The following is a 62,844-nucleotide window of genomic DNA, read 5'->3' on the forward strand; positions in this document are numbered from 1 at the left end:
CGTTACAAAAATTATATAAAAAATAAATTCTTAAACTGTAAAATAAATTCAGAATTCAAAACATGTATGCCAAACAATCAAAAATATAAAAATTTAAAAGGCCAGCAAGCATGCATGATATTGATTACTTCCCATATCAAAAATCATTAACGCTCTAGCTATATTTATATCGTTCCTTCCGTAACGTAGCATAGTGGTAAAAATTTCTTTAATATTTAAAATTAAATAGGCCAATTGAAATGTAATTTTTAGATGTTCATTTCAGATCAATGATCTGGAATTCGATTTCTACATAATACGAACCACTTAAGTTGAAATAGAACGTACTTACAGTTTACTGTCTGGCTATGAGAGATTTAAAAGGCTGCACATGGTTTAAGCGTTCAACAATTATTACACCCATGTTCAAAAAATTTTCATTTCCTAATAGTCTAGCAATAAACACATTTAATGCAAAACTTATATTCAACTGATTCAATAAATTACTATATGCACAGTAATTTTCATATTATAAATTTTTATATAAGTTCAACAATATCAAAGACAAATCCTCAGCACTAGGTCTACAGGTAGGCCATGGCATAAAGGTTCTGTAATGTATTATATATTCAGCTTGTTGTATTTTTTATCAAGGGGAAATAAACAGATATAAAACAAGCTTAGAAATATTGAGCAGTTTTACATATATTCTACCATAATAATCTGTAAGTGAAGTAATTTAAACTTACTAGCCCAATTCTCTAATCATCCTTGATCTCAGTCATCTTAATACTTTATTCATTAGATCACGAGATTATTGACACACATTTACTATATTCTAAACAGTAATATTCTCCAAAATCTTGGCTTTATTTGCGTTTACTGTGCTTCAATTATTATTGTAGTAATTATTCGATACTGCTATTAAATTGCTAATATAATCTATAGAATTTTAGTACTTACCAACACAAAGGGATCTTTCTCGATTTTATTGCATTCTTAATTATTATGCTAAAGTTAAAGCCTGAGCCTAGCGCTACGGTGACAAGATTCTAAAGCTGAAACCCTATGGGTTATTTAAGGGAGCATAACGTGCTTTCCATGGCAGCATTAACCGATTGTTAAATTATGCATCTTAAATGCTATCGATGAAATCTGCAGCAGTTTGCTTTCATCATTTCTCGATTTTATGCATTCTTAACTAGTATGGTAAAGTTAAAAATAAAGCAGAAAACAATCTGAGTATGGATCATGTAGTCACATTAATCACCTATATTTGGTATTGAACTATAAATTCGGTAAGTGATATCAATTTAAGATTCCACTTAATTCAAATGTAACAATCCTGTTGAAGGTAGAGATGACATATTAGCCATATTTGATAGTTCTAAGCTGACTAAAATTATTTATTCACATCTCCTGCCAAATGTCATCTTCTCATCGTTACTTTCAATAAACGGCGCTACTCATAATTTAAGCTATTTATGGAAAAAGTAATATCAAAAGTTTACCTGAACTGGCCCTGAAAATTAACTTTTAATCTCGGTAGAGTGGCCTAACACTCATGGGACTGATGGTAGATGATGTTTCATTCTTATGATGTTACCGATAGAAATTTACTAAGTGAACATCTTAAAAGATGGTATCAATATCTAATCTTAATCTGCATAGATAAGAAGAATTTTAAAACAATCTCACATGCGAAAAATAAATGGTCGGCTCTTATGATGAAAAGAACATGCTTACATTTTTTTAGTTATAATATTACATAAAAAATACGTTGGCAGTACAGTAGGGGGGAATTTATCCTAACTTGGATCGGAAAAAGAGCCTATGGGGTAATTTGTGGCAATATTAAAGTTAAAATTACGACTTGATTATAACCATTTCGTGCATACAATTAAGCAATTGCAGACAAATTCTGCACATTTAAGATTAATTATTATATTATTAAAGATTATTAGTAGTATCAGTTCGTAATTTTATCAAGCTAACGGTCTCTCTACGGATGATTACGAATGTCATTTGGTAAGTTTTTACTCGGGCCGCTCTACTAGTTATTAATTTTGACCTCATACAACGAAAAGACTGCTTTCAGCCAATTTTTCATACCCATTTTCCTGACTAAATTTGCCATCTTTTCTAGCTGCTTGGCATTTAATGACTAAATATAGACCATGGCTATAGCCGAATACTTTTAATTATCTAATTGGATTGTTAGTTGCTATTCTAGACTGTCGTTATGCGATATACCATAAATAGCTCTTGATTGTGGCAAAGAACGTGCCATTGACCTAATAAGTAATATATTTTTGTTGGCGACGGCTTCTGTACAATCGTAAGACAAGTTAGGCGTTAGCTAGGGCCTACCTTTGATGATAACTTGTGCCACTTTTTGCTTAGTAAATATGCCATTAAAGCATGTATTCTGTAATGACTAATCGTCAGATTTGAAAGATTTCACTGGCAGAGTGAAGATCTTGATTCACAAATTCCAAATTGCAAGATAGAGGTAAGTAAATATTAAATTAATTAAAAAGCGACATTCTTCCATCGAATATAGGGTAATTAATTTAAATTTCCGTTGTTTTCACCTTGTGCAACGGATTTGGTGTCAATTTTGTGAAGATTTTTGTACTAGTATCGTATCATGAATAAATATACTGCTACAGCAGTCGTAGAAGTTCATTCAAAATAGAATTAACAAAGGCTATCAATATCTCACATTGTTTTTATTGCTGATCATGAAGTTATTGAAATGATGGATAGAGAACAGATTAGGAGATGGACGATTGATTTATGAGAGAAAATCAGCACTATCGTCATGTCATCCATTTAAGGCTGCAGAGGATACTTACTTTCTCTTGTTACACTTAAAGATTTCCGTCTGCAGTCGATTAAAAAGAGTCCGTTACTAGATAGTTTCAAAAATCTAAGTATTATAACAGTGCCTTAAAAACTATAGTGCTTTAATCTTTGTTTTATCTTTGAGACTTCTTCTTACTTAAATTTGAGAAGAATTTGAAAGGGAACTATGCGTAACACTGAAACAGATATCGAAGGATACGTGTACGACTATTTCGTAAAATGTTTCATTTCCTTCAATACTCTAACAAAAAGAATTCTTAATTCTGCTGTTGGAGTGTAAAATAAATGCTGTGCTACTGTATAATTTATATCATAAATAGAATGTAGCCACTTAGTCTACCTATTCATGACAACTGTTCTTCATCCAGAACAGTATCATCATGGAATAATTAGACGCGAAAAGGATATAATTAATTTATTAAAATTGAACGTTAATTATCATTACTGTTGGCCTAGACTCTTAAAACCTTTATCATTTCTATACTGCTTTACTTAATATTACTAACCTTACTTTCATGGGGATCACGTATATAGAGAACTATCAATAGCCGTGATTTTCATCCGAAATTTTATCATTTCAACGTAGCTTATCAGCAGTGCTATGATATATTATAAAATCAGAAGAGTTTAACTAACTATGCAAATCCTACCTCAGTTAAACAAGACGATCTCTCGTTACGGTTTTAATAGGCATATACTAATGACATCCTAATTTATGCAAGTTACGCAAATTGACTTAATTAATATTATGATTTATAGCCTTAAATGTCAACTTTCTGCTTTTAAATTGCAATTTTAACTGTAGTAGATAGCAGCCATATTGCTATCCGTATTGCTGCACCTAGGGAGACTTACTGTAAAATTCCAACTTTGTTTATAGTCGTAGGCTCATTGATATACAGTATCATAAAACTATCTCCCCTAGGATTATAATCTTCAAGAGTCGTATCCAAGCCTTGAATTCAGTATTTTATTACAATTTAAACGCTTTATTATATATTTTTTATTGCAGTACTTGCAATTGCATGTATGCAAATCATTGCACCAATTGATTAGATCGAATGCAATTACTGCTGCAATTCGTACACTGCCATTTTATCACGACTAGGATTTGATTCATTACCGAATTTGTTCCTGATAACAAATAGTAACTTTTCTGCTACTTTTAAATTTACATTTTATCCATGTATTGCTTCTGGTGTTGTAAAGAGCTAAAACAATTTGGTTTTGTCGTAGGCACCTTCTAAATTGCGCCTTTCTACTAATAAAATGAATATTATGATTCCACAAATGGCTGGAAAAGTGAAAATCGATAAATGGTGTTATACGGAAATGAAAGTAGATCGCTATACTTACGTATGGAAAATAGAAAACTTTACTTACTGTCCGCTAAAGACGGGAGAATTCTTAAAAAGTTCAACTTTTGTAACTGCTAGCTCTGATAAGCTACAATGGTAAGGAAAATAATTAGACTATCAAAATCAACCTCTAATTCATGTATGATAATTTCTGCCAACTACACTAGCAATATGTTAAAAGTGAATATCGTTAATAGTTTTTACTTGTCATGGCTGCTGCCTATTGCTTTGTAGGTGTATGAAAATTAACCCAAGAGGACTGGATGAAGATTGTAAAGAATACTTATCGATTTACTTGGTATTGCTTAGTTGCAATAAGAAGGAGGTCAACGCTAAATTTAAATTTTCCATCTTGGATTCTAATGAAATGGAAAAACGATTGATGGGTAAGCTATTCCTCCTCGAACAGAATCAGCAAAAGACAAGTCTGTTTGGGGCAATGTCTCAATGCCATACAATTACTGTGAACGATAAAACTCAAATATGTGAAGAATTTTTATCATAATTCCATAGGCATACGTGGGCGATACAAAGATTTTAGTGGGTACAAATTTTAATTTTTTGTCTCAAATCCAGCAGCAATTTATTAAATCTATCATCAATTTTACATTCTTGTCGAGTTCCAGATTAATATCAGCAGTTTTCGGTTTTAGCTAGCTGGGCGAATAGTTATTACGAGCAAGATACGGCCGTTTTAGATATATTTATAATCTTAGATTTTGCTGAAAGCGTTTTAATCTTTACAACTTCGGAATAAGTTATTGCCTATAGTGTTTCCATAGCCGTTAAATCACATTGACCAGTATTAGTTGCTAGTGGGAAATGAATGTTGCAATTATATTTTTCTAGCAACCAAAAATGAACTATTATTAAATTACGGTATGAAACTATCATCTATGGCCTAAAACTTGTCTTATGAAACTTCCAATAGAAAGTCAACGTGCCTACAGTTTTATTCAAGGCAAAGATTGGGGATTTAAGAAATTTGTGCGCCGCGATATGCTGATGGATAAAACGAGTGGATTTTTAACAGATAACCGTCTAACACTCTGCTGTGAGGTATGTTGCTAGTAGGATATTGATATTTAAACATAGTAGGCCTTTAATCTTGATTTATATCATCGTGAAGATAGCTCAGATGATTTAATCCTAATTTTTCTTTCTAGATCAATATTGTCTCAGATCCGATCACTCATGATGGTCGATTTACGGCGCAAGAAACAAATGTACCTACTTGTACACTGTCTCAAGATATGGATCAGTTGTTTAAAACCAAAAAGTTTGCCGACGTCACTTTTAACATCGGGAAGGATCACTTAAAGGCTCATAAAGCGATCTTATCAGGTAAAATACCCAACCTTTGACCGAGATGTCGCCATAAATTTACAGCATTATCATCTCGCTATTTACGTAGTTAATTGAGAGTAGTATAATCTGAAAATTTAAATCTTTTAGCTAAATACTATAGAGAACATAGTTAGGCATAGAATTTATAAATATATGCGAATCATCTTTTTTGAGATTTACTCATTATTTCCAACATGATTGGTGGTAATAATATGAAAAAATGATCTGTTCAATGGCTTATCATTTACAATAGCTAGATCGGCAGTATTTGATGCCATGTTTAAACATTCCATGGAGGAGCAGCATCAGGCACGTTGTAATGGTGATGACTAACATTTAGTCATTTTATATAGCAAGAGAGAAGCCTAAAATATAACAATAATGAATTTTTGTAATTTAAAATTATTAACTCAGGGGATAGTAGATATTCCAGATATAGCAGCTGATGTATTTGAAGAAATGATCAAATATATTTACACTGGTAAAGAGCCATCTCGCATGGACGATTTGGCCTTGGAAATGCTAGCAGCAGCAGATAAAGTAATCATTATAGCTATAAAATGCAGCATGTTCAAAATTATTCGTATTTATAAACAATTTTTATATTGTTTTTGGTGACTACTTTAAAGTATGACCTACAAAGGCTGAAATCACTATGTGAAAACTCTATTTCAAATAATTTAATTGTTGATAATGCTGCCGAAGTACTGGTCATTGCTGACATGCATAATGCAGAAATACTGAAGAAAAATATATTAAAATTTATTAATAGGTAATTTACCTCTTAATTTCTTCTCAATTTCAATTTATAATAAAAAATCATGATAGCTTAGAGTATTATTTTTCTATTCTAATGTAGCTACGCCTTGGAAATAGTCGAGACTGAAGGTTACAAAAATCTGCTTAAGAATCATTCTCATTTAATCACGGATGCTTTCCGAACTCTAGCGAGATCTACTGATAGTAATATCAATTCAGTTTCACGTAAAAAAAGGCGTATTTAAAATTGTATCTGAAGTCCTAACTATTTATAAAATGAATTATGAAACTAATGATCGAAGCTAACTTGAAACCAATATATAATGTGTTTTTTCATTCTTTATATGAATAAATTAGTCTTTGATAGAGGTAACTACCGTAAAACCTAATAACTGTAAAAGAAATAGACGGCATAAATACTATTTTGTTAACGGCAATTTACAATGATTTGTGCTTTGGAATCTTGTGGAAAATTATATATTGAAAGAGTTATAACCTAACAAAAAGGGAAACAATTTTACAAAATTCAAGCGTTTGTCAATAAAAGTGATAAATTATCAGAACAATTATACATATCGTTGTAGTACTCGTACGCTTATGGTTAGAGACTGAGAGACAGTAATAACTCATAATTTTTGCTAGCAAAAATAGCTTAAAAAAATTCTGTATCACAAACCAAAGTATCCGGGATAATCCTTTGATTTGAGTAGAAATTAGAATGCAACCAACCTAATATTAGATCTGTTATAATGGATTGTTAAACTATATATTGTGCCTTCACAGTGACAAACGCACTATAATTTTTTTTAAACTCGTCCATTTTCACTTACATTGAATACAAGTTTGACCTTTTTATGCTTTAAATAACTGTTTTTTGCGTATACATATTAGCAGTGTACCTCATCAGTTAACGATAACCCTTCGCAATCTAGCATGAAAGAATTAAATCCAGCACACGAAGCAAACAAACGTTAAGGCAATATACCCACAATTTTATACTCCGCTCGGAATGCTTCTAAAATGGTCATACTCCGATTGAAATTTAAACTACCTTAACAGCTTGTGTACTTAGGAGGAAGCAATCTATTTTCTACTAAAACTCGTTGTGATACTGTCAGGAAGTGATTTTCATCTACTCATGGTTATCTTATTTTGGCTAAATAACAGCCTTTGTTATTTGTTGATTACATCGTTATCAATGACTTTTTTCGTACTTTTATAGATAACTTCCTAGTTTTAACAGTATTATCTATGACCGATAATTGAATATAATTCATGATTATGTATAGATTTACTATAAATATGCAGTTTTTTTAACCAAGAAGAACAACCGGAGATCATCAGTATTTAGGGTCGTACTGTATGTGGTCAGAGAGGACTAACTGGACAGTAGGCTCGTAGACATGATGCTTGTTGGTTATATTTGCAAACTTTTTCGCGTAACAATTCTCGAATGTAACTGACAAATAGTAAGAGAATAGCCTAGTATTACAACGCTATGTTCGTCACTTAATGCGAGAAGTATTGAATTGAAAACAATATATCAGTTTTGATAGCTATATTGACAGCAGGTCATATGCAGAGTACTTATTATTACAGATTCGGTAGTTTATTGATTTTTCCATTAGCATAAATGATAAAAAGACAATTTGAAGTACTAAATCTTGCGAATAACGATACGAAATTGACCTCAACGGATGCTCGTCATTAGTAACTAGCATGTCAAAATCGAAGCCGCTGATTGCGGCTTCGCTGATTCAATCTGTAAACACTTTTTTTCTACCGTAGAGTAGCAGTAAGCCATTTACCCTATTAACCGCTATCAGTCCTCAGTAAATCAAATCCATAGTCCAAGAATACTTAAACGCATATATTTATATCGATAGGAAGATTGTGTATATCAAAGGTATGCATTACTAGATATCGAAATAATTCAGCCTGTACGATAAATTTGAATTTCATCTGAAGAATACCCGAAATGATATCGCATGATGTAGAAATTAAAAATTAGATTAACAATATAGATACACTAAGCATCAGATGATTATTATTAGAATAGAGGCCTAAACAATTAGATAATTAAGCTTCAGGATATTATAATTCGTTTTTGTATAGAATAATACTCATCAATTATGCCTAAAAAATATGAAGGTTTAGCTTGCAAATTCAATAGGAAGAAATAAACGTCTTCGAATAGAGTCGAAATAAGTTTAATAATTAATGATTCCGGCATTAGTTCTACTTTTAAGTACTGATAGCTTAGACTACCATACAAATGGGTTCATGTTAACATAACTTACCGGAAGATACCTAGTACGATAGAGGCATACTATATAGAACAGCTGTAGGCGTAATGACTTTTATGCTAGTTAATCATGCATTCAATGATGACCGAATTTATTTGTAAACATTTACAAAATGATTGCTAATTACAATTAGTAACATATTAGAAAAACACAATATTAAAAGTAGTATCTAGCCAATCGTCTTACTTGCCTGTTGTATTTTAAAATCGTGACGGAGGAGTCCATCAAATTGCTTCCGACCAGAGCCATGTTGTTTAGTAAACATGCCTAAAGAAAATAATTGTATTGTCCTGTAGCATAATACTCCCCCCCCCCCAGAAGGTCATTAAATTAAATTATATCTACAACTTAGCAAAAATAGTATAAACATATATTACGGCAATATATAACCGTAGTCATGGATCAATGGAAAAGCTAATTGAAGCTTGAGCGAAATTGATTTTCATTTTTCTAATAAGTATAAAACTACAGCAATAGGTAGAAAAGTAACGCAAACTGTACACTTAACCTCATTTTGTGCACACTGTATTGCAAAGACAGGCAAGCACGTAAAATTTGTTAATATACACCAGTTTAGCGCCTTATCACCATTTCATTCGACTGTCTACAATCAAGCAGGTAAGTCTTATTTTACCTTTACCATCGAAAGCTTTAATGCAAGCACGATCTTTACTATTGACCTATATGATACAGTCAAACATATTCTTATTGTTACCAATATAGTAGCATTTGCTACAATTTACTACACTCATGTGGCCATTATGTGAGATTTAATGAATTGAAAGAGCTATCTGGCTTAGGCTCATATGGAAATTTACCAGTAGCATAACGATTCTAGCTAAGAAAATGAATGTTGGATTTAAATCTTCGATAATTGTTTCTTCTATAAATCTGTTCTTGATGGAAATTAAGAGAGTAAATGATAGACGCGAGTATTTTGTGATGTACCTATAATAACATGATTAAGTGATGCACCTATATGAAATTATGAGATATAGGAAACAATTTAATAATGTTAAAGTTCCGTTAGTGAACATTATGGTCTTGCTGCAGTATAATTTTTACCATTAATTTTAGATTCTTACGTACCTTTTGCATTAACAAATTTTTCTGGTACGCCAAAGTCATTAGCAGGCAAGTAGAAGATGGCAATAACTAATGAAAACATCAAACATCTCTGCATTGAAGATTGGGGGATCCATACGTAATATTAATCGATACAATATATATTGAATTATAATTATGCAAGTTTATTTACGTGTAGCAAAGCAAGCTTGCGGCTTATCTAAATTCTATACAAAAACTTTTTAATTCAATAAATGACTGTCTTTAGATGTTCCATGGAAGAAAACAGAATCGAAAACAGATGGATAGCAACGAAGCGAATGGATAGGAAAGTTCCTAATAAGCATATATCTCTTTCTAATCCACAATCTGGAAATTTAAGAATAATTAATATTGCCAATAACCAGAAACAGAATTGTAAACTCGAGGTAAGAAATGAGCAGTATATACTTTACATTATTGCTACCGTAAAACAATTCAAGAAGGCATGTAACATTCAATAGATCATGGACTATCAAACGCTACACATTATCCATCAATTGTCTCCTCCATTCCAATGGGTTCGAAATGTAAAAATCTCAGCAGATGGTGGCCTTGTAGCCGTAGAATACTATACCAATTATCCGGCATCTTTCCGAGCAGTATGTGCTTTTCTTTTTTGTCATTTTTGTGATATTGCAAATATAGCAAAGCCTTTCACAAGCGAAGTTAAATTTCATTTACGTAAATAAAGATGAGATAATTTGCACTATTTTCAATAAATCATCAAAAGTGAACCGGACATTAATTAGTTATTGACGCATTACTCCATTACATCCTATAGGTAATCATATTCTATACATGAAATTTACTTGTAGTTGAAAATAATTCGTCGATTCATAGAATTAGAAATAAAAATTAGTTAAAATCTGTTCTTAATTCTGCAGTAGTAAATCTATACCACTCGAGATAGATCTTTCCCATATGCTGTATATACATGAAGTTGTAATACCCAGTATTTCTTCAATCTATAGAACAAAAGATGGATGATTTATAACCTTAATTTTAAGAAAGAATTATATTTTGTGGACAAAAGAAAAAAAAGAATGAATCATGTAACTTTTAAAAGCATGGAATTCTGTCCTAATGTCTTAAATAGCTGTAACTTTATTAGCCTATGCTATATAAACAAAGACATTAAGGTAGGCATTAAATGACTTAATTTTTAATAGCACTTTAAGTTATAGTAGTAGTTTTACTTTGACTAATTCTATGATATTGGAAAAATAGCTTTGGAAAATTCAAGATAATCATATACAATGTACTGGCAAGGAGATATCCTTTGCATTTAAAGTAGAGTCCTATCGCTGGATGCAAAACGGAAGTAAAATACTATTATGGGGAAGAAAATACTATGTAGATTGTATGGGTAGACCAGAAAAATTAAATACTATTCTTGAATGCCAAATACAGGTAAGCGGCCATATTCAAGCTCCGATATAAACCTATTTTATGTTCTACTCTGCAGCTTTATTTTCTTTTATGACTATAATACCTTAAGATTTGGAATTTTGAAACTTGGCATAGATTGCGTTCCATGGAAGTTCCTAGCTACATCGTTAGACAACAACAGAACTTGTTTAAACCTTCCGGATATGTTAATAACGCCGGTGCATTGCATAATGTCAATTATATCGATAACGATTGTACAGTCTTAATTCTCGGATATAGCAAAATTATTGGTCTGATCAAAGTACCAGATAATGGTGTCGAGACTGTAAATTTAATCGAAGATTTTATGAACAGCTTTCAGCCAATTTTTAAAAAATCCATGCCAGTTAACGATATTTCTATATCTGATGATCAGCAGTTTATTACTATCGATATTGATGATCGCAATGATGCTAAAGTAAGTTAATTAATTTTTGACATTTTACATCGATACGCTAACATCATCTTTTGATTAAAATGACTTATTTTTATTTTTATTTTATTTTTAGCATTATTTATTTATTTTATTTGCTCAAATGGCTAATTTGCGTGATGATATCTATACCTATTATAGGCATCGAAACTTGTAATCAGGATGTTATCAGGACAGCCCCAGTCTTATTTAATGTTAAAGCCTTCAAATGGAAACAAACTTACAAAATACATTCCTGACAGTAGCCGCTTAATTATTTATGATTATGATCTTGAATATTGTATATATGAGTATAATTTAAAAGGTAACACTTTTTAATGTTTCTTAAAAGCATGCACTGTTTTTACTTCGATTATTAATTGCTTATCTCGGCTGTATATCTGCATTATTAGCTAATAATCTACGTTGGCAAACCATAAAAAATAAGGAAATAATTTATTTTAATGAAAAGAGAGAGATAATTCAGGAATTCGACGAAGAAATCTTAAGTACATGTTGTGCATTCATAAATCATGATCCATTGATGATTCAGTTAATTCAAAAAGACGGCAAGAGTGAATTAAAAGTGAGCTAATGAGTTTATGTAACTGATGGCAGGATCCGTAGAATGTCAATCTAATATAGAGATTATTGGTATTTGCAGGTTTACAATTATAAGGAGGACCAGCAATCAACAAAAGTATTTTGTTACTCTTTAGACGAGCCTTATGATCGATGCTTTACTTATAATAACCTACAGTCTGCTGTGGTTATCCGCACCTATTTAGAAGATTGCAAGCGTTCATTGAAGTACAAGAATGTTTCTATCGCAGAAGTAAGCCTGATTGAACTCTTATGGAAATGAATGCTAACTGGCTTACAATAAACAGTTCAATAAATCCTCTCGATATGATATAAAGATAAGATCTACAGATGCTAATGAAAATATGTGAAATTTCTTGTACCTTATTATCTAATTTATGATAATTAATCCTGATTGAAGTATAATTCATTGCAAAACAAATTTATATCTAGTAATAAATTATCAATACAAGATCAATTTACTATGAAGTTTTCATGAATTATTTTACCTGTATATTTATCACTTAATAACAGAAGCCTAACCTTCTGAATATGAGAGACAGCGAAAAGTGCAAAGAACTACTAAGATATGATACAGAACCAGAAGTTACTTGTGTAACTGTTACCGGATCGAAATACCGAGAAAAAGACAACACTTTAATTTTTGTCATGAATGTTAAGGTAGGGAAAATTTTATCTCTTTAGAAGACTGCAATCAAATCTTAGCTCTAAACAAGTCTCATTTAGGCATATTTTATTTCAAATATAAAATTATCATCTATTCAGCACTCTGTTAGTTGTGGCATCCTGGTAGCAGCTATTAACCTATGTGATGGTGCAAAGACGATCTATGAAGACAAATATGCATACTCACAAATTAGACCTATCTACTTTGATGACAATTATCTTATTACCAATCAACAGAAAGTAAACTCGAATGATTACTGCATTATGGTAATAAAGCAATGTATATTCTTACATTTCCTTTAATTAAGTTAGAAATACAACCAATACTCATTTTAAAAGTTTGAGGTTAAACTGTTCTGTTATCTGATTTTTAATTTTATTTCTAATGCCTGATGTATTTCAATGAAGACAATTCGCTTCAACTATCTTGAAATTTAACTTGCTTAAACAGCTTGTTTGGATTTAAGTCTTATAAACTAGGAAATAGCAAAGCACAAATACTGAACAAAGAAGAATTTAATTATCATAGGGATAGAGGATTAGCATGTAAAGTAAATCTACCTGGAAAATACTGCATTGATTCTCTTAAGATTAAATGCTCGTCATTGAAAATCAAAGAAGATTTAGTACACGAAATATGGAAAGATGAGGATGCAAAAATATTTCTTGTAAGTTACAGTTTTCTCATACAACACCAATCTTTTAATGAAAGTTTTTAAATATTTAATTCAAATGCTGACAATGTAGAAATTCTAATGACATTTTGTCTACTCTTGAATGCTGCATTAAAGACCAACTCTTCTAGTCCGTATTCTTTCTGCATCTTCATATTCGAAATAGGAGATCACGTAACGGTAAAAATAATACACTATTAACCAATTACATTAAATAGCTCAAAAGACTGTTTAAACTGTTATAAATTATTCATTTAATGCGATGCTAGGTATTTGATCAGAATTATAGAATTTTAAGGAAAAGCTGCAAGAATCGTGCCATAAATCTTGAATTTGATTCTCGGATTTTAAACTTTGAGGAACTGTCATCGGAAAATTTATTTCTTACGTTTAATATTAATAACTCTAACATTTATATTTATGAATTGAATACCCTTCAATTGATTCACAAAATATCATTTCCTTACTTTATTGTGCAACATACAAAATGGAATCCTCAGCAGTCCTCATTTATTCTTTCTGATGGTGAACAGCGATATAATATATTTAAAAAAATTAAGCAAGATTAAAATTTGACCTATTATTTGCTTCTTATATAATTAAAATTTATCAGAATTATAGTTAGAGGGATTTCTTGATAATGGTATTTGATTGTCTTGATGATTCCGTACTTTACTACAGATAAGATTTTATTCATAGTAAATCAAGCTACTTTGTAATATAAAGTTGTCATTGTGCGTCATTTATCATCTATAGGCATTAAACTATTTGGAACGAATGATAAATAGTCTGCATACGTATTGAAGTTACATTGATGATTTGATAGTTCTGGTAGACTGTTTTTTATCAATTTTCGAGACTTAGCTCATGTTCTCCTTTGCATACAGCATACTGTCACCCTGACCTTAATAAATATTACACTTCAGTCTCGATATATATGAACGAAGACATTTTGCAAAATGACCGATTTCGCATCCGGTCTAGTTCGTATACATCAGCATAACTTCTTAAAATAATGGAAATAATGGTAAAATTGAAATATTATGATATTTATGTCCGATAGGGTGATGTTAGCAGATATTATTATTCAGTCTCGATATGTGCGCTTGCATAAAAGAAGTATCGGACGTTTTCTGAAACTATGGAAATAATAATAAATATTCGGATTGTAATGCTCTCTTCTAAAATACTGTCCTTCTTCTTTTTACATAATAAATAACCTTCCTTGGAAATCCAGTATAGTAGTGTTTATTACATACAGTAAATAGGGTTGCGAAGTATTAGATAAAATGGAAATAGACAACCAGTAACAGATCACTGCTTCTATATCTGTTTCCTTTTCTTAATCTTCTATCTCATATATCTACGTTATTTATATCGATTTCAAAATAACAACTCATAAACTCTCATAATCCAGTAAATGTTTCTCTTCATACTAGTCATCTAAAATTGAGCTAAGATTTCTATACATATTAATTATGAAATTTCCCGTACTAGCTCATCTAATTTCTTAGAAATAGTTGCTACATGACGATGTCATTGCAAGATAGCCATCATTAGCCTATCATAACTAAATGTTAGTCAGGCATTAAAATAATCTATCATCAGTTCATTAATACATTCACACTCGCACATAATTTCCATTATCACCTAATAATAGTGAGTCTCATATTCATTTGCCACGTCTAGTTAGAAATAATTTAATAAAATTATTGAATTCATCACAGATATGAAGTGACCAGACTACAGAGATGTAATATGATATTGATATATCATCATAATATAATAATCAGTCTTAACATACATCAAAATTTGATCAACTAGTTTTAATTATTTTTATAGATCTCAAGATTTTCTTAAACATCGTAATTTATGGAATCAGCAGAATAAAGTACAAACTTAGATAGAATGCGGTGAATTTCAGATATAAATAGAAATGATACCGATCGATAATGCGAATTTTTCTGACACAGTACATAATTTATTTACTTTCTTTATTATCTTATTGCTGGTAGGTTGTATTGTTAAGCTATAAATATGCAGTCAGAGTTTACTTACTAAATCTGATCACAAATACAATTCTGTCAATATACGCTAAGAATCATCTACGATTAAGATCAAGTGCGGTGTATCATAAGCAATTAACTTTTAATATTGTCATCGAGCCCATTCTAATTGTATATTGCCTTATATAAATCGACTAAACATTAATGTAGCAACACCATAAAGTAACTCTCATTTCCAGCCAGAAATAGAGTAGAGCATCGTACTTAATGAATACAAAAAATCTAACGAAAGATAGCGCGTGCGGATAATTTTAGTGGCTAAATCTACAGTAATGGCTTCTAAGCGCAATATCACTAAGCTCTTTTTAGAGCTTGGTTTTTACTCCCTATAATACCACGACTTCTATATTAGTCAATTCACGCTCGATTGGCTTTTCACACACATAAAATAAGTACAATCTGCAGCACGATTTCTCATCGCTGATACCTTTATGGTCCATAGTACAACCCTATTTGTGCAAAGCTTTTGGTGGATGAATCTATAATATAGATATGTAAGTTAGACCGTAACAGCAATATCTTTGTACATCTTTAAGAAAATCTTTACTTTACTCCGCTATCATAACAACTCGCAGTGCTATCCATTCATGCTGTTTTAGTTAACCACACATGTACAATGAAGTCTATTGCAAATTTCTTATAATGATACTTTTGTGACCCATAGTAGAAATTCTATTTATTGCCGAATTAAGCGAAAGATAAAGCATACGGGTGATTTTGGTGATTGGATCTACAGTATTGACCTCAAACAGCAATATCGATGAGTCGTTAAAGTTTTTACTTTACTTCCTTATTACATCATAATTTCGCAATTGTCGTTAATATTGCGACTCCTATTGTAATCCACTCATGCTTGCTCAGTTTTTCATGTAAATACAAATACAGTTTACAGCCAGATTCCTGACCACTGATGCCTTTACGACCTATAATTGCAATATGCCGGAGTCTTAACTAGTCTTTTCTTTACTCTCGTATAATATCACGACTCCTGTAGTAATCCATTCGTACTTGATCAGTTTTTCACTCTTAATACAATCAACAGCAAGATTTCTCATCACTGATGCCTCTATAGTCTATAACTGCAATATCCGTGAGTCTTTTAAACCCTATTTTATAGCTCTGTAATATCATGGCTTCTAGATCAATTCATTCATGCATGATTAGTTTTTCACACAATACAGTTTGAAGCAAATATTCTTTCATCACGGATGTCTTTACGATCTATAAGTGCACTATGGACGAGTTTTTAAACAGTCTTCACTATCCTATAAAATTGTTACCGTCATTCTTAAAAATCTGTCATTTTACAAAATGCCTAGTGATTTTTTAAAATGGCGGATTTTTAAATAAATGCGGTAACAACATCATAATGCTTATAGTAATCCATTCATGCTTGATCAGCTTTTCACCCACATACAATACAGTTTATAGCAAGATTTCTCGTCAATGGTGCCTTGATAAACTACTGTATATAGCAGAAATTTTATTTACTGCTATATTAAAATAAACTAATGGATGCCGTTAGATAATGCCCTTTGTTATTACTTATCTATTATGCCCTTGCATTCAAGACGTTATGACGTAATCGACGAAATCAACGAAAGTAATTCAAGATGATAGATAACACTGAGCGTTATGCCTCATAATAATCAATATTGAAAACGCCCAGTATTGTCTCGCGGATGATTGCAGGCTCGTTTCTACACCACTAGTCAAGGTTATGAATAGACTTAAATCACTTGGAAAATTGCTGACGCCCAAGCATATAAACTGGCTTGCCTGGCAGTCAATTAATAATAGTCGCCGTTGTGAAGATAGGACTCAAAGTTCATCGATTACGGGAGCATTATTTTCATTCAAGGTAACTGTAAATAGTTTTGCCATTTTTCCAGAAATGATAAATAGAAATTAATCGTTGCGATAGGAGAAGGTAAAGCTAAGCTTTACTTATAGTCTGATTATCTTCTGTCATAGCGATTGATACAGCCAAGGAAAAGGAGTTGAAAATTATGAAAAGTAGTGGCTTAATCAAGCATTTTCTATGCTTTGCTATACTGGTAAGTCGAACCGACAGGTAGATGTTATTTATCGCTTAATTGATCTTTTCCATGCTCGAGGTTATAAGATTGATGAGCAATTGCTACCGTCGGTATAAATTAGAAAAGTAAAATGGTTTGTCGCACTTAGCTGGGATACTAATGTTGTCAACCATTAAATTGATTATGATCATCTTTATTGGCCATGGTAATGAAGCTAATCTTTCTTGCTTTTATATTTTAGTCTGCCTTAATCTATGATGTCAAATCTGGTAAGTATGTAGTTAAACGAGTAGGTAATATTGTTTAAAGTACGATTCAAATGGATTTTTGCAACAAATTATGACTGATTATTTTTTCTTGAAGAGAATACAACGTAATTTAGTTGATTTATGGAAAAGACAAGAGCAAAATTTGTACTTTTAGCTATAAATATCACTTAATGATAGTTAAAGTTTAAGAATTGATGTGCAATTACAATTTAGCTACAACAATAACCATCCATAATCATTAATAAATGGAGGAGACCTTTACTCATTGAATATCAGCTTCTAAATCTTTTTAAAACCATGCCCTTTTTAACGAAAATAGCTGCAATCAGTTTATAGTCTGTTCTGTATCATAGTAAGAGTTTTCAATAGAAGCGAATAGGATTCCGCTAGTTGTAAATTATTTTTTTGAATCTATTCATTACTGAAAAATGTTTCACCAAAACGAATTTACAATTTGAATAACTTCCCGCCAAACATTTTATGATTATTAGCCTCTTGCCCAGCAAATGAATGCTGTAATGGCAACAACGTGACCTCGCAGTCAGGCATTAAGAGTTGCTCTTGCGATCCGAATTACACGGGCCAATACTGCGATAAAAGTAAGTCCATCAAATAGATACCGACTTATTAGACTACTGGGCACAATAAAAGGTAGTCTATCATTTCATTAAGAATAACTGTATGTCAATAATTGTGATATGAACTATTGGTAGGACTAGAAATTGCTCCAGTCATTCAAGTATTTGGTGCAAATGGTTTGCAAGGAAGTAACATTGCTATAAATTGTTTCCTTATAACTACGAATAATGGAATGGGCGATGTTTCAACAACAGTCAATTTTACTTGGGTAATTGACGATAAAACTGTATCAGGTAATAGAATGAGTTTATACGTAAAACTGGGGAAAATCTTCAGGTTTAATAGAGTATTTTCACATATAGCGACAACTAATAGCGAGCATTTTTACATGATAATAGCAAATTCTTCGTTGTCCATTGTGAATGCGCCAACATCTTCAGAACTTAAACTTTTAAGTATCGCATATCCAAGTCCGTATCAGATAGCTAAATGTATAGCAGCTAACAAAATCGGTTCTACATCTGCTCAAATTAATATTACAGTCATTGCTCAAGGTCAGTAGAATTTAATAAACTTTATGTTTGAAAATAACAAGTACTCTGATATCAAAATCAAAGTATCCTAATCAAATAGATATTCTAGGCAAATTTTTAGCTTTGATTTATGATTTGTAATCATATATAGTCTGGAAAGTCGTATGTCTCATCCGGAGTATTTATATCTTGTACTAGAGTAAATTTCTCTTCATTTATAACACTAAAAATGTCTACTTCTCTACTTATCTCTACCACAATTGCAAGCATGCGAGCTGCAAACTTACATCATACTTTATAACGTATTAATCTACAATTACTTATAATTCTGAAAAAGATTCTTATTATAGCCTATAAAATTTTTCTGCATGTCAGAGTAGTCATTAAATAATAGTGCATGATAAGCCAATCGATAATTTGTTTCAATATCCAACCTTTGGTGATATTAAATATTGTATTACCCTAATAGGTTCTTCCATTTGTCAAAGCGACAATTATAAGGATGTAGTATGGCAAATCTCTCGTCCAACCTCTACAACTTCACAAAAGTGCCCGTATCAAGCAATCGGTATGTTATGCTGGCCCTAATGTCAGACAATTAAATGTATTTGTAAGCTATTTCTTAAAAGGATTGAAATTGTAATCCTTTAATCTCACATAACAGATCACTTTTTTATGTTGACAAGGTACCGCTACACGTCGCTGTATTTATTTCGGTAATAATTCACATGGATGGGAGGAACCTAATTTTTTAAACTGTATTAGAGGACAGCTTATGCTCCTAAACTCCTGGATTAAGGTACTGTATAGCACCTTTGTTTTGGTTTAAAATGGATAACTATGTCAGTAGCATTCATTCATTTTCTTCAACGTATAATGTGAAAACTACTATATAGTCATTCTTTTACATGAATATATTTTCAGGAAGCTGTAGCTAGTAAATAATTAATAGATCATTACATTGGCAATTTTATAGTACTCTCTCAAATTTATGCTATAACTTTGATATTAATCATGATAACGTTTATTATTCCTACGATATTAATCTTTCTAGCATTACGATGTTTAGGACTTTTATTCGAAGATATTTATGTCACACGAGATAAATTTTATTTTATTTTTAAACTAGAATTCATCCAGTTCAATTCGAGCAAGCGCAATAAATCAAATTATTAATAGTCTAGGGCCAGCACTAACCTATACAAAGGCGATGCCCTTATTAACTGGAGATTTAAATACAGCAACCAATATTATACAGGGGCTATCGTCTCTAGCGACAAATTACAGTGCAACCCAATCAATGGTAAGTTTATTAAAAAATACATTAAATGTGTAGCTTTAGAAATTCTGTTATACGATATAACATTCAAATTTTGTCTAGTCCATAGCTACAGCTGTTCAAAATATCATAAACGCTGACAATGCTAATGGATGGAGCTATATCACTAAGCAAGCAGTAAGTCGCTAGAGATGCTGTCTATCCTTGCCATTTTGAGTGAATCGAATCTATGAGCGAAACGCAATAACGTTATTAAGCTATAAATAACTACGCAACAATAGCTAAAGAAATAAATAAGAAATTTCTAATGTAATGTTCATTTTTAATTTTGCAGAATAGCGCAAGGCTCGCCACCTTAATTCAGAGTTTAAACGATATTGGACTTAAAACTAACTTTTCTGGCCAATCTTTAGCCATAAATAAGAATACCTATCGTAAGAACACGGATAAAAATACAACAAATACTATTTTATGTACTTCATGGAATCAATATTTTAGTGCTTTATATAGCCGTATGTATGCCTAATTCTAATTGTAACACTTTTTAATCATATGCTGCTTCAGATTCATACATTCAGTCAACCAATGCTAATACTTCCGTCATAACTATACCGTATGCTTCAAGTACAACTCAATTCTTAACCACTACCAGCTTAAGTTTCAACGATAACTTATTTGCTGCTAATAATGGTTTGTATTTATTCATTAGTAGAAACCAGCCATAGATAGGATCTCCGATAAATTAGCCTATTCGTTAAATTGTTCTAGCATGCAATGATGCATAATTATCATTTGCTTAACTATTGATCGGGCAGTAAAATCATTGCCGATGAAAGTTTTCTATTTTCATATGTAAAGTTACCAGTTGAAAATTAATAGCATTGTCCACTTTTTATCATTCCAGTTATAAAAATCACTAAAGTAGCCGCCTCTAAATTTTCTTCATTACAAAATCTATGGCCAGTAGTTCGTACTGATCTTGATTCCAGGTAAACAAGCATTGAATCATAAATTAGCTTTGAAGTAGATTATAAATGAATATTGGAACATGCTCTATTCTACCAATGATCATATTATAAAGTAACCTTATTTCTTTCTATCGCTACATAATCATACGCGTATCCCTAACAGCATAGAATTAAGTGCCGAGAATGAACTAGCCATGCTATCGGAAGTAGTATCAGCGACTACCTTACCCAAAATCTCTAATACAACTCTCAGCAATATCTACATCAACTATCAACACTTCCAAACTAACGTAAATTTTCCAATTATAACATTCCAGAAATACTTTAATCTTCGTATTGCTTAAAATTTATCATCGATTTTTTGATTACAGGTTACAATCAGTACAACTTCAATTATTTGTGCATATTTCGATATCACAAGGTAAGAGAATAAACGCTTGTACAGTTTCCCTACATCCTATTGCTACGAAATGAGATTTTTACTAGTTATATGAATACAGTTTTATAAGTTTACTCTAATTTTAACCCATTTTGTTTGATAACTGTGGCATATCCACTTAAACATAAAATTTCGTAGTGTGTTAGTCTATCGAGAGACTATCGGTAAAATCGTTGCCTACATGCTTTATTTTAATATATCATCATCACTATATATGAATCATCGGCCCTTATTTTATTTATGGAATATTATGACATTTGTTAGTATATGCAATAGGTCGTTGGTAAATTGTTAGCTTTGTTCAGTTATATAACGGCATAGTAACTATAACCTTTAGCTTAATGCTCTATCTCTACTGAAATTGTTTGGAAATTTCTAGCGAATCTTCCTTGTTATACAGCAGAAGATTTTCAAAATTGTATCGCTTGTAATTGTACGTACGACTAATTTTCATTCCATCATTGAATATGACAGCGGTAAATGGAACAACAAAACTTGCTCAAGAGTTAAAGATAATGTGACCAATCCTAAAACATCCAGATGTGACTGCAACGCATTTGGTGTTTATGGTTTATTATATATTAAACCAAAACAAATTGTAAGTAGAGTATGATAAAATGTATGTTTTGCTTTGTGTTAGTTAACTGCTTATAATGACTACGATTATGGCCATGTTCATTCAAGGTGAATTTAAGTGCCTTTTCATTCAATTTTCCCGTCCATATAGATTGCTCCAATTTACTTTACACTTCCGACAACATTCCCATGCTTTGCAGTTGGCATTGGTGGTAGCTTAGTCACCCTCATTATTCATATTGTCTTAGCTATGTAAGTTATGTATAAATCAAATTTTGCAAATCGTAGATTAATCATTAACTAGATATTTCTTGCACAACTTTCTATGGTATCTATTCAATCACACTCATTTTTGCATTAATGTTATTTACTAATTAAATCAACGTGCAATTTCTTTAATTTTTAATTTTAATTCTATCGAAAATGTCACAATAAAAGCCGTAGCCGAGGAAGAAAAAGTATTTCATCAATAAACTTATGCTTTACTACATTCGCCGCCAGCATATTGATTATTGTTGGCCCATTTCTGCAACTTATTAATGTTAAAGTTAATGTAAGTCCAAGATAGAAAAAATTCTCTTGCTATCGCTATAAAAGAACATACAAAATCAGCGTAGAAATTTAAATAATTGTTTTAATCGAATCTATAAATTATTCTTAATATAGTGGGCAAGTTTTTGCTTACCTGTTGCTATTACCACCCATGATCTCGCTTTGATTGCGTCGATGGCGACAATTGTTGAAGTCCACTTTCATATGAATGGCGTAATCAATGCTAAATCCAAAGTGAATGAACTGGGTTTAGTACTCTTATCCTACGGTACTGCAATTATTTATTGGCTACAGCATATGCATAAGTGCTTTTAAACTTTTAAAACTAGAAATTATAATATAGTACTTTATAAGCTAATTGATAAATCCTTGCTAACAGTTTTTAAAGTGTAGCTATTACCAGCTATAATTACATTTGGTCTTAAAATGTTTTATAGCACGACAAACGGAGGAGTTTTCGGTCGTCATATGAAGCATTTGATCATTTGTTAGATAGAAATCGTTGAACAATAACTGCTGTTATTAGACTTCTAAATTACTTTCAAGGGATTTAGCTATCCCATTAGCTAACCATAGCGTATATATATATAACATCATATTTTATGGTAATAAATAGTACTATCTGAAAAATTACAATATTTCTTGCTACTAAATTGCTTAATATGCTAATTTTTATGGAATATTATAAAGTAGGCTATTATCTTGAATATCATTTAATTTACGCTATATCTTACTCGTAGATTCATTGAATAACAATCACGTTTGTCATTGAATTTTAATATATAATTAAGGCTTCATAATAATTTCACAAAACAAATCGTTACCAATAATTCATTTTAAATTTCAAAGCTTCTCATTTATCAGAGTTTATTATATAATTACCATTCTAAAGTTGAAATACAATTATGCAAATATCAAATCTTTTTAAATAATATGCCAACGGTCGCATTCTTTTTTACTAGCCAAATCATGAATTAGTTTAGAGTTTAAATGAAGAAATAAGTATTGCCATTTTATATAAAACTAAAAAATATAATAACGTAGACTGTATAACAATGCAAGATAACCAGAACACCTTAAAAAAAATTAACGGATTTAACTGTATATAGGTTTGAAAATTAGCACCTTCTATATCACTGAAATCATGTTATTAAATTTATACCTAATTTAGGAATCCCTGGTATGATTGTTGGACCTATTGCAGGAGCTTTTTCAAGAATTTATGTTAATCCGCAAACGTGAGTTGGAATAAATTATATTGTGAAACATTTGCATAAAAACTCTACTTATAAATATCAAGCTGCCTATGCGTTCTTGAAATGCGCTGTTTTGTGATAAATTAAATCTTTCCTTGAAAATCAGATAATACTACTTGTCTGTATTCCACGTAAACCAATTACAAACTATCTCGGAGCTAAGCCAAAAATTTTCTAAAATTAGTCCTAACATTTGATCATACGCATTCGTTCTCCTTCAAATGAAGAAATTATACCATTAGAGTACTTCCAGAGCCAAAGCCATGAGGCAGTCTCAACTATGCGATACCACTATTAATTAGGATACCTAATTGCTTTCACCGAATTATACAAATGATCTAGCTTACTAACTAAACCTTTATCCTAATTATACAGAAAATATAATTAGAACTAGTTATTAATTGATGCTTAATACTTGACTTTTTTTACAGATGTTGGTTGAGCAACAACAATAACTTATCGCTAACCTTTCTAGTCCCGGTGGCTGTCTTTGCCTTTGTAATGATAATCTAGCAGTTGTTGCGATTTCTTGTCGTCTGCAATCAAATAAAGCTAAATTCTTAGTCCTTACAATACTAAAGAAATATCTAATGAATTCAAAATTGTGCATAACTAGGTTGCCCTGGTCGTATACTTTGTATCAATCTATAAATATTATGCCAGTACAACGAAATACACCCGAAAAAATATTTCGTAAGTAAACCAATATACTAATTTTAATAGATGCTTTTGATTTTATCTCGCCAATACGGTCCCAAGTTCAACATGAAATAATGGTTAATATTATAGCATTAGATAAATCAAAGCAGTATATTCACCTAATAGTTGATCACACATTTAGTATTATTATTACTTTATCTCGAAGATTTAGTATTTGACTGCACTTTTTTATGCTTACTCTTTTCAGAAAACATATCATACTGTTACTGATACTGATGATTTCCATGTTTGGAGCTTATATTATTACCGGTTTAAACTATCGACAGAAGTTGGATGAAATATTTTTCTACATTTTTGACGTTTTAATTGCCTTACAGGTTAGGGTTTTTTCTTCATAAGAATAATTAATATATGGCAGTAAAGCTAATACAATCATTTTTCACTGTTTATTACTCAATAGGGTATCACCCTTTTCATACTGTGCATTTTTACTAGCTTAAAGGTCAGCTTTAAACCTTAATCTATTTCGAGATATTTCAGGCAAATTGATTTAAGAAAGCTTTGACTAGATCAATTTGAGTTAATAAATATTAATTGCAAATATATTATAAGAATATAAAGGCGTGTTAATCTATCTCAAATACGTTTTTTCAATTATCATTATAGTACGATGTCACTGGAAGAAACAGAGATAGGTAAGGAATTAACTTCAATTTCAGTTTCATTTACTCAATCTCATTAATGGTAAAATTAACTCTTTAATTTACACCAACCCAGCTTACGCATCGCCGAGACCAAAAATTTAGATGAAGAGACTAAAATATAAAAGACGGCACAGATCTCCATCCGGAATAACTCGTTCTAAAATCTACCGGTTGCAAAATTTTTTAATTTTGAAATTAAAATCCGAAGATTTTCACTTTTTAATGTTGCATTCTAGCAACCATGCCTTTTAGCAACTTTGCTAAATCATGGCTGAGTTGAATTCTATTTATAAGATTCGGACTAAAAAAGAGTAAAGGAATTCATGTTTGTGTTTGCGTTACTACTACTACAACATACTAGCCCTATTTAATGGCTCATTCCAGAGCAATTTCTATAAATCAACAGTAAAATCAAGAGCGTTTAATTTCCACGATAGGCTAAAAATATTCTAAACACTGCTGATAATAATCCATAGTTACGGTTTTTGAATTTTTATAATATCAGATATTACCAAAAATTTTTTAAAATAGGTAATTAATTGATACCAGTACAATTTCATTGCTACGTTCTTCTCTTACAGATAGTCTTGTAGGTAGAAATTTTACAATTAGATCGGCAATTAGATTGTATTGATAGACTAGCCTATGTTAATCAGACAGATACATTTGATAAATAGATACAGTAAGCTGTATTATTTTTAAGATACCTGCGATTGGAATAAATTACTTAGTCAACTGTCGTGATAATATATGTTACTTTAATCAAGGAGTTGAATAAATCGATACATGCAAATCCTTTTTCTGTTTATTAAGGCATAATTTACTGCCGAAATAACGCGAATATTGCAAGCAACACAATTAAAATCAGATTTATCACTTCCTTGTGATATACTGTATGAACGCAAAGTTAAGTTGTAAGAGTTACGTGCATATGTAATACTGTCAAATGACTAACTTATCATTAATAATTTTATTCTCTATCAAATTGCAGCCAGTTTTATAAATTACCTATAACAGTATTATATTTTAATTTCGTTATTAAGTTAAGCAGGTGCTATACCCAATTTATTTCATGAGTAAGGAGTTGATAACATATAAATTATTTAGACACAATTTATATTTTATTTTAGGTATGCTGATACCACTTTATAAAATAGGAAATAGTATACTGTCAAAATTTTGAATTCTCAAGAGAATCGCTTATAGCAATCAGTTTAATGTAAAATAAGATTGCTTATCTAGGAATGTGTCAAATTATCAGTGACATGTTTTACATGATTTCAATAGAAAATTGCTTAATTTTACAGCACTATTTATTTCTGAATTGTTTAACAAATTTCGAGTTCTGTTTGTTTAAAGGGAGCCTATCGCTTCTAATGCTTCTTCTAATGATAGAATATCGTTAGCATTTAGAGTTTTGGTGTTTGTAAAAGTTAAAGAGAACAAAGCTGAAAGTAGACTCGTAGTGCTGTGATTTCTGCTATAGTTTTAAATATTCCTCGTTACAAATTTATAACATTGCCCATACGAAAGCTCACTCGAGAGTGATCTCAATAGATCTATAGTAAATCAAGCGTGCATGATCTCTAGCATAAGTTTCAAGTGTTGTAAATACCGATAATTAATTATAACGATTGTTAACATTTTAAAATTTTTTAATATCTAAGAATTTCCAAAAAATTAAAAATTGATTATTAATCAATTCCAGTGCAATTTCATGGCTATATACTTCTGTTATAGATGCTCTTGTCAGCAGAGAAGATATTATTACTAGATAAGCCTATTAATTGTACCGATAGACGGTTATATGATAAGCAAATAAGTATTTTTGTTGAATGGTAAATCAAAGCTTCATTTTAATCTCTATTGAATTGCAGCCAGTTTTTTTAATAATTCGTATAATGCAATTGTAGTGTATTTAGAACATACAACGGCTATATTCTACTCTTAAATATAGACATCTTGTATGATCTTATATTGAGACATATCTTCAGTCTGTTCGCTCTACATTCAAATATGGCTTACTACATTTAGTTATTACAGTCCTCGCTATTTTCTACAATCATCTGCTATTCTATAATCTGTTATGACATATGTTGAATCTAATCCTACAATCATGTTCTCTGCATGTGTTTTAATGCCATAGCTATAAATACCGCCGTTTTTTCTACCTTTGATTTCTTAAGTTACATTATTAGTCACAGGTAGTATTCACACTTTACTCATGGCAACTAAAACCACATTATCTGACCTGACTCTTCGAACCCTCCATCACTACAATCCTATATAAATACCCGTATATTGTAAAATTATTGAATCAATTGCAATGAGTAAGAAAAGAGTTTACAATCTAGATTAGGCGTAGATGAATTAAATAGCAATGAATTAGTTTATAAATTGGGCAAAATAAGCGTAACAAGTCATTCACAAATGTACGCATATGTGATAATAAGAACTCATCAGATAAGATAGCCTTTACTGGAAAAGTCAAGCTACTTTCTATTCATGTCGCTCTATAGCTAAGAATATTTTCAATAATGAAAACCTAAGAAGCTCTCTTAGTTTATGACTCTAGTCTAGAGTTAACTAATCTATTCTTTTTCGATATCAACTAGAACTCTTGTCTGTTACAGCTGAAATGCTAACATTAAGACCCTCAGTTAGATGGAGAGCTACTAGTTGCATCGCAATTGAGACAGAGGTTATATTATTATTTGTTAAATTCAAATTTTTGCATTGTATGATTAAGTACCGCAGTGCACTAGTGCTTGAAATTACTAAATATTGACTCGATAGAGGATATCTACAGTACAATAATAACAAGATCGTTTTATGAGTATACATTAAGCCCGCAACGTATTTAAAATATCAAGATTGAGCAAGTATAAGAAGATTAATAGTTATAATTAATGTATCATTTAAAGAGTTTTCTCGTTGAATTGAGTATAGAAAAGTATGACAGTCAGCGTATAAGCGATTTAGCTCTGTATTCAATTATCCCACGTCTGATATTCAATACAAGTTAGCAAGACGATATCATGATACGTCTGTGAACATCATACAGAACCAATTAAGCTTACTGTCGTCCAATGTCATATCTTTTCGGCCATCTCCATCTTCCATATACCAATAATACAGAAGAAATAATACAGTGTATATTCATGTATTCCGATGTACTACGAATCGTATGTTAAGAGTATGCATATGATATCATCTTTAATGCATACGGTATGCCACGGTGTACGAAAGCGTTATCACAAATAATTCCATCTGAGGAGTAATAATTCTTAATTAACAGTATTTAAAATCTGCTTTGTTACGAACAGTTGCTATGCCATATAAATACTTCTATTCATTTTGGTTACAAAATTGTACTGGTTTTATTACATAAGGAACAATGTCCTACTCATGATATTGCCCCTCAATTTACAGCTATTCTGGTACTTTATAGCAAGAGCATTAGACATTAGAGAAGCAACTGGGTAAACCAGTTAATTACTTTCTAAGCTTATTGTCATCTACCAATATCTACCACATTGGATAATGTAGTAGAGTATATCTTAAGGTATATTTTATACTGTACCAGGCACTTTTATACTCAATGATAATGAGCGGTAATCTCCAATTAAGAATGTTTTTCATTGCATGCCATTATAGCGCTGCAAGTAACTATAGAAACTTTTTTCTGAGTGCCGCCCCTAAATTGTTGTTGTCTTATAGCCTACACTATATAACTCCACAGGCATGACGAGGTACCTATGTTAATTACTTTCGATAATTATCTTTGTCAAGCTATATCTACGACACCAAATAATATAATTGACCAGATCTTTATTACATGACAATCGGTGATAAAGTCACAAATTATTAGCCTAGAAGAAAGCTATCTTTAATAATTGTAGTAATCTTCGTTTACTGTAAGTCTTATTTGCCATCTCATAATTGAACTGTTTGTTTAGCTAATGTTATCTGATATTGAATCTGTTATTCGTTAGATTTTAAGTATGGAATATCGATCTGGCAAGTCTGCTTTCCTTCAGGCAATAAAATCACTTTATGCAAAGGCCATAGAAAATCATCAGGCTGGCAATCTTAACGAAGCAATATCTTGTTATACACGAATCTTGGATAAAATTCAAGTTATGTTTGTAAGAATTGCTGATTTAGATCGACTTGAATGTGATATCTGTCTTCGCGTGAGTAGCATATATATGAAACAAAGTGAATGGACGAAAGCCGAGGAAATAATTATACAAGCACGAAAAGTAGCTGAGAAGCTGAAAGAAGAAAGAATGATTATTCGATGTTTAGAGAGACATGGTGACATAAAGCAAGTCAAAGAAGATTGGAATGGAGCATTGGCTGACTATATAAAATCACTTGATAAGAAATTAAGTTACGTTAGCAAAGGAGATTTAGGTGTCAATCATTCTTACCTAAAGATAGCAACGATCTACTATACTCAATGTAGATACGATGAGGCTATCTCCATGTATGAGAAATCACTCCAAATGCAATTATCAGTCCTTGGTCATGATCATCCCGACATTGCTGCCTTATATAACAACATGGGTGCTGTATATATTAATCAGGGCAAGCACGAAAAGGCAATTTCTGTGTTTGAAAAGTCACTTAAAATTCAATTGTTAGTCCTTGGTCATGATCATCCCGACATTGCTGCCTTATATAACAACATGGGTGCTGTATATATTAATCAGGGCAAGCACGAAAAGGCTATTTCTGTGTTTGAAAAGTCACTTAAAATTCAATTGCTAGTCCTTGGCCACAACCATTCTGATGTTGCCAAATCTTATAACAACATTGGTCTTGTCTATAAGCAACAGGCCAAATATGAACAGGCTATATCGATGTATGAGAACTCACTCAAAATTCAATTATCCGTCCTCGGTCACGACCATCAAGATGTTGCCACGTCATATAATAACTTGGGAAATGTGTATTATCATCAAGGCAAGCATGAACTGGCTATTTCCATGTATAAGAAATCACTCAATATTCAATTGTCACTGCTAGATCACAATCATCCCGATATTGCCAAATCATATAATAACCTAGGAAACATAAATTTTGAACAGGGAAACCATGAAGAGGCTATTTCTATGTATAACAAGTCACTCAAAATTCGATTATTAATTTTGAATAATAATCATCCTGATGTTGCTCAATCCTATAACAATCTAGGAAGTGTGTATTCAAATCAGAGCAAGTATGAAGAAGCTATTTTAATGTTTAAGAAATCACTTAAAATTCAATTGTCAATTTTAGGCCACGATCATCTTAATGTTGCCCAACTATATAGCAACTTAGGATCTGTATATAGAAAACAGGGCAAGTATGAAGAATCTATTTCCATATATAATAAGTCCCTTGAAATTAAATTATCGGCCTTTGGTCACAATCATCCCGATGTTGCTTCATCTTATAGTAAACTGGGAAATGTGTATGCGGATCAGGGCAAATATGATGAGGCTATTTCTTTGTATGAAAAATCACTCCAAATTCAAATATCAGCTCTTGATCATAAGCATCCTGATATTGCTGTATCTTATAATAATATGGGAGCGGTGTATATTGATCAGTGCAAGCGTGAGGAAGCTATTCGTATGTATAAGAAGTCATTAGAAATTCAATTATCAATCCTTGGCCATAATCACCCCGACGTTGCTAAGTTATATAGCAACATTGGTCTTGCGTATATGCATCAAGGAAAGCATAACGAGGCTATCGCAATGTATGAGAAGTCACTTAAAATTCGAATGTCTGTCCTTGATTGCAATCATCCCGATGTTGCCCAATCCTACGATAATATGGGAGACGTATATTCTAATCAAAACAAATATGAAGAGGCTATTTCCTTGTATAACAAGTCTCTCGACATTAAATTATCAGTCCTTGATCACAGTCATCCCGATATCGCTATATCATATAGCAATATAGCTAATATATACTACAATCAAAGTAAACATGAAGAAGCTATTCGTATGTATGAGAAATCACTTAAAATTCAGTTGTCAGCTGTTGGTTACGATCATCCCGACGTTGCTAAATTATATAACAATATGGGAGCTATCTATAATGATCAAAGCAAGCATGAAGAGGCGATTGCTATGTTTAAGAAATCACTCAAAACTCAATTATCGGCTCTTGGTCACGAGCATTCCGATGTTGCTACGTCATATAATAATCTAGGAAATGTGTATGCTGATCAAGGCAGATATGGAGATGCAATTTCCATGTATGAGAAGTCACTCAAAATTCAATTATCGATCCTTGATTTGGATCATCCTGATATTGCCACATCATATAACAATCTTGGAAATGCATATGCTGATCAGGCTAAGTATAGAGAGGCTATTCGTATGTATGAAAAGGGAATCAAAATTCAATTATCAATCTTTGGCGAAAAGCATTCCAATGTTGCCAAATCATATAACAACATGGGAGCTGCGTATAGTAATCAGGGCAAGTATGATGAGGCTATTTTTATGTATGAGAAATCACTTAAAATTAAACTCTCAATCCTTGGTCACAACCATCCCGATGTTGCGAAGTCATATAACAATATGGGAGCTGTGTATAATAAGCAAGGCAAGCATAAAGAGGCTACTTCTATGTATGAGAAATCACTCGAAGTTCAATTATCAATCCTTGATCACAATCATCCCGATATTGCTGCATCATATTACAATATGGGAGCTGCTTATTTCGATCAGAGCAAGCATGAAGAGGCTATTCAAATGTATAAGAAATCACTTAAAATCGAATTGTCGGTTCTTGATGACGATCATCCCGATCTTGCTAAATCATTTCACAGTCTAGGAAGTATATGCCATAATCGAGGCAAGTATGAGGAAGCTATATCGATGTTTAAAAAGGCTCTTAAAATTCAACTATCGATCTTCAATCACAATCATCCTGATGTGGCTTCGATATATAACAATATGGGAGTTGCGTATAATTGCCAGGAAAAACACGATGAGGCTATTTCTATGTTTAAAAAAACTCTCAAAATTCAATTATCAGCACTTGATCACAATCATCCTGATGTCGCTAGCTCATATAGCAATCTAGGAAACGTATATTTCGATCAAGGCAAGCTTGAAGAAGCTACTGCTATGTATAATAAATCACTAAAAATTCAATTGTCAGTTCTTGATCACAATCATCCCAATGTTGCTCAATCATACTATAATCTAGGAAATATATATAATAATCAAGGAAAGCAAGATCAGGCTATTTCTATGTATCAGAAGTCCCTCAACATTCGATTATCAGTCCCTAGTCTCAACCAAGCAGATGTTGCTCAGACATATAATGGCATAGGAGCTGCATATAATAATCTAGGCAAGCATGAAGAGGCAATTTCCATGTACAAAAAATCGCTCAAAATTCAATTATCAGTCCTTGGTGATAGTCATCCTGATGTCGCTACTTCATATAGTAATATAGGAGCTGTCTATTTTCATCAGGAAAAACTTGAACAAGCTATTTCTATCTACGATAAGGCGCTCAAAATTCGATTATCAGTTCTTGGTCAAAATCATCCTCGTACTGCTAAATCTTATAACGATATAGGAGCAGTGTATTTCGCTCAAAGAAAACATGATGAGTCTATTGCTATGTACGAGAAATCACTAAAAATTCAGCTTTTAGTCCTTGATCATAGTCATCCGGACGTTGGCATATCTTATAGTAACCTCGGCGCTGTTTACTTTGAACAAAACAAGCATGAAGAGGCTATTCGAATGTACGAGAAATCGCTTAAAATTCAATTATGTACTTTTGATGACAATCATCCTCAGATTCTGATGCTCTATTATAAGATGGGAAAGGTGTATGAAAAGCAGAATAAGCAAGAACAAGCTCAATCTATGTATCAAAAATCATCTAAAATGCTCTTATCGTCATCATCTTGATACTAATCAGGCATACAGACTTCATAATATGGGCATTCTGGTCAATTACTAGAGAACCTTAATATTGGACATAAGGCTGAAGATTCTCTTAGTACAGAATATATCGGGAAATATTTAAATATTAATTATTTTCTTCCGTCACAATCATTATGTTTTCCTATCATGAATCATATAATACTGTCGTTTATGTCAATATATTCAAGTATATTTCCACAAGAATATTCGATGAATGCTCTCGAGCACTGATCGGTATCAATTTATATAATATGCTCAGTATATCATATGGTGCTTACTTCAGATTACTTACTGTTACACTGTGAACATGCGATATTCCTGTAACTAGCTGAAATTACTACGAGATGGCTAGTTAATATAGCTAAGAAGCATACGAATATGTACTACTTTGAAATATCGGAAAACATAGATGTCACAAAACAGCTTTGCAACAAGATAACGCAATATACGATCAATAAGTCAATTCCTTGAACCACGTATCAAGGAACGATATCTGCACTATCACAAACACTTTTGCTCTACTAGCAGACTACACAAAGACTTAAACGCCTCGTATTTTACGTTAAACACTAAGTTGGACAATTCTTCTTTATTTCACGATATTCTGCATTTATATACTATTCCTCAATAGTTCATGAGTCATAGTTAATACAATGAACATTAGAATCATTTACTGAATTAGATATTAATTTTAGCTACTGCTCCCTTAATGCAGACAACAGTATTTACGAACATAGACATATAATGACTAATACAGAATAGTCAGATTACGATATGTCCTATCACGGAACATTTCCATGATAATTTACAGTCTACCATAAGTAAATTACAATCACAATGATTCGAACTGTAAGCAGATGATTTGCATTCCCTATTATAACTATTAATTTCAGTATGTGTATAAGTGTCACTGTCATAAAAAGTCAGTGCTATATTAAAACACAGTATATCCAAATTAGAAGTTAACTAAATAAGGATAGTCTAACAGAATTATCCTAACATAGTTATTTCTACTGTAATACAGTATTTAACACTGTAACAATAGAATATAATTTTGTACACTTGAGCTTTTATCACGGAATGTTGCATTATTTCTTCACTATAAGACAAAGATATGTAATCTAAATGCTTGATAGGAGTAAATCCTAGATATTGCAAAATTAGCAAGTAATCTTGTGTAGTCATTTTTACCGTTATTACTTTCATCATTAAATTCTTGCTTCGGGTTAATGTTATTTCAAGCTTATTGGAGAATTATCTCAATTTGTTTAAAGTACTGTTTCAATCAACTTTCTAATATCCAACATGACTCAAAATAGCTATCTTATATTTTCAGGTTTACATAAAATTTTATCGCAGTTGCATTGATGATTGAAGCACAACACCAAATTACAATAATTTTAACAATAAACTTATAAAATTACTTAAATGAATGATAGAAAAGATAGACATACTGCCTTAACCAGCCGAACTACTGAAAAATAAATAAGAATAACCCATTATTAAGGAATACAAATCCTACTTCTTACTAGCCTATCTTTGGAATTTCTTTAAACCATCAACTACTAGACTATTGCTCTTTCGCATTACATCATCCTCATTTGCTATGTAAAGCAGTTAGTAATATCAAACTAATCAAATATTATTCTAAAATATACTAAAATTAAGTCAGTAATTGAGATGCTTGTAGCGAGAATAATTTACTCGATCTTTTCTGCCAATCCTCAATAATAATAATTAAGTGCTACTTTACTTTGGGGTTGACTATTGGCGTGTATGCTAATTTTCTTTATTCAAATTGTTAAGGAGGAAGAAAATGACAAAGTGAACTTAAATAGTGCAAGGAATGTATTGAAAATGAAATTTAGTCTTTACTGTTGCAGAAAATATCTAGCAGATTATGCCTAAGCAGTCAGTATTCAAGTGATTTAAGCTAATTTGTGAAGTAAAAAACAGCAGGTTACATGTATGTCTACAATTAATGGCGCAATTGTAGCCTAACAGCTGCATGTGAGAAGTGATAAATTTGCAGAAAGCTGCTAAGCGAAATGATTAGTAAAGGTTTTACTATTGGAAACGTTGCTATTTTATCAACGAAAGATAGATGTCACTAGTTAATAAAGCAGTAACCTATCCGGCTTAGCACAAGGCAAATATCATCTCAAAAGCATATCAAGGATTCTTGACTGACGTAAAATAAGTAATTATCGATAACAATTTACTAGATAGCCTAAGTGCAGCCTAATTTTTATCAGATAGTGTTGGTAAAGAACTGAACTTTTGAACTCTAAATTGTAAAAGTAGCTTAAGATGACTCTTTATTTCCTAATGATGGCAATAGTACTGGAATGTAGTTTCTCTAATCCTCCTTCTTTAACTTGAAATGCTGATTTAGAATTCTGAAAGAAAATAGATTATTCCAGTGTCAATCTATTGCTTAATTTGCTCCCGAGCTGTATGAAATTAAAATTTTAGAATTCATGAATATAGACAGTTTAAAAATTAGTTACAGCAAAGAATCCACGATCTCAGTTAAAACGATTTTTACATGAATAATTTAATCCAATGTCGTCTGCTATTAAAAAAATAGGTTATAGCTATTAAAACTACCGCAAAAGGTAATAAATTGTACTTCAAATCAAACTGATTCATAATGCAAGTTTTCAAGGTTACAATTTTACTCTCTGCTTCATTTTGATTCTACAAATTCTCTCTATTTTACATCGTCAATAGTAAGTTCAATTTTGAGTCTAATTTTTCATATTTACTCTCTAAATCGGCCGTTTAGTTAAAATTGCATACTTTTGCTACGTGAATGTAGCTTAAAAGGTCATAATATATACTGCAATTCAGAGTGGTCCTTATTCGAAATCTCCAAAGTTGCAATTTTGCTCATTGCTTCATTTTAAATCTCCACATTCTCAATTTCATATCGTCGATTTTAAGGTCGATGTAAATGCTAATTCCTTCATATTTACTCACTGAGTCAGCTGTTTAGTTGAAATTTTCATGCTTTCGCTACATGTATCGACCTCTAACATCACTGCCTGATTTTTTTCTTAGTTTGAGTTTTTGGATCTAATAAAGGATTATATAACAATTTCTTTTTTAGACTAATACATTTTCTGATTCTATTATTCTGCAGCAGCTAATACAAGTAATAACGCTTGAGTATCCAAGTAGCTAAAACGATTAACCGAAGAATACGAATCTATTCAATATATAATTTAGTAATTTCATACTTACTAGGTTTGCCATTTCAGTTCCTTTGCCAGTCTGAATCCAAAATTAATAATTTCAAGAATTAAAATTGAATTACTTAGTCTAATTCGTGTGGTAATGAAAGTTAATGTCGAGGTATATATGAAATTTTAAATCAAGCTGTTTCGGTCCATAGTACTGAATGACGTTAATATATGATTATCATAAGCGCTAGTGTTTAAATAAAGCCACATTATACCTCCCCTTTTAGGCGCTTGCTAATCATCGTCCATGTTCTAGTAGATAATTTGAGGAGTAAAGATGCGTTAAAAATGAAATTATAAAATTTCTTATTTTCTAAATCATTTATAATTGATTGTAGATGCTATAATAATAGTATTAAACTCTTCACATTTCGAGATAGCCAACACTATTTTATGGCTAATTACGTTTACCTTTGTGAAGCACGACGATTTTTTTCTGTTACTTCTGCTGTTCGTAAGGTTAGACCAAAAATATCCTCATGGTATCTGCCATTTTTCTAGACCACGACAGTCATATGAGGTAAAGATGGAATTTATACCGATTCATTGGTGGATCCATTTCAATTGTATTCCCTTACCTTCAAGTTTTTGGTCATTTCGAGAGCATCTTCTTGGCTAAATTGCCCATAATCAATGAGTATATTCTGTAATTTATTATTCAGTAGCCAAATTTCTTGAGATGCTTCATTAATCATATTTACGGATTCATAATTCGTACATGGAAAGTAAAATCAATTTGATCAAACCTGAATTGCTCTTGTTACACCTGCTGCCATAGATACATCACCACATACGTAAATATGCCCGTCGTCGTCTAAAAGCATTGCGAGCACCTCATTACCATTTTGGCTCAGTATGTCTTGCACATATTGCTACATAAATGGAAAAAAAGCTTATGTAAGCAAGGTTAATAAATGCTAATAACTAACCGTAAGAAAGTAAGTATCTTAAAGATGGCTAGATGCGCGTATTTTTAACCTTTGGTTCGTCTGGCGCCCTTGAGTAAGCTTTATAAACTTCTTTGATGACCTTTTTATTCACGCAATCCTCCAATTCTTCCCTATAAATGTCATCCTTTACCGGTGTTCTGCACCCAAAGTATAAAACCATGTCACCAAAGTTATTTGAAGAATTGTCCTCTTCTTTTTGGGCATCACTACCAGCAGTAGCTGCTTTGCACTCTAAAAATTATAAAAAAATACTGCATGTCAACGAGCTAGGAAGATGATGCCAGCAATTTCTGTTATTGGAATAGTAATCTATATTTTCTTATTTGCAAGTTTAAATCATCTATTTGGATAAGATATCGCATACCATATGCTATTAGTTAAGCACTTGATAAGTTACCACTGCTAGCACAATAAATATGCAAAAGTTGATAGTAAAATACCTATGGCTCTCTGTTGCCAAAAGCTTCTAAAAGGAGCTATTCCTGTTCCAGGGCCAACCATAATGATCGGTATCGAGTTATTAGATGGCATCTGGAAGCTTGGAGCTCTGTCATACGATTATTTAGTACATTAGAAAGTAAAGCAAAATTAGCAAATACCAATCAAATCATCGAAATTTAAACTGTGTTACAGATTTTCATGTTAAAAATCATAGAAACGTAGAAATTTATGATCGCGTGTAGTTCATCTAATACTTCTAAAGTATATAGAAGGATTCTTAATCTAAAAGCTTTAAAAACCTGACTAATTTTGTTAGAGCCCAACTCAATGACTACTTCTTTAATTTATAAGAAATATACGTATATAACTCTCTAGCAGCATCAAATTCAGTACTACCTGCTGAGCTGTAAGTTGTCAGCTATTTTTGATAAATAATATAAAATATATTAATTAACATCAAATGTATTTTAAGTAATTATAGCGTAGTATAATTATACTATTGGCAATTGGGTGTCAGGGTACGAAGCATCGTGAAGACTAAATGAGTAAATTCAGTGTTTAACATTTATATATAGAGGTAACTAATAATAACTTATAGTAAGAAGTACGGTAGTTATTATTTTGTTACAGTAAATTACGCTGTACTGTAGTAAGAGTTCTCATAAGGTAACTAATATTCATTGCTTATCGTGTTATGTCTTGTAACACTTGTGATTAATATCTGGAAGACATTCATAATTTAGCTATCCAATACGAACAAAATTTCATCTACTGTTATGACTCATACATGATAGCAGCTGCCGAAAGGTATTTAAGTTCGGCAGATAGTTGAATAAAGAAGAGTTCTATAGTTGTTTAACGTAGAAGCAAAGGTGTCTAAACTCTTGTGAGATAGTTAAGAGATACTAAATCTCGAAGACTAGTAACTTAGAGATTTGCTTTGCGTTATCTTTGTCATGAAACTGGTTTGTAACTAGGGGTAAGTTTCAAAATCCTCTTAAAATATTTGCAAGATTTGGCAGTACGTCACTTGGGTATTATTATTATAAACTTTGATAATATTTATTTATAATAGTATATAATTGCGCTAGCTCATAAAAACCTCCTTAGAACTCGAAGATAGGAGAATGCATAATCTAAGTAAAAATTTCCTTACGCTTTAGTGAAACAGTGGATAGTTGCTCCTTCTTTTAAGGAATTAAGCCAATTAGAGCAAACACCGCGGCACAGCTTCCCTGATTTAGTATAATACTGTACCACTCCAACTGTAATATGGATCTCATTAGGAAACATGGCCATAGATGAGGATATCGAATAGTATCTCTAAAAAAGTAAAGAAATTTTCCGTTTACAATCCATAAATACATATGAATTATGCTGCAATTAGACAGCCCCATCTATATTATGTACTTGTTTTAATCGCGGTAATTTCGACAGCAATAGAGTAGATTGTATTTGAAGAGATGGAAACTTATCGATCACATCCAATATGTTAGGATTTTCGTAAAATTTCCAGTCTTCATATTCATCTTGTCCCTAATATTGAAGCATTTAGACTTATTCTATGCTAACTTAAAATCTTAAAAATATAACGTTACTGTGCATCGCAACAAAGACAATCAATATTCTATCACTATCACTTAGTGTTACTTATAATAGTACCTTTGCTAACTCTTCTAGATGGCTCTTTTCTTTTTCATCCTTGGCCTAGAAATGATAGAAAATCATCATAAAGTCTATCTACAGCATGATATATGGAGTTCAACCGTGCATTGCCAATTCTTAGCCAGATTTATTTCAACTATATGAGTTTATAAATTATACATTAACAATCTCCGCCTTAACGCAGTCTTACCTGATTGACCAAATATTGCAGAAATTGTGGTGTAGGAGGTGTTGATATATCGACAAATCGAGAAAATGCTTCTCTTAACGTAAAAATAGGTGGTATATGGTTATCAACCGTCCAATTTTTTTCTAATCGATACGAAAACAAAATTTTAATCAATTATGATAAAAATTGGGGACAAGTATGAGTTTGACAGCAAGTATTAATAAGGAGCATGTAAGTCAGGTTATTTAAGACCGTTATTTAGATATTCCATTTGAATAGGTGTATCTGGCGACTGTCCATCTGTTAGTTTAGTTAATAAAGCATCCACTATTTCCGGATCATTGCCTGGAAATATAGACAAATGATCGCCAGCAGCATAGTTCAAGCTAGAATTGTTGCCCTTATCCAACTTAACGAGAATCGTGTAATGCCTTTATAATATAACAAAAAATTCCTAATGAATTTTTATAATTTATCTACAAAAACTAAATATAGCAGGAAATAAAAGTATACAAGAAAAAATTCAAAATTCAAAATAATTAAAATTAGGATAAAATACTATTTCTTTCTTAGCATCGTATTATCTTACGGATCGAATAGTAATTTCAACCACTATTAGGCATTAATTATATCTCAGCTATCGTTGAAGGTACTATAACTTACAAAGAAGTGGTGGATTGTAAGCTTGTAACGGAAATAACTGTTGCTGATTGAATCTTCTTTGAATGAATTTTGGACAGAGCTAATTCAATATATCAAATTTGTAATGATAGCAGGTAAGCTACACATTTTCGATGAGTTAAGCGTCGCCATATGTATGCATAAAATTACGACTAGCGATCATTTTACTAACTGATGTAAGATCGAAATTAAACGCTATATTACCTTCAATAAGCGGCTTGATGGGTTTCTTTTCTTTATGCACAAGACGATAATTACTCTCTGACCAAGCTGGTACGGTTGTTAATAATGTATTAGTTGTCTTAAAATCGCTATTGAGATCGATTGAAAATGTATTGCAGGCAGTCTAATCAATTAATAAAGACATTTCGTTAAAAAATGGATCAATCTTGAGACAATTTCTTAATTTTTCTTATCAGATATTGAAGAGAATCAATTCATTATGAACTTAGTAAATAAACTACACATACACGCAAAGCATTATCAGCCCATATCTTAAATGATTCCTCTTGTCCGCAGAGTTCATCCCCTTCACCAAGAGGACAAATTCTTTCGGCTCCCATTTTGTGCAATGAAGCATCAATAAAACGGCCGAAAGCACAAAAATTATCTCCATATACTCTGGAGCCTAAAGCGAATACGGAATATCTGCATAATAAAAAGTCAAATAAATTCTAAGACCTTTTCAAAAGTATAGAATTGGCTAACATAGAAGCTTCGATAGCAACAACAAACAAGATAGATAAATTTATGCCACAGTTACGAAGAGGCATACTATTATTGGTGTTATTTATCGCTGTTAGGGTACATGAAACCAGTTATTATTACAAATGCAATGATTATACATAATTAAATTAAAATATAGCTTATTTTCAAAGAAATGTTAACTATTTTAAATACGATTTACATTTCTATTTTCATATTTTTTATCGTACAGTATTGCAATAGTAAACCTAGATCACAGCAGTTTTACAGCGCAAAGCCAAAATAATCTTACTTAACATTGAGAATTCTTGTACCATAGTCATTTAAAGCATTGTAGTCTTCCCTACAACAATTAATATTATCAGTCCTTCAGATATTTTCATTCAAAATGCTGTCTTTCGCTATATTAAAATATCAGTGTTTATTCTAAGCAAATAGAACTCTTCAGCTCTTATCGGTATATTAACTGCAAAAATATAGTAAAATATACTAACTCTTGATTTTGTACATGGTATGAATGTAAGCGATGGCGAAGATGTTTATCGAATTCCTAATTTAAAACATACAAAATATTATAACATGAAAAATAGCTATGGCATTAGTAAAGTGCAGGGATATGTTTACCTCGCCATTATGAGGTGGATCAGCGTTACCAAATGTACTGGTGACAACGAAAACAAGATTTTCGTAATCCAAATTGTTAAAGTCGTAATTCTCCAAGCAATAAATCTACCAAAAATATGGCAATACTAACCAATTTTAGGATGCCTCAAAGTTATAGAGTTTAAAATAAATTTCACAGTCGATTACATTTCAGTGAGTTTTGAGAATTGATTAGAATCAGTCCTTGATCAGAATTGGTTTTAGCAAAAACAGGTAAGCTATGAGTAATGTTTATTAATTTAACCTTTGCATCGAAAGCCAAGTCTAGTAGCTTTTTCAGCATTTTACCATATCTTTCTGATGTGCCTGTCTCCGTTGAATACAAAATGGTTGCTTTGATTCGCTTGGCAAGGGCTTTAGCCATGAGCTCTGTCGATAAACGCACCATCCTTCATTACGCCATAAATAAAAAATCATTTTTCGATGAATAGCGTAATCAAGTCAAATAATGAAATAGTTTGAAATCAAATTTTAGCCATCTATCACATTTCGATAAATAGCGTAACTAGGTCAAATAATCAAACAACAAGAAAATTAAATTTAGCCTTATATGTTCAATTAAAAGTGTAATTTTAGATCTTTAGTTTAATAGCAATTGCGTTAGGAAGGAAGGATCAATTACACCACTATGTACTTTGCAATATCTTTAAATTTTCCTTCTTTGGTTTTAATTGGTGTCTTTCTGCGATGAATTTTCCATGCATCGACCTAAACAAGATATTAATTGTCTTTTATCTGGAAGGCTAAATTGCTGTTATAGTCTCCATCATTCTACGATTACTTTATGTAATATTGATGAGACTCAAATATTCTAGTACGAACCTGATACTCTAGGCTTGGCTTAATTTTATAATTCAACATTTCCTATACAGTTCATGATCAAAATATCAGGTACATTTAGACAGATCTAGCCTATAAATTATATACTCGTATATACTTGTACAATAATTGCTATTGGTACCATGAATTTGAGTTTGCTCAACCTGATGAAAAACTTTTGTGGCCGATCCTGATATCGGAGGAACTACCCAGACCCAATCGGCTGGACAACCACCGCGTAGTTTTTGCTATAGTAAAATAATGTAAAGCACAATTAGCTTCAACGTTGTTAATACTAGGTAACATACAATATATCGATTTGAAAATGGGATTTTTTAGCAATCGATATTATATTGAGTCATGTCTAAGTAATATCTAACCTCATTTTGTAGATGTTGCATGAAGGAATTGGATGTTGAATGATGGTCCACTAAAGTAACTCCGTGTTTCTAGATCATGTAGAGTTACCGAAAATTTGGATTACTGGTAAAGAAGTATCGGTCGAAAAGTGCAATTAACGGCGAAATTCATCTATGATAAAGCACACAATTAATAGTAGTTCTACTCTAATTTGGTATAGTGTCTAACTAGAAAACTATGCATAACGGCGCAGTTTATTTCCACGATGGCTTTATCTCTCCATAAAGTTGTTTCCGTTCGAGTATCAAGTTTCATACGTTGAGCCACAGGCTAAATCCGAGCATATTAAGAAATACGGATAAAATTCCATAGTTAGAATAGCAATCTGCAAAAATTATAAGTGTGGAAGATATTCATTAAAGAGACATGATATTATTGTGCTACCTACTTTGCATAAATTATAGCGATTTTCATCACCAAAGTCTCTTGCACCGATTTCAGTTACCATATACCTGCAATTAGTTTAAATTTAATTTTCATATAACCATTTCTTATAACCAAGGCTAACCAATTGAATCAGCAATTCTAAGTTGATGATACTTACCATCCATTAAATGGACACGCTGGGAATTCCACCCCTCCAATATCCAGCAAAAGACAAGAAACTGCAGGTAAAGCATACCATCGCAACTTGAGCTCTTCAAACCATTCATACCTAAACAGTTTCATTTTTACGTAATCAGCTTTGTGCATTCATTAACTACTCCAGAAGATGACTAAATATGTTATCTATTATTTTTTTAAAATCTCAAGAATTAGCAAGAATGATATGATATGCTACGTATTGGAATTTCATTCTGGGAGAGTATATATGTAGATCTTTACTCTGGATGAGAAATTGGCACTTCTAGAACTAAATCCGACGGAATTTCAAATAGCTCGGGATCTTCTCCGTTAGCTTGCAAAAGAAGAGGTAGAACATCAAACATGCCACCTTTACCTTTCCATCCATATGATTCACATATCTATTAATGTATTACAGTGATTAAATTCATTAAACTATTCCACTCTACTTCCTAATTTTGCCACAATTTCATTTTTTGCTGTGAAATATAATTCTATTTGGGCAGACAAAAAGCAAAAACAGTCTTCTAAAGAGTCAATTAAGTTTTGAGATGAAGGATTTTCTATTGCGTAAGATAGCAGCAAATAACTAACATCATTGGCTTATATAAGGAATTACTTTTAGGAAAACTTCGAAAAAACTAAGTGATGAACGACTATATACTGCAAATCGATATTTAGAAATTAACAATGTTTGATGTTTAAATGATACTTTTGTAAATTCGACGTTTGCTGGATCACCGATTACGGAGCCATCAGGTTGCTCATATCCAGCATAGCGAACTAACTGAATATTCCATACGCGAAAATCGTGCGAGTCATTAGCTCTGGGTGGGAAAATTGTCATAGCTGATCTATTGATCAAATTGTTAGGCTTAATTCAACGCATATGCAATTTATTATTTTTACGATTTGTAAAGAGATACAATATACAAAATTAAAGCTGAAATCTTGAGTAAAGTTGATATAGAGTTTCTAAAACTATTGTGAGATGGCAAACATTCTATTCTTGAAGCAAATAATGTCTTTTTTCTCTTTCTACTTAAGAAGAATCCAACAAAACTTTTATAATTTAGGCCTATCAAGTACGATATCTATCCTATTAACCTTAAGTTTCCATTATTAGTACCATACTTCAAATGGCTAATAATTGCATCATACATGTCTGTTGCAGTAACTGCATCTCTGGCATCAAAAATCTAAACATTAAAAGACGGTTATAGCAAATAACTCGGGTGTCTCATTAGCTTTACTTTAATTATTAATTGTAGATAGTAAAGGTCCAAATCATCAACAGCATCCAACATGCAGATCTTAACATCATATCTTGCTAATATCAATAATATGAATCGATGATGCTAGCCTAGTAACATTAAATTTATAGCTGTGGTCTCTAATCTAGATTTCGACTAGATAAATTGGTATCTGAATCTATTCTGTCGGTTTATTATCTTTATAATAATTTTTGTAATGTTTCTAATATCTATGGTATGCTTACCTTCAGTCTCAACTGTCAACCTAAAGAATTACTTGTATTGGTAAGAAAATACTCACGTGTAAATTGGACCACTGAATTCGGCCAATGCACCTGGAAGCATTACGCCAAGATAACCGAGCACCATATGTTAATTCTTGTTCAGTTAGGTCGTATAAGCCCTTTGCCTGAATTTCTTCGATAACATCAGCTTTGCGTTTCAGATGGGCTTCACTACCTTCCCTAAAGAATGAAGAAATGGAGATGGAGTTTAAATTAAGTTAATATATGCAATGCTTACTATTACGCGAAGTCATATTGTCTATCCATATGTACTCTTATTAGCTAATTTTGCGTAAATAAAATCAGTAAGGTGCATAGGACCATTGTATTATAGAAGAAAGCGAAGAATACTAGGTCCAATATTTGCCTCGACTTATAAAACAAGCCATGAATTAAAAATTCAAGCCCTTAAAATAACAGTGATCGTAAACAGAGGAACAAGTTGATGCATGATCTTTTATAACTAGAAAGATTGCTAGAAATAAGCTGTGATTTATACAATAGATGATTGATGTAAATCTATCTCACTAGAATATAAGCGCCGATTACTTTCGTATAGAGGCATAATATTCTTGTAGGAATTCTGTTGCCTCCTTAATAACTAATTCCTTGGGTTTCAGACCATTTTCTCGCTTTATTTTTTCGGGAATTTGCATTAGTGATCCTAAACATCTTTTACCAGTACAGCTCGGAATCTACACAAAAACAAAATTTATGCTGGTAATATAGATCGAAATATCTCTTAAGCTGTAGTATAGCGTAGTCATGCGAATTAATTACTCTTGCCGTAGTGATACAAATTTAAATAATAAGATCTGTCAGCTCTTCTCAAGCTGAAGAAAGATAGAATGACAATACTACGACCAAAGTTGTGCTAAAAATGTCACAAAATGTATTTGAAACTTTCATGCATCTAAGAATTACCTATCAAAGATAGTATTGAATAATGACAATATTAAAACTAGAGATGCAATGAGAATAACATTAACTCTTGCGTTATTATCATTATTAAAGTCTAGGAAACTCCTAGTTCTTGCCATAATACGCTGATGTCCTTAAGTCTTATTTACCGAAAAGATAATTATTGCCTTTTTATTGAGTACTAACTCATTCGTAAGTCCAAATTTTTAAGTATATTGTCATATACTCATCCGTATTAATAAAAAAAATATTTATTAGTTTACGTAGTTCGTATGTAGTAGATTACTATTTAGAACTTTTTAAATCATTATAAATCCGGTATCTGCTACAGAAGTATAAAATTATAATCAAAATAAATCAAATTTGATGAGATACTAACTGTAGTTGCTCGCTGATGAAAGGTGTCGGTGGTTTGCTCAGTTGTTATTAAATTTTGTAAACGCATGAAGGTTTGTCCTTCCAAATTAGGCACTGCAGATTGGCTATCCATATCTAAGATCTTATATCATTCAAAAAGAAATAATTTAGTGATACAAATAAGAAGTATTTTAATAATATTAGAAGACAGCGTATGCAGTATAATACCATTAAAAGTGATTTTCATCAATCTATTGAACTATAGTATAGCAAACTGCATCAATTACTCCGTGAGGTTGTAAATATGTTTTATACTAGGTATGTATCGTTAAATTAAGAAGTTAATGATATTTGCTACGAATCAGACAATCATTATTTGTCTACTACATAAATTTAGAATCATCTTATTAAAGAATTTTAATTTAATTACAAAAGAATTGAATACCAATAATAACTAGTTTACTATCAACTGCCGACGGCAGATATTGCTTACATTGCGTAGAATTTATTATATTACTTGCACTTTGAACTTTCAAAGATGTAAAAAAATTATAATAATAACAGCAGAGATACATGGCATACGTTAGTATAGCAAGCATCTTTTTGATACTAGACCTAAATTTCTTATTTTAATATGGGAATTCGGGACTGTGTATCTCTAATGTTTTCGTTTGATATCAAAAAATTTTCTTAAGTACCTCAGGAATATTTATTTTATATTTTTCTCGAACAGTGTGCTGCAAGGAGCTTAAGTAAACAACTAAGCAGTGATGTTAATTTCAGAGCTATAAATTCATGTAGTGTAACTAAGTTTTACTGGACTCATTGAAGACCGTCAAATCTTCCAATTCTTATTGATATCCATCCTTTTCTAAATGATTTTACTTATAAGAAGTTGATATTCTTGTCCAATCATGTGACTAGCTAGCACTAATGAATCAAAATCTACTTTTATCAGCATTATTCTTCACTGAATTAGAGTTTCAAAGTACATCTTATTAATTAAAACCAGGCAACAGGTACACTTGGTAAGAAAATATATAAAGACCTTAAACTTTAAAGGATCGCAAAGAAAAATTATATTAATCATACTGCTTTCCACGCTATCCTATTCTACAACTTGTATTTATATCTAATCTATTAATACATTTAAATATTTAATGCATTCGTATAATGCAATGAAATAGGATATAATATACAGAAATCATATTTCTTTAATAACGCAGTAGATAAAGTTTGCTTTTAAATCAGACTAAACAAATATTGCTCATACATTACTAAGTAAATATAAAAAATGTCGATATTTGCTTACGTTCACAACCAAAGGAAAATTGCAAATAGGACCGAAATAAAAGTAACGATTCACCCTATCCTCTTCAATCAGGAGAAGCCAACGATTAGGCGACAAATGGTACCTGATCATTCGCTAATGCTAACCCCTGAGTAAAAATTTGATCCATAAGTTCACTTAATTCAATTATACAGCATTCTAAAAGATATTTGTAGCAGCCCATATTGGTTTCATGAATGCCAAGTACTATCTTCAAAGCTAAAGCATTGGTATTATAATTCCATGCATCATATACTCCTTATTATCCTTCAGACAAATACTCAAGAGCACTATATACAAGTTTCCAGATTTAGCTGAGGTGTCTTGCAAGTTTTAAGTAGAAATCCATTCAGTATGATGTAATAGTTAATCGAATTTACAAAGAATAACAACTTACACGAATCATAACAATTTTTCTCGATGAAAATCACAAATGCCTGTGGTTACCCGTAAAATATAATATTTGGCCTCAGATAATTAAATTATTACATCGTTATGCAGTGGTAATTAAAGATATTGATCTATATCCGTCAAGTTATTAATGCTATTGATATAGCAATGATTAATTTAAATTAATTTTCCGAAAACGTATGCTACCGTTCGTGAGCAACTACAAGAAAAAGGATACATCAGCCAATTAAAGACATATCATCCAGATATCCAAAATATGTATGATTAAAATTATTCATTTAACTTATGATTAATGACAAACGTACGTATTTAGTAATGAAAATGTACAGGTAATAGAGATATGCCGTATGTGCTTTTTATTGAATTATTCTGGAGATGCGTATATACCCAGATTTAACGGTTATTATTCTATATATTGGATGTATGGTGGAAATAACTGTTACATACCAATAAATTGGGAGTTGCTATTTACAATAGTTATTAAATTACAGTATTCCTAACGTGCGCAGAAATCAAAATTTAAAGGTAAAAAATGATTTAGGTTTACCTTTATAAACGCATTCACTTCAATTTTATTCTATTGATGCTATATTATCAATTGACTATCAAAATTTTTCATGAGTTCCAATATTAGCAATGAAATGCGGATGTTATTCTCTGGTTGCTATCATCATTTGCATAAATAGTTTTATTAGCTTCTTATTGATGCTAACTAAATTACTAAAGTAGGAAGGTAAAGCAGCTATTTCGAAGCCATAAATTTTTAAAATCGTCGCATATATGCCTTCTAATATTAAACTTTCTCTTCCATCCGAAATATTTTACGATTAGCTTGAGCGCATTCATGCACACCAAGCACACTATACAACGATTGTTAATAATTAATCATATATGATAAAGTCTTAATATTTCTACCTTCAGTTATAATAAATTAAAAGGCTGCTATAGTAAGGTACCAAATCTTTAATGTCATTCAAATGCATGAAGTATTTAAAAAAAATAGTATGCGACGATCTGTTCATGCTACATAGAACAAGCTACGTGAGAGCCCAATTATCAACATATTGACTATTTAGCAGACGCTACTAGCAGAACATAAGCTCTCTATTTCAAGTATTTCTATCGTAAAATTTCTATTTGTTAATTAAATTAAAAACTGAAATTAGAATAAATTAAAATACTTATAAAACATTGCTCGTAAGCATCCCCTGCACGGTAAATTTAATACACGCCAAACAGCTAAAAAGATACTAGTTTAGGATAATTATATAATAGATGATATGCTAAGAAGGCGATGCTTCTATATCAAGGATACTGTAGTTATAATACAGCTATGAAGACAGAAATGTACCGTTAATAAGAATACAAATCTGCCTTCAACTGGAATAGAGTTAGAAGTTTTTTGGTAATTTTATTCATACTCTATCGTAGAAGTGGATTGTGGTCTGTTCAAATAGAAAGGCGCAAAAAAATTTGGGTCAGGGTGCTTAAATCAGAAGTATTATTGATCTTATTTTAATAAAATAAATTTATATATATCATATATCGGATGCAACCTGTTACATCTTTTGTCGTATAAATTTATGTAGCTTAAGCGGAGGTTAGCGATAAATAAACTGGAAGTAGCATATTGTATTACGGTGTGAATTACTAAAGGCAGATTACCGCAGATCATTAAGCATCTCTGCTCGTGGTTTTACAGCCATACCCAACTGCAGAATATAGCCCATGCATCTACGAAAACCAATACTTGCAAACAGCTAAGATAGATTGTAAACTGATATTAGTAACTACATAAAGTTAATAACGTTATTAAAAAAATAAATAATTTCTTATACTTGCATAGATGAATGTTTATTTTTATATAACTTATAAAATTTCGTATTTTAATCTAAATTTGGAAACAAATCAAGCATTTATCATCTGCAGATTTTATCACAATTTATCAAAGTCAAAACTATCGATTATCAAATGCATTAGTTTCTAGCAATATCTGATATCTTCTCCAATTCTAACGTTGTTTTTTATTTAGCTTTACTTTAAAAATATAATTAAAATTCGTCTCCATTGGAGCAATAAAAGTATATAAGCTGCATTTCCTGATTGTCGAACACAATTATCTACAGCAGATCCTGCTACATGAAACGACTTTATTCAGTTTCGAATAAAGTGGAAATTTCATATTTTTTTCTACTTTTAATATATTAATCACCCACATACTGTAAATAATAAATAAATCTTCATCTTTACAGCATTAAATTCAAGTAATATCCTCTCACTTACTCATTGCGACTAGAAATTAATCCCAAAATTACGAAACCTAAACTAGAGACTTAAATCTAGTAGTTTTCACCATTTTAACAGCAATTGATGAAGATAATGACTTTTTGCTCATTTTTGCCATCAAAATGACTATCACACGAAGTCAAATCTATTCTTTATCGTCTATAACTCGAGGGTTAGATTGCCCATCGACGGTTAGGTCTTCATTTATATTATCATAAATAAGTTGTCCCTTATTTAATGGACAATCAGGAATACTTAATGTTTTCATAGGCAATGATGAAGATTGATCGTGTTTATCCTCAATTGTAGCTGGAGCTTCTATTACTGCCGAATCTGAATACATAAATGGCCTTGCATCAGATGTAGATATATTAATGGTTACTTTAGCAGTTTCCACATTGTGACTGCAGCAAAATGAAATAAATAAACAGTAAATTAATTTTGTTGCATTTTAAAGGCATTCGAACATATCTCATATAACACGACATTGAAGCGATTTTTTCAAATGAACAATATTTTGCAGCAAATGAATAAAATTTAGGAACACTTTTAAAGGTTATTTGTAATTTGATATATAAATTGTTGAGTGCTATTCTTTACCTAACAGTTTCCCGACTAATTTTTGGTCTTTTAAGACGATTCTTATACTTTCTGTAAGCCTCTCTAACCTGTAACATTAATCATTTAGAAATTTTTGATATAAAAGTAAAGATAGCAAAAGGGTAGATAGCTAGAGCTGCATCTAGATTGAAAGCTAAAATCAGCTTTAATTTTAATTTTAAATAAAATATTGGGTATAGCATCCTACGTAACAAACTTAAATTAGCTACATAAAATAGAGTGCGCTTAATATAGTCAGCTTTTAATAAAGAGTCAATCAAATTATGAGGATATTTCCTTTATGAGAAATATTGTAAGTATTTCTTATTGCCAATAGGCAGCAAAGTAAAGGCTACTTATTTTAGAAAACTTCTCGCCAATTTGAATAACTCCCAGTGAATGAAATGCCTACCTTTCGATTATATAAACAGTACATGCCAAAGATATATAGTCCCTAGTTATGTTTTATTATGTAGGATATAATAGAAACAAAACGATCCTGATCAATATCTTTTTATAATAAAGAGTACATATATTGAAGGTAATGATTGCTATTAACTAATTTCCATTACCTGTGACGAATTCAAAATAGCAAATCCATATTGTACAAAGAGACTGTCAGTCCACATTAAAATACAGCCAAAAGACCAAGTTAAGCCCAAGATAGGAGCAAGAACGCTTAATCCTCTTAACGTAACCCTAATGCAGATTGATATATCAAGTTCAACCTTCCTGCAATTTTTCGAAATTATGCTAGCACAAAATGATTCATGAAATCAATATCCAACTTCGCTTTAAGTAAATCACTCGCTTGCTGTGACACTCTTTTAGTATTCAACATGGTATGAATGGCCACAACGCAAAAAATAAGATTGATCTAGTTAATAATTTAAAGTTACGTTCAATATATAATAAGAATATGCGTAAAAAATTAAGCGAAATTTTTAACCCATTTTAACAGGCTATATGAATTATAAACAAGAATTTAAGCGATACAAACTTGATCAAGAAATATCATATCTTACTGTAAAAACAAGTGCTAATGGAACGACAAAGGCTAAAATAATCCAATTTCTTCCAGATATCCAACACCTGTAGCAGTGCAGAAAATCATAAAGGAATCAGTTAATTATATTCGTACAATCCAATTTGTATGATGTAAAATTACGGAAATAAAATATAAATTATTACTACTACTGTACTGTAGACTTATATTTCTATACCCTTGTGAACTTAAATAAAATTTAATTCCTTTTATACCACAAACGATTGCTGCGGTTGTGCCAGATATTAGAGCTGGAATTCCTGCATAATTAAACAAAAAACAATTCAAGTTTTAGAGAAAGACCCAATATCCATTTCCTTGATTTATTTTAATAATAAATTTAGCGCTACCAACCTAAAGACGCTGAGTAATAGTAAAGGAAATTTTCCCGAACATCAAAGACTTTTACAAGGAAGAGGTAGATATGAATGCCTTCCATTAACATCCACATGAATGAGGTTAAAAGTGAAAAGTGCAGCAAGCTTGCTAATGTGGTGCATAGAACCTATCAAATATGGGTAGAAAACGATAGTATCAATACATAATTACTAGTTGATAAATTCTACTTTATTTGGTTTTTCAGATAAATTAGTCTTGTAATCTATAATTAAAGAATGTGCAATTTGCTGTCTAGCTACCGGTTGTACAGACAAAAATTTTAAATACTCGATTACTAGGTAAAGAATAAATCATCATTTCAAAAGATCAAATTTCAATGAATGAGACTTTATAAGACACACTTTCTAAGCATTATTAATAATAATAGCAAGATTCCAATTAAGTGCTAAGCGCTTTTAAGCGCACGCTTAGTGAATTAATTATCGAATTATGAAGATGGATAAAAGAGGTATAGATTAACTCATATGAGCAACTCTAACAATATTTGTCAATTTAAAAAATTTTCAAATACTGTATAACCACTTCAAATATTAATTCTCTTTTCTAAACGTTGAATCCTCTTGAATGAGATTTATAAGACATACTGTCTAATTAATATTTATAATAACCATTTGCAATTGGATTCTAAAAGATGCAGAAATCTAGATTGACCTATATGGGAATTTTAGCATTATACGATAATTTTAGAATCTTAATTTTAAACTTTAATAGGATTCAATTAGTAAAGTTAAATGAAGCTGATGGACTAATAAAATGTATATATATATATATATGCAAAAGTAATGGGTCATCGAGTATCGGTAAACAAATCAGTACAAATCAAAGTGGCTTTATTAAAAAAGAATAAATCAGAAGCTGAAATTACCATTACACTTTTAGCTAGATCGATCAAGATCATAATTAGGTTGGATACCAACAACCATGAGAACAGATTTAAGTGAATTTTGTTAGTAGAATTTTTTAAATATCTATAACAAGATAAAAAATCCAATACTAAATCAGTAATTACACTACAATCGAATGGCATCTAATTGACTATATTAAGGTAATTTATTTCTAACTTTATAACTAACTTTCCATATGTCAACTCAATAAAATTATGCATCTACATATACATTAAACTAGAATTAATTTACTTCCACAAAATGGCATAAGCTGCTATAGTCAAAGCTAAGCCAATAACCGATAAGCCACAGCCAATATACGTAATAATTTCTAGAGATCGACTTACAGAAGCACTAAGCTAGAAGACAACAAATAGCAAATTTTTGTTGAATAATTTTTTAGCTTCTGGTATACAATATTCAACTTAACACAATAGCCAATTTCTATTTATAAAAATGCAATAGAGACAGCTGTAAGCTGTATAAGCTGTGTCTCTAAACCATGGCAATATTTAATAGTAAATGTAAAATCTCAGCTACTTGTTTCATATCTTTGAAGCACTTTTAATCTTGAGAGATTTTAGCAATCAAATAATGGCTTGCTATTAAAATACAAATTATATTCAAACGCTTACATACATCCACCGCAGAACTGTATATTATATAAGGTATATCCGTAAATGACGGCAATATACGTATAGTAAATGTGAAACCTCAGCTATTGATTCTACTTGTCAACATTTCAATACATTTCTAAAGTGCCCGGGCAGTTTGCAAAATGACCGACTTCGCATACGGTCACGTTCAATTCTACCAAACGACTAGCTGACATTATTTAAAATATGTCGAAAGCGCTTAATGTATTAAATGCACATCAACTTCGAAATACTCGTACTAGTTTGTGATTAGGTATTAAAAAAAATATGAGGATGCTTTTGCAATACGTATTCCGTGTCCTCGTTCATCAAGACCAGGCTAAATTAATTTACCTTATTCTCCGATAATCTCATCAACACGGCGAAATTGGTTAAATGGTCGCATTCACAAACTACAAAGGTTTCATTAGAATATGTTGAATAGCACCCTTGACTAGACCAAGCGCCACCTAGATGCGTCCTGTCCAGTTAACGATAAGATTTATGTTCTACATCCATCTGTTACATTAATCAATGTGATATTTTGCTATCTAAGCCGCTAAAATTTCTTCAAATATGTGAATTAATTATCGTTTACTTACTCAATAGAAAAATCCCAGAAAGCACAGGTAAAGTTATTGCTCGCAGAATACATACGGCGATCGTATTTCAACTAACAAAATGAAAAAACAAGAAAAAATTCCATAAGAATAAAGGTGTAATGTTTTATAACAGATAGCATCAATATTATAAAGCATCATAGTGAGTAATAGAGCATAGGTTATCATTAATTTTGTAAGCAGATATTCTAAGTTCGTATACGTTATCTGCTGCAGTTTTCCGGAGTATGTACTTCAAAGGTTCATTTAGATTCTGTTTAAGAGGCGGATATAATGATGTCGAAATAATTTTTGTTTGTGGAATCCATGAACCAAACGATGACTGAGGATTTAAATAACTAAAAATTAAAAATCTTTACTTATATGATTACAGAAATCATTTGACACGAATTTAACTTTTATTAATAAAGTGAAATATTCCATTCCACTTTAGAATTATATGAGTAATGTACTACATGACTAACCGATTAAATTTCCCAAAAAAATACCTTATACTCTGAGAAACATCGTTTGGTATGATGTCGTTGAGAGTTTTATAAATGATGCTTACGGCTTTAACTTTGGTTGATGATTTATAGCCTAGAGTAGTATGTCACGAATAATCTGCATCAATACTGAAGTCATAGTATTTACCATAATTATGATCCCATAATATAATTATTGCTTATCGATCTCTAAGTGTACCCAAAAAGGCACTTGGTGGAAGTATAATTAGATTGTCCTGCAACCAGTCTGCTGTTTTATTTATAGGCAAGGCAGTACCATTAGGATAAATACTGTTAATCGTACTGGGAAACTGGTAAGCTTGCTGCGTATCTTGAAAGATTTGATTAATTTCGACAACTAGGCAAAAGACGTTACACATATTTAATTTAGGTTTTAGTACACCGTATGAAGCATTAAAAATGGATCAAGAAACTGAACGTAGCCTGTCATTAGTAAAAAATCAACCTATATTGCCAGTAGTGACGATAACAGAGTCATTATCTAAGCCCACTCGACTGCAATAGTTGTCAAGAATTTGATTTAATTTTGTAGTCCCGGATTCCGTCTATAGAAAGATCAATCTATTTAAAATCTGTTATGATCGATATTAGATCATTTATCTTTGCCACTAAGGCATTGAAAACCTAGCTATAAGTAATAGAATTATTAGTCTATAGTATACCTGCTGTATGGCTAACCACTGGTTCCTATTTTTAATCTCCATTAAATTACTTCCGGTTTTTATAAATTCCTTGAAAAGCATTATAGTTGAATCTCGTTATGGAATTAATGAATCCAATACACTGCAATTACTATTATAAAGACTTCGTTTATATACTTGATCAATATATCTAAACTAGTAGATTAAAAGTACGGTAGGCAAATATGAATTATGTTCGCAGACCTGCTATTGAAAATGTATGATGTTGAGTGCTCTTAAAAAAAGGAATTTTGGGCCAGAATAAAATTATCTACATATTGTTCTCATACTGCATTACCAATATTTAAAAACATCGATAACAAAATATGAACTATTTTCTCTGACAGTTTGTGATATATACCGATCACGAAATTCCAAATTTTAGAAAAATAAGGGCTATATTGAATCTTATACAAAGATTAACTACACACAGCTCCACTCTAACCGAATACTACTACTAAAGACTTCTACAAGGAACTAACAGAATAATCTAAAGTTGCATGCTTTTATATTTTTCGTAGCATTCGCAGCTATAATCCGCATGGCAACCTTTTACCTTATTTTACACATAATAAAATTATTCTTAGTAACACTATTCTACCGCGGACCATCATTAATCTGATATGGATACGACTACAGTATTTACGCAGACATTATTCTCTTCAGCCAAAGTATAATGAATTAACCATATCCTAATATATGATTTACAGTTCTATTTTTACCTATAACCTTATTAGTAACTCAACACCTTACTCTCTATAGTCATCTATAGTCTAGCATAGAGTCTATACCACTACAGTCTATAGTTATGACTACCAAATATCTCTTAGGATAAATATAGAAGTTACGCTACCGTACATTATACTAAACATGGCTAACAGTCTACAATCACAATACTTAATTACATTGCACAGTTTAACTCCAATCTAGACATAAGTAACGAACTACTTCACAACAATCAAGACAACGATAAAAGCTTTTATGTCTTACTGAAGAAGCACTTACGTAAAGATCGACCATTTGAATAGACAGCTCATTACTAATACTAGCCACTTTTTCCATGACTTTATTAGCTGCCAAAATATCACCGCCTAGTAAACTTTCATTGTTAGCAACATCAGTAATTGTTTGCAGTGTAATCAAAACAGAGGTAGCATTATTATTCGTCGCATTTAAATTGGATGCCTGCAAAAACGATAATTCGTTGTAGTGTATAGAAATTTATGATTTGATTTGTTCTATCAGCATTATTTTAAATTATTAAATTAAAATTTACCTCTTTACTTAAATCATTAAAATTCTTGCTGACACACTGAACAGTAGACACTGCTTCCCAAATTGCCCGATTTTCCATTTCACGATACCTGCAAGCTCGGCTAACCTTTCCTACCAAATAATAATTTTGGTTAGCAGTTGTATTCATAAATTAAGAAGGAAAATAATAAGGCAAACATTTAAATTGCTCTCTTCAATAAGTCTCCGACACTACTATTTGCCATAAACCAGCCATGCTAAGTTGCTTCTATCGGATTAAAATTTACCTGTTGCACTTTGTGGGCATGGCAGGTATGCTATAAAACCTGCAACTGTCTCCGGCCATGTGTATCCATCAAATAATTCACTGTGGCAGGTGGATGGATGATTATCAGATGAAAATACAACAACAGTATGTGCTTTATCATGAATGCCATCGTCCCCATTATAACTGCATCTAAAAACGGTTTGATAGGGCTGATTTGATATTGGACTAAAGTTAGTTATGACTAGCCGCGATCGAATTCCGTTAGACTGAGATACGGTGATATTTCGTTGTTCTTTATATGAAATAAAGATAGTGGTTGCTTATAAATTTAGGATATTAAAGAATCTTAATAACTGTAAAACTTTAGCAAAATATCCGAAATCTACAGCTAACCAGGCAATAGTTCTTGTCCGTCATGAGACCAGCTAAAGCTTTCTGTTTTGTTAGCCTTGCCATATGTATAAGTTGCAAAACAATCTAATTGCAGTGAGCTACCTTCAATAACGGCACCAGGTCCAATAATGGATATAGAATAAACTGCTTTTCTCTTCAAGGAGCCAGTTAAGGTAATACTTTGACCTAAAGTGGACAATTTGCACTCATATTGGCCGTAGCTATCAAAAGCAGCATCGTGAAAGAGGGTTAATGTTGTCGAAGTTTTATCTGAATTAATAGCAATGGAGAATGATCCCGACTGGAGATAGGGTGGATCACTTTCAGACATAGCGTAACCTAAAATTTGGCCATCTTTAATCCAAGTAAATATAGTCCCATTCAAGACTGGTACGCCAGTATATCCACAGGCTAGAGAATTTGTAGAACGCTTAGATATTTCTATTACTTTATTTTTTACATCGTTCGTACTTGTTGAACCATGTTGAGATACTTGTGATAGATTCAACTGGACGGAATTGTTGTCAAGATCTGCTCAATATGCAAATAATAAAATAATAATGTCGAATCAAGAAAGTAAATGACTTCAAAATGAATTTATAACCACTTACGTAATGAGTATCCTAGCTGAAATCCATTATAAGACATATTAGGGCTAGTTGGAGAACTATAAAAGGTAACATGCAAATATCGACTTTGATTATATACGATATTAGGAAATGTTTGGCCACAATATCGTGTTGCCATTCCCGATATTATCGTTGAAAATTCAAATGATACATAGTCTGTACAATTTTGTGATGATGTATCTTTTGGTAATAAGTCAAATGCAGTTATATTGGCAATTATTGAATAACCAACACTTGCAATTAGTGACCAAGTGACTCGCTGGTTGTTAGCATAAGGCTGAGGAAAATTTGCTGAAGATATGAAACCGGCAGTGGCTGGATTACGATAAAGGACGGTTGATTCTATTGAAGTATATCAATATGTAACGAAGAAAATATTTTAATTTTCAATCTAAAAATATTAGATACAACATTTGGTAGCAAGTAAAAGAAATAGAAGAGTTAGTATGACCCATACAGCAAATAACTATGTAAATAAGTGTACGTGGCATTAAGTAAATCAATTGCTGATATGCCTACCTGCTAAACCCAAGCACAAAGCCTTGCCATATAAAGTCGTAAGCAAAAGGGAAAAGTAAACGTAAGTACTTCAGATAGAAATAGTCAATGTTAAGTGTAGTATTTACTGATTTTATCTCAATTATTTTTATCCTTTCCCGGTAGTGAACTCTTATAAGTTATATCAAACGACGTGAAATAGACTATTTATGCCGTTATTATAATTTACCACAGATAGAGCAGCAAATATAATTAAGGAAGAATTGCATAGATATCGCCGAGACATCATAAGTATGAGCTTCTCAAACACCGTTTTAAGGATAAGGAATAAATTCGAATGTAATATTGTTGCGATATTTATAAGTTTCTTAATATTTGTGCTGCTTATAAAGACATTATTCTTAGCAATTAAGCAAAACCATTTAATAGGCAGCATGTTAAACTAATCTAAATAAACATATTTCACAATTGCTGGTATTTATGAACACCAATTCTACGTCATAATAAATAAATTGTAACAACGATTATTTGTTGCAGTAAAATGATAGATCTAACCTAACATTAGCTATTATAATCAGTTAAAAATTTGGTCGCATTTACATCGGATAAATTGAATCCCAAATTAAAGCGTATGCTGTTATTATTGTATTTCGCTTTGATTGATGGCTAATCACAATTCATATCATAAATACCATATGGTTTATTTAATTCGCTAAAGCAATCTCAAACATGTTAGAATATCTTTCATTGTTACTTAAATCAATGTAATTACTATTTCTCTCACATAAGCTATATAACATATAAGATTGAATTTCACGATTTATTTTATTCTACTAACATTAAAATTGTATTTTAAATTCATCTACAAGGTTGAGTATTTTCTATCGTACGATTTTTTTAAACCTGATATGAGCATATATTATAAAAGAACCTACAATTGAATACTGCGATACTTGCATCTCTCCTAGGTATTTATTAGAATGATAATCCATGTAGTGTACTAATATTTGTAATATCTAAATTTAGCCTTTCTTTAAGACATTATACGATAGGCTTTAATAACATAAAGATAATTGAACTTACTAAATTATACTGTATAAGAAAAATGTATTTATAAATTATCTATTTGGATAATGTTTAATACAACAGAGCTTTATCTGTTTTCAATAAGATCATTAATGACTGAAGATTAAAAAGCGTTAATTTCATTAGAAATAACTATGCTCTAATCGATATTGTATTCAAATAAAAATCTATCATAAAACAAGCGACCGAGTTGATCATGAACATCAACATCTTGCGGTAGTAATCCTCATATTGGGCTATGATTGTAAGTATAAGAAAATTTCTATGATCTGTGCTGCTTTCTAATTAGCATTGATGCAAGAGTGAATTCAGAATGAAAATCATAGCGTAGATAAAGGCAATCCCATTCCACTCTTTAGTGCTTTTTATTGAGTATTAAAAACAGTAATATTATATCGGGTCAATACAATTTATTAGATAGTTTATGAGGTACTATGATAATCGATTAGATCATATTTCTAACTTTTAGACAATCAAAAAAGTATTTAAAAAATTTAACCTTTATTAGACAGTGTCTGCGCATTTCCATGTGATGATAGTACTTTAAAGCTTAGCTAAAAATCAATTTTTCCTGATTGGCTTCCAGAAGCATGTATAAAATTTCTTGCGCGCTTCTCAGCTGGCAACTTTTAAGAGTAAACCATACTGATTAATCTATTGAACTAACAGAAAATTAAAATTTCTAATCCAACTACTGCGTTGGGCTACATCAATGCACATAGCACGTGATTAAAATTAGACAAGGAAATTACTGCACGGTATCTAGCTTCCAAGAAAATTGATGGAAAATCATCAACAACTATATAATGTATTTGTGTAATTATACCTATTCCGAGCGATATTGGCTACAAAATGAACGATGCTGTCGACTATAAAGTAGTAAATACTGTAAAACTTCATCGTCAGATATTGAAGTATTGATATCCAATTGAAATTGAAGCGCTAAAAATGAAATTACTATCGAAAGAGAGAACGTAATATCGGATGTAGAATCAAGAAAGGCAAGACCAGAGTCTACACGATATAGAATGAATAATGCTACTGTGAGGATAACACATACAAAAGTAATGAATAAAATTTTGCAGAAAATGTAGAAAGATTGTTCTTCGCTACGAAATATTTTATCTTCTATAAATTGACATAGATCATCACGTATGGCCAGGTGCTTAACTTGATCGGCAGAATCGTAATCATAATATAAAGGATCTTCAAGTTGACCGATATCTTCTAGACTCGGATTGGAGTATTGTGCAATTTGACGATCAAGTTGTGGTTTTAATTCTTTTAGTTTTGATATTGGTAGCGCTCTAAGCTTTTCATATTTTTTTAAGTAAATTTGAAAAGTAAGAAAATAAGAAGTAAGTAATATCAACGGTTTAGAAAGATAACTCGCATACACGACTAAAAATGTTCCGGTGACGATAAACATTTCTATAATCGACTCAATAAGGTAGAATATGGCGAAAAGAGTCAATGCATAAGGTAAGTAGAATATAGTTTTCGCTATAAAAATGACAATTTTTTTTATCTGATTTTTAATTTTAATAATACACATCAGCAGATTTGTAAAAAAGCGAAAGACACAATTAGGATTAGAGCCAAGGTTAGTGCAAGAGTTCATATTTGAATCACTAGAATTGCCATTAAGTCTATGAGGGTCGTGTCTAGCGTTGTTACTAGACCTGTTGATTTTGGATATTCGGCAAATGTTGAAGATATGGAAGAAAGTTATTATATACTTATGAAAAAAAATCCAAGCTTTATTTTTCAATTTTGACCTAAAATCACCCTCTATAGTGGGAAAGTGATATGGTTGCATTGACAACTTGATCAGGCTATCATCTTCATTATCCAATATTTCTTTCAGACAAGGAAGCAAATGTACAATAGAAAGAAAAAAGTAACATACGCTAAGTCCTATCAACATTTCAGGAAAAAGTGGAGACCAAGGCCATTTTCTTGGATGCACAAGTAAGACTGCATAAATCGGGTTGGCTCGATAATGCCGAAGCAATAGAGCCAAGCTAACAACCACAGCATTTAATAAATTACGACGAAAATCGCACAAAAATAGACAAACGGTTGCACAATATATTCCATCTGGAGAGTAATTGATTTTTCTTTGATAATAGCTGTTGGCTTCCGTTTCCAAAGAAGTGTTGGTTAGTATACGCATTCTTTTGCGGTTTATTTCTATTCTAGAACTAAGATGATACGAAGATACGAGCAAACAAATTAATTATTACTTGGAATAGAAGCTAGTACTTATAGAATGAAAATCATAATATCATTCGATTCCATTTTTAACGCAATCAGTATCAAAATAAATGACAATAAGCTACAATCTCTACTATCAGCATTATTCTAACTACATATTTAGACTATCATCATAATCCTGTTTTAGCTAACATGTTATTAAATCCTATTAAGCAAATTAAATGTATATCGACTATTCATAGCAACTCCGGAGTTAGCAAGTAATCTCCCGTAACGAATTTATTACACTGTTATTGATGCAATTATTTGATGGAGATGGAAACTTTATCGAGAAATTGACTTTTAACCATGAACACAAGGTTCGTGGAAGACTACCATTATTAACCTACTAGTAACGTAAAGTATTGAAGCAAATCGATCACGTAAGATCATAGTGTAGTAAAAGGACTAAAAGTAGAGTCCTTTGTAGTTTTTAGTATGTAATTAGTATTATTTTACTATACAAAATACCTACAAAGTGATAGTGTCTTTAAGTTTTACCCTGCCAAATCATCATGTCGCCATCTTTTCTTCTTCATTATTTTACA

General features: G+C 31.4%; 7 protein-coding genes across 7 annotated transcripts; 4 read left to right on the forward strand and 3 right to left on the reverse strand.

The window, feature by feature from the left end:
- Positions 1 to 4,125: 4,125 nt before the first annotated feature.
- Positions 4,126 to 6,556, forward strand: TRIADDRAFT_31476 (uncharacterized protein; the record flags this gene model as incomplete). Its single annotated transcript, XM_002116769.1, has 8 exons — positions 4,126 to 4,301; positions 4,440 to 4,591; positions 5,137 to 5,264; positions 5,372 to 5,549; positions 5,806 to 5,868; positions 5,974 to 6,092; positions 6,182 to 6,324; positions 6,412 to 6,556. The coding sequence occupies 8 exons, from the start codon at positions 4,126 to 4,128 to the stop codon at positions 6,554 to 6,556; spliced, it is 1,104 nt and encodes a 367-aa protein (XP_002116805.1).
- A 2,230-nt stretch (positions 6,557 to 8,786) lies between these two features.
- Positions 8,787 to 9,800, reverse strand: TRIADDRAFT_60816 (uncharacterized protein; the record flags this gene model as incomplete). The annotated part of the gene is made up of 4 exons (XM_002116825.1): positions 8,787 to 8,884; positions 9,252 to 9,297; positions 9,436 to 9,565; positions 9,703 to 9,800. 4 exons carry the CDS (start codon positions 9,798 to 9,800, stop codon positions 8,787 to 8,789), a joined length of 372 nt encoding a protein of 123 aa, XP_002116861.1.
- Positions 9,801 to 10,002: 202 nt separating this feature from the next.
- TRIADDRAFT_60817 (uncharacterized protein) lies at positions 10,003 to 14,076 on the forward strand (the record flags this gene model as incomplete). Its single annotated transcript, XM_002116770.1, has 12 exons — positions 10,003 to 10,110; positions 10,186 to 10,323; positions 10,696 to 10,863; positions 10,952 to 11,134; positions 11,223 to 11,570; positions 11,727 to 11,889; positions 11,978 to 12,150; positions 12,229 to 12,399; positions 12,681 to 12,827; positions 12,933 to 13,100; positions 13,301 to 13,501; positions 13,777 to 14,076. 12 exons carry the CDS (start codon positions 10,003 to 10,005, stop codon positions 14,074 to 14,076), a joined length of 2,268 nt encoding a protein of 755 aa, XP_002116806.1.
- Positions 14,077 to 17,127: 3,051 nt separating this feature from the next.
- TRIADDRAFT_60818 (uncharacterized protein) lies at positions 17,128 to 25,243 on the forward strand (the record flags this gene model as incomplete). The annotated part of the gene is made up of 21 exons (XM_002116771.1): positions 17,128 to 17,176; positions 17,548 to 17,630; positions 17,854 to 17,881; positions 18,373 to 18,480; positions 18,595 to 18,753; positions 18,901 to 19,014; positions 19,463 to 19,561; positions 19,680 to 19,792; positions 20,123 to 20,296; positions 20,375 to 20,449; positions 20,607 to 20,706; positions 21,177 to 21,261; positions 21,404 to 21,530; positions 21,612 to 21,661; positions 22,154 to 22,277; positions 22,407 to 22,507; positions 22,694 to 22,808; positions 22,922 to 23,075; positions 23,979 to 24,045; positions 24,971 to 25,100; positions 25,184 to 25,243. 21 exons carry the CDS (start codon positions 17,128 to 17,130, stop codon positions 25,241 to 25,243), a joined length of 2,115 nt encoding a protein of 704 aa, XP_002116807.1.
- A 2,822-nt stretch (positions 25,244 to 28,065) lies between these two features.
- Positions 28,066 to 33,364, forward strand: TRIADDRAFT_60819 (uncharacterized protein; the record flags this gene model as incomplete). Its single annotated transcript, XM_002116772.1, has 3 exons — positions 28,066 to 28,128; positions 28,754 to 28,867; positions 29,423 to 33,364. The coding sequence occupies 3 exons, from the start codon at positions 28,066 to 28,068 to the stop codon at positions 33,362 to 33,364; spliced, it is 4,119 nt and encodes a 1,372-aa protein (XP_002116808.1).
- A 3,667-nt stretch (positions 33,365 to 37,031) lies between these two features.
- Positions 37,032 to 46,649, reverse strand: TRIADDRAFT_31504 (uncharacterized protein; the record flags this gene model as incomplete). Its single annotated transcript, XM_002116826.1, has 30 exons — positions 37,032 to 37,121; positions 37,203 to 37,268; positions 37,371 to 37,496; positions 37,603 to 37,766; positions 38,015 to 38,121; positions 39,172 to 39,338; positions 39,426 to 39,551; positions 39,678 to 39,722; positions 39,871 to 39,992; positions 40,102 to 40,280; positions 40,513 to 40,591; positions 40,735 to 40,876; positions 41,001 to 41,178; positions 41,528 to 41,602; positions 41,703 to 41,785; positions 41,860 to 41,964; positions 42,143 to 42,287; positions 42,533 to 42,606; positions 42,721 to 42,762; positions 42,882 to 42,965; positions 43,098 to 43,166; positions 43,306 to 43,407; positions 43,526 to 43,589; positions 43,682 to 43,792; positions 43,963 to 44,102; positions 44,414 to 44,555; positions 44,809 to 44,900; positions 45,256 to 45,418; positions 45,788 to 45,933; positions 46,539 to 46,649. The coding sequence occupies 30 exons, from the start codon at positions 46,647 to 46,649 to the stop codon at positions 37,032 to 37,034; spliced, it is 3,339 nt and encodes a 1,112-aa protein (XP_002116862.1).
- A 5,936-nt stretch (positions 46,650 to 52,585) lies between these two features.
- TRIADDRAFT_17498 (uncharacterized protein) lies at positions 52,586 to 54,511 on the reverse strand (the record flags this gene model as incomplete). Its single annotated transcript, XM_002116827.1, has 4 exons — positions 52,586 to 52,693; positions 53,453 to 53,555; positions 53,724 to 53,830; positions 54,461 to 54,511. Coding segments are annotated over 4 exons (369 nt in total), but the record flags the coding sequence as incomplete, so codon positions are not given.
- Between the last annotated feature and the right edge of the window lie 8,333 nt (positions 54,512 to 62,844).

This window comes from Trichoplax adhaerens, genomic scaffold (assembly GCF_000150275.1).
Source record: "Trichoplax adhaerens TRIADscaffold_18 genomic scaffold, whole genome shotgun sequence".
Taxonomy (NCBI): domain Eukaryota; kingdom Metazoa; phylum Placozoa; class Uniplacotomia; order Trichoplacea; family Trichoplacidae; genus Trichoplax; species Trichoplax adhaerens.